The 65,074-nt window shown below is 39.7% G+C and overlaps 1 protein-coding gene, 1 non-coding gene and 1 pseudogene across 5 annotated transcripts; 2 read left to right on the top strand and 1 right to left on the bottom strand.

The window, feature by feature from the left end:
- Nucleotides 1–2,750: 2,750 nt before the first annotated feature.
- On the bottom strand, nucleotides 2,751–2,823 carry trnaw-cca (transfer RNA tryptophan (anticodon CCA)). Its single transcript has one exon. It is a non-coding gene; the product is annotated as a tRNA-Trp (tRNA).
- Nucleotides 2,824–31,151: 28,328 nt separating this feature from the next.
- Nucleotides 31,152–31,796, top strand: LOC114571618 (leukotriene C4 synthase pseudogene; annotated as a pseudogene).
- Nucleotides 31,797–38,081: 6,285 nt separating this feature from the next.
- On the top strand, nucleotides 38,082–53,410 carry c1qtnf6b (C1q and TNF related 6b). 4 transcript variants are annotated; one of them, XM_028604755.1, is made up of 4 exons: nucleotides 39,008–39,116; nucleotides 42,359–42,555; nucleotides 44,540–44,732; nucleotides 52,861–53,410. In XM_028604755.1, exons 3-4 carry the CDS (start codon nucleotides 44,552–44,554, stop codon nucleotides 53,406–53,408), a joined length of 729 nt encoding a protein of 242 aa, XP_028460556.1. In that variant the 5' UTR covers nucleotides 39,008–39,116; nucleotides 42,359–42,555; nucleotides 44,540–44,551; the 3' UTR covers nucleotides 53,409–53,410. The 4 variants fall into 4 exon arrangements, with proteins under 4 accessions (XP_028460539.1, XP_028460556.1, XP_028460548.1 ...); XM_028604738.1 differs by lacking the exons at nucleotides 39,008–39,116; nucleotides 42,359–42,555 and adding an exon at nucleotides 38,082–38,126; XM_028604747.1 differs by lacking the exon at nucleotides 42,359–42,555.
- The last annotated feature ends 11,664 nt before the right edge of the window (nucleotides 53,411–65,074 follow it).

The following is a 65,074-nucleotide window of genomic DNA, read 5'->3' as shown; positions in this document are numbered from 1 at the left end:
CCCATAGAGGCAGGCAGATTTAAATTTTTAAAGGCCAGTTATTTCATCGATCCATACTATGCATCCTGATAAAGTTCCCTTGGCTTTTGGAATTGAAATAGCCCCACATCATTACATACCCTTCACCATACCTAGAGATTGGCATGGGGTACTTTCCATAAAATCATCTCTCTATCATCTCTTTATCAGGATGCATAGTATCCAGGATACTATGCATCCTGATAAAATCCCTTAACCTTTGAATTAAAATAGCCCCACATCATCACATACCCTTCACCATACCTAGAGATTGGCATGGTTTTATTTCAGTTAGCCTAATAGCTGGTTTGATTTGCATTGAGAGATGATTTTATGGAAAGTACCCCATGCCAATCTCTAGGTATGGTGAAGGGTATGTAATGATTCGGGGCTATTTTAATTCCAAAGGTCAAGGGAACTTTATCAGGATGCATAGTATCATGGATCCATGAAATAACTGTCCTTTAAAAATAAAAATCTGCCTGCCTCTATGGGAATTTAACATAAGGGTGTACTTACTTATGCCCCCTGTATTTTAAGGAACAACATTTATTAATTTACGTACAGATTATTTACATAGATACATTATTCATTCACAAAGAAAATTGGTGTCCTTAAAGGTTGGATTTTTCCTCATTTTTTTAATTAAGGCATTAAGATCAGTTTCCAAAAGATGATTTTTTTATTCCTCTTTTTAGTCAACTGTAGCATTGGTTCATAAACTTATGAGTGCCACTGTATTTCAGAACTGATATTCTGAAGTGTTTATATTGCATTCAGTAAAAAGACACTTGCCAATGTTAGTAAGAAAGGTAAGAGTGCAAAAAAAAAGATGAAGTGATAAAAGCTCTGAGGTGCAATTTTAATTACTTTGTTAATTATCGTGCCATCCCTTGTTTGATAATTTACTCTCTTACAGACGGAATCTTCTATATTTTAAAGATATTGAACTTAAAGAATTTTCCCCATAATAAAACATCCTTCTGTCTTGTAATCAGGTTTAAAATATACTGTGTTTTCTTGTTTAGCTCTAAGTGAATTTAAATTACAACAATACAAGTCTACAGCCATGCTAACAGCTGTCTTAGGCTGTTGGCTACACACAGTGGTGCTTTGAGCTAAATGCTAACGTCCGCATGCTAACATGTTAACATTACTGACGTTCAGCAGGTATAATGTTTACCATGTTCACCGTCTTAGTTTAGCATATTAGCATGCTAACATTTGCAGTGCAACTGAGGCTGATGGGAATTCCATTAGCATTAGTATTGCAGGTGTTTAGTCATAAACCAAAGTGTTGGACAAATCAAAATTAGGACCTGATGGCTATATGAAAAGTCAGGAGATCATTAAAGATATCACAATTCACACACTAAATAGTGTGTACAAAATTTCACAGCAATCCATCCATAGTGTTAGATCGATCAACTGACTGGCATTGCTAACCCTGGAGCCGTGCTATGAGCATGGTTAAAAAACTGCTTCAATTTACACAGTGTATAACAGTGTATGGGGCTGAGACTGATTTCCCTTTCATCAAAATACATGCAATTGCAGTAGAGGCAATACTTCATTCTTTGGCATCAGATTTCATGAGATTATGTTTGCAGGTATAAGTCGAATTTCCTCTTCACAAGCTGCCTTTGAGAATGTAAGGGGTTATTTTTGGGGTCTATGAATCACTGGGTCCTTGGTGAGGTAATGCTTCTTTCCAGCTGATTTTATTATCAACAACAATGCAATTCTCAAGGGGGTTGGGAGCAGGTGCCAGAGCTTGGCATCCATCCCTGTGGCTGGATGCTCAGTCACTTTGATTTGTAAACAAAACTGGAACGGAAGGTGTTTATCCTTGGAAATTGAATTGGATTCCGCTGAATGATAGACAAGCAAGCTCCTCATCCATCTATCTATCTATCTATCTATCTATCTATCTATCTATCTATTTATCTATCTTCTTCATCTCCTCTGATCCTTACGGGTGTTTCAATATTTGGAACTTCACATTTTCAGTGTAATTGGTATTTCATTAGGCTGTAAACTATAATGACAGTTCTGCTCAATGAGGCATAACAACAGTGCTAAAACGGGCGTCTGGGGGCCACAGAAACCATCCATCATGGCAGGTGCATATACAGCAATGTTTAATGCGCATACATGACGTTCACCATTTTCTGTGGAGCACATTTTAAAGGACTAATTTTAACATTTGGATTCTATAACACATACAGCAGATACGTTTTCTTAAAAATTCAAAGGATTTATTCAATGTTGTTTGTCCAGTGTTATTTAGAAACATAACGCTCGGTAACGTTGTAACCTTGGTTCTCTGAGTGAAGAGACTGTCTCTCCAGCTGTAGGCCGCTCTGAAACGGTTCCAATCAAACTATCAGTGATTCCACGCCAGCACAGGTGCTTCATAGGGCGTGGCCGGGGAAGCTGGTGTGTCGTAAAGAAGTATCCACGTACCTGACCTCAGGAGGATCATCCCCATACATATGGAATACGTAACAGTGGAGACATTGTCTCGATACGATAGAGAATATCACAGGATTTCTGGGTCTTGGAAGTTCAAATAGTTGTCAAGCTCTTCCCTTTGGCTGCCTTTAGGGGGCGCCAGTGAACAACAATAACAATTGTGCATTCATGACAAATAAGGTAAAGCAGAGCACTGATCCACAGGTGAATTCCTATTAAGTGCCTCTTACAATTAGTGTGCCTCACATAATACTTCTTGACCCAGGTGGGACTTGAACCCACAATCCCCAGCTCTGGAGGCTGATGCCTTATCCTTTAGGCCACGGGGCCAATGATTTAGCATCCCATAACATAAAAAAAATAATTGTCAGACAAGGAATTCTAAAAGCCATACGACTGTCCCATGTTGAGTCTGCAAATGTTATCCCGTCCACTGAGATAAACAATGTTTATGTAGTTTACATCTTTGATTCAGTGTCTGTTGTCGGTGCTTTATTTCAGAGTCTAGGCTACTGAGATAAAGTTGAAGCATGGAGACTTTCTCAGCCTCCCAGACAATGTCACACATGCTGTATATCCCCAGAGGTCTTAAAATCAAGGTTCTGTGTCTGTTTACCCTAAAAAAAAAATATGATGCTTTTCTTAAAGTGTCACTATCAGCTATGGAATGTCATAAACATTATTTCTCTGGGAGGTCGAAAGGAAATGGTGCAGTATTTCAGCTTGTTTTCCTGCATAATGAGCTGTTTCCCTCTAAGTGCAGAGGAGAGTGCCAGACAGAAGATGTATGGTAAAGTTACCGTAAGAAGGAGGTCTGCAGCTCCCTTGACCTCTTACTCTTCAGTCAGGTAATCAATCGTGTGGGCAAACAATTCAGCAGTCCATCCATATGTACCGTAGCTCAACCAAACAATTGATTAGTATATTTATAAGGGAAGTAGACGCCTATAAATGAATGCAGTTCAAAGTAGAGGAGTGGTTACAGTTTTGCGGAGGAGAGAGCCAGAAGGAGAAAGGGTCGACAGACTTGGCGTGGGATGTTGATTAAATCATGGACATTGAACGTCTTGCTGCTCTTATGTTTTTCTTAATTATCATATCATTAATCATCTTAGTTAAAACAGTTAGGAGGACAGATGGAGCTGATTTTATTCCAGCCAAACAGAACAGTATAATTTATGCCATGTCTCTACTGATGTAGACACTGACCACAATATTTACATCAGGAATTAACGAACATTTCACTATATTTAATTATTTTGTTAGAACAGCTAGATACTGTTACAGGCACAAATCAAGTAACAATAATACAAATTAAGGAGAAAATCTTAAATAAATGACATCAGGGGTTACAACAGACTGAACCAATTTCCATGCATAACGTTAGGATACCTTGGAAGCTTTGAATGGCTGGAATCCAATTCTCTTCCGTGTTGAACTGGCAAAACGTTCATATCAGAATCATATCAGTAGGTAAAGAAGGGAGAGCCGAGAAGTGAGAGCCAGACGAAGCTGGAGGTTGTTGGCTGGAAAAAAGCAAGCTGTGCCTGACATTTCTTGGCCCTGATGACCGTCCACAGATGTCTCTCTGTTCACTCAGCTGTTTGGGAAATGAATGGACATGAGGTGACTTACTGGTTGCAGCTTTCAGACAAGAGGGAGCTATCAAACTGAAACTTTTCGTGAAGAAGATGTATTGTGAAAATCTATCTACAATAACTTTTTATGTAAAGGTTTTGACCTTGACAGCACACTATGCAATCCTGGTGTGACTTGAACCCATAATCTCCAGCTCCAGAGGCTGATGCATTATCTGTTATGCCACTGGGTCACTGACTTCCTTGTGTAGCATAGGCAAATAGACACAGGGATTTACAGAAAGAAACAGTTTGTAAAAAGAACAAATATTAGCTAGCCTAAAGGGGTCAGTATTCTCCATCAGTATACTGAAACCTGGATACAGCGTTGGAAGCAGAGCCCTATTCATTACTATGAGTTGCTGGCTTGTGACGCTAAAAAAAAACTTATCCTTTATCCTTATATATACACATCTCTTTTGCCATGTAAGTCTAAGGTAAAAAGTCTATTTAGGTCCCATGGCATCATCTAAGGGGCTCGGAGTTGTAATTGTTCCACTGTTTGGCCATTAAATCAAATTGGCTTTAAAGCCCGGCTTAATAGGGCCTGCTAGGGAGAGAGCATTGGCTATTGGCTCTTCTGTGCATATCACTGTGCCACATAGGGTCATTCTCACTTCCCTTAAATTGCATCCCTGGCTCCTCCACTTGCCTCCCTTCCTCGCGTCTTAGTCCATCCCACGAGGAAGCATAGGAGAGACGCGAGGAAATCATGGGTGGAGAGAGGAAACAAGGAAATGTGTTTTAGAGGGATGAGACGTCCTCTAAAGCGCCACGTGAATTTGTCAGCTGTACGGCTTCCGGGAAGGCTGCTCTCGTGCATCCTCGATCATCGGTCCTCGGGGCAGGAATAACAATAGGGCTTTGAGACGGCCTTCACAAAGGAGGGACAGAACAACTTCCGGTTCCGCTGAGGAATGAGGAGCTATCAACTAAGGGAAGTGAGAAGGACCCAGAGAGAGGAGCGAACTGCAGTATGAGGTCTTACTCTACTTCAAAATCTGGTGTTTTTTTTTCTACCCACTGCGGCTTTAACCTGAAATATAATGACAAATGCTAAGCATTGCTTTCAAATTGTGAGTAACAACATAGGCTGCTACAGTGGGCACTTAGGTTTGAACTGGAGACTTCTTGAGCTGCAGAAGTTCTCTACCACTGAGCTATGCCCCTGCTTCCACATGGCCCTGCTTCTTTCAACATGTAGCCCATCATTTTGACACATTTGGTTAAAGGTGCAATATGTAATATTGTATGTAATACTGGCAGCACAGTGGAGTAGCTAACGGTAGATGCTGACTATTTTGACAGTCATCAAAGCCCGTGCTCATGCGGAGCTCTGTAACCAACTGACAGACACACTTTTTCGGCTTAAAATTACAGTATGAACCGCTAAAAACACAACAACCTCACTGTCCTCTCCACACGCCAGTCAGGCACACTTCCTCGGCTTAGAATTACAATACGAAACGCTAAAAATACCACTACCTTGCCGACGGAACACACTTCATTGGCTTAGAATTACGGCAACAATCGCTAAACACACTGCAAACTCACAGTCCTCTCTTTCCGATTTACAGCCCCCCTCTCGTGGCTTAAAATAACTCACCGTTGTCGGCTCCAGCCGCTGAACTACACGTTGTAAACAGCCATGGGCTGCTTGCCTGGTCCTCCGGGTAACGTTAGCAGTTAGCAGGGTTAGCATGGTGGCGTTAGCCAGGACCAGTCGGGATCACTTTACTGGCTTTGTCTCAATTGTTTTTGCGAGTAACCAACTCGGGTACTCTAGCTATATAATTCAATGTGAGTACACAAATGTTGAAATGACAAAAAATGCCCATCCCTAGAAGCTGTGATAAATTAGCCTGAAGCTAATGCTTACCTGTCAGGAGAAAATAAGCCAGCTCTGCGTCCTTTTGGGCTCTAAGCTGTCTCCATCTTTCAAATACATCTCCAATATTTACCAGGGGGTTGTTACGTCTCTGGTCACGCAACTGTTAGAAACATGCTGTTTTCTTTTTTTTATGTCATCTAGAATCTATCTCCGTTGATCCTGTTCGTTTGTTTGCTGCTTTCATGGCTGTACTACAGTTACAGCTGTAGCGTGCTGGGTTTACGTTTTTACAGGTATATCTGGCAACCCGGCCTGCCTGTCAAACTGGGCCGTTGATAACAACACACAGATCAAAACATAAACATAAATTCCGTCACAGAATGTAAATTTCAAAAAGAAAAAATACTGACATTAGCATTGTTGTCAGAAAAGATAGTATTTCAGTTTAACATGTTTCCTTAATATCTGATGAGGCATTGGTGTCATTTTTGGATTTATTACAGTACACATATTACATATTGGACCTATAAGTGTGAAATGTGCCATTGATTCTGCAAGGGTTCCAAAAAATTGTTCAAAATGCTGGATTTAATTCAAGCTCTCCACTCCATAGCGCTGTAGCATGTTTGTATGAATGTGTCACGTATCACTACAGCATGACTAGATATGGACTTTCAAATTTCCAGTAAGAGCCAGCCTCTCATAATAACACCCTTGTAGGATTCTCGTAGGGTACAGATTTGATCATTGGCAAATTATCAAAGATGTTTTATCAATATTAATAAAGTTATGAATATGGTTATTAATAACTTTATCAAATCGACAAACAATCAAAACGGGGCACCACCCTGCAAGTCAGGGACCAATAATCAAACTGTGGAACAGTCTCATTTCTGTTAAAATCCTTTAAAAAGGAAATAAAGGAAGGGGTGAATCCAAGCACGGACCTGATCGACCAGCAATTATTACAACAAGTACACAAATGATCACAAGCAACTGCTAATTATGTATATTAAGATTTATTAACGTCACAATTATCAGTAGCTAATCAATAATCCTTCAATAATAAACTTATATACCTTTTAACAATATCACAACCAAAAACAAAACAAAAACAAAGCAGCATGAACGGACACGTCTGTGTCCGTGTGTGAGTGTGTGTGTGTGTGTGTGTGTGTGAGAGAGAGTGAGTGAAAAGGGAGGGGCGGTGTCGAAGTGTAGTTCTAACACAAAAACAACTCCAAAAATGGCTACTCCTGTGAGCTGCACAAACTATTTAGCCTCAAGAGGGCGGTAGTGGCGCTGGGTGCACGGAGAAGGGGCTGAAGAAGCCGGGGGTTGCTAGGCAACGCGCAACGCTTAGCCGGTATGGTAGCTAGTTCCTGTGTTAGCTCTGTACGAACGTAAGCCGATTCCACGTGGCTAAACTACAGCGTTAGCTCGGGAGCTACGCGGCTAGCCTGTGTCGTGTGTGTGTGTGTGTTAGTAAAAGAAGAAAGAGAAGAAGAGTAAAGAAAAGAGGCACTCTGATCTTATTTATCGATAATGACCCAGTCCCCCCAGTCCCCCTCAGCCACTCAGGTCTGGGCTAACGTGTAGTTAGGACAGACTCTGACACTTTTGTTTTGCTGAGGAAAACGTCACTATAACCACTCCAGTGGCTAACAGCTGATTTTCTCGATTTTCTCGCAGACAGTAACTAAACTCCTGAAAGGAGTGATTTAGCAGGTAGCGATTACAGTTATACCAAGCTACTTAACACAACATAATCAACGGTATCGTGTCGTGATCTATTGATACATTCACAGAAACAGATTAGTAACCAGATATGGCCAATACATGATTACAATCAGATCACATTAATGGCACAAGCGGTAGCGAACCCTTTGCTCATTAATAACAAACCAAAACGCACTAGTTCTAACATCTGCCCAGAACTGTGTACAGCCTTACGGTGTGCGTTGTTTGTCAGTTAAATCTCTTGCCAGAGTTTAACGATCCGTTTCGTCCCGAGCAGGAGACAATACGTGATCCAGGTCGACAAAACAAGAAACAGAACTCCGTCCTTTTCTTGAATCCAGGCTGATTAAACCCGCTGCAGATGAAGGAATACGCGGCCAATATTTCCTCGGATCCCCTTTGTATATCAGGCCCATATAAAATTGTCCCAGCTCAAAACTTGACCAGCGAGGTGATGCTGGCTAGCTAGTCCGGACTAGTGCTTCCTGTCAGCAACCGGGGTTACCGTGAAAGCGAAGAAACACACGCACAGACAGCTTTTATCCTTCCTCCGCCTCCTAGTGGCGGGGTGGAGCATTCAAAGACCCGACAGCCAATGGGAAAAGTGCAACTTTATCACAGGTGTGAAGCAGTTCTTTGTCTCACCACCAGTCTGCCTTGCCGTCCTCGTGTTGAATGCACATTCTCCATTTTGCGAAGTGGCGGCTTGTAGGAGTTTGGTGAAACTGGCTTTGGGATTCACATGTAGGCCAAGATCCTTTGTCTTGCCTTCAGCTCAATCTGAGCCAAATCACTGTTTAACCAGCTTCTTGGTCCCCAACACCCTCTTCCAAAGAAGTGATCCTGGGTGGAGATTTAAGTATTTAGGCCAATTGTGAAAACGCCCTTAGACGGTATTAAAGTATTCAGCAATTCCAAACAGCCTCTCTGACCTCAAAACGTAAACCGAGATGGTCTTATTCACTGAAACACATTTTACATTCCACAACTGAACAGCCGTAGCTCACCCTTAGCTGGCCAAAGTACACAAACACATTGAAGTGCTTCAGGGCGCATTTAAATCTTACATTTTAATAATCTGTTTGAATAAATGAACATTCCCACAAATTATTCACCCATGCTTAGGGAAATGTCCAGCTCATGAACAGTGTGCTGCTTGGCGTTGACTGGATCAATGTGTGTGTGTGTGTGTGTGTGTGTGGTAATAACTTTGTCCACAGCAACATGAAATCCACTTAATCTCCATCCACTAGTTTACTTGCTGTCCTCAAGGCTGCGGGATTAAAACATCTTCACTACACTCACTGAACCATGAACAGTGTCTGCACAGTAGCGTACTGTCAGCAGAGTCCTCGCAAACATAAGGATTTACTAAGCAATTTTTCACAGTTATGGAACAACTGAGTACGTGCCATGGATACAGGCTAAGATGCATGTCATTTATCACCATAACAAAACAAAACAAAAGCCACAGGAACGTGACAGGAAGCTGCTGTTTTTCTTGCCAAAGACCACAGGAAGGGGCACAAGTTGCATTCACCTCTAAATAAGTTGTGAATCTTGTTTTTATTATTCATTTCCATATGCATTTATTTTAGGAACAGAATATAAACAGTGAACAAAATGTAGCTATAGTGACTCACAAAGAAGAAGTCGGTCGGTAATACAGCCTTGGATCCACTGGGTAAATGTCAAAAAGGCCACTACAGGACACTTGTCAAACTGATGGTGATATTTTCTTTGCAACAGCCTAACTAAACATAGAGATGACTGATACACAAATATGATGATGATGTTCATTGTTCTGAGGTATTCTGTCTGATGTGCAAAGAGAACTGCCATAATGTAGCCTATTCTAAAAATCCAAAGCCCTTGTCTAACCTCTAACTCAAAAGGCACTTCATGTTGTGGCAACTTTAGGGCTTTTGAAATGCATCTGAACACACATAGTTAATATTAAGCAACTCTTGAGTCATTTTGGTCAGGTGCATGGGGCAGATTTGATTTCCATTTCTACTTCTCCATTTACTACTGAATATATGGCTAATTGATTGATTGATTTTTTTTTGCAAACCATGATTAATGTAATCATCTAAAAGAATGGAAAAACTGAGGTATTAACTATTAACCATTTACATTAAAACAGAATTTGATGACTGGTCTCATCTAGGCTCTAGCAACGCACTTACTGGTGTCAAAAACTGGTCTCTCTTTATTTTCTTGTTGTCAAATGATCTGTATAACTTGTTTAAGAACATATAATATTGGTGCTGTTTATTTGCATATTGCTGTGAAATGAACGTTGTATGACCTCTTCACCTGCTATGAGGTAGGATATTCATAGAGGTGGAAATCTCCAATCTTTGCTGATTCAAATCCCTTTGTTCAGTTCAGTTCAAAGATTTGAAGTTATTATATATTTAAAACATATTTAATTCTTCTTTTCAATGGTTGTATCGCTGTTTAAATGCACTTCAGTATGTGAACAGTAAGTGAACGAATCATGCCAATTTTTTTCACTTTTGTGTCATGCAGTGTCAGCATTATTCCAGCATGTGAGGTTGGCATTAGTTTGAGCGGTATCCTGAAATGTTTCATTTGAAGTCAATAACTGTGGACAAATGTTATGGCAATCTATTCAATGCTTGAAGATATAACACTCTGGACAAAAGTGTTGGACAAACAGTGACAGACTGACACTACCATTGATAAAGTCAAAACCTTTAAGGTTGATAAAACAGCTGCCAGCACACTTAACTTTCTCTGGACTGAAGAAGACTTATGGACCTCTCTAAAACTGACAGCTGTGAAACCCCAGCAAGGAGATATTATTGTGACTTATTCAACAACTAAGTCAGGGATACTCAGAGATCTCTGACTCAAATGGAAAGCATCGTTTAAGATCAATCCTGTACACAAGCAGATCAACTCAGTCAGGAACACGCTCGTCATAGATTTAACCATTTCTTGGCACGAATGGAAATACAGTTATGCTTGGCGCTGATGGCGCCGCTCTTGATAATGCTTGAGCATGCTAAGCTGAAACAGGGAGCACCATGCAGAACCCCATGACTATGACTTCAGTGTCCTACATGAACTATACACTAAGCTTAATTTATTGGAATAAATGGACAGCGATGGAAAGATACAGCATACAGGGATCCACCAGGAACAGCTTTTTCACTTCAAATTCTGAAATGTAAATGTATGAGATTTTGAAAAGTACTGATAAAACCTTGGAAAACAACTAAATACTCATACACAACGTGTTAAATCCTGTAAATTTCCAATCATTTTAAATTAAACAGCTGCAGCATTTCACTGGATTTGACATTGCTGTTAAATCACACTTTGACTTGCAACTGCGGTATCTGTTGTTGTTGCATTGATGAAAAAAAAAAGAAGGCCTTTAGCTAGATTTTTCTTCTCCGTCTCTCCATTGCTCCCCTGGGCTCCTCTCCCTCTCATTCCTTGCAATGATGGGTTAAACAGCTGAAGGCTCTGTGTGTTTTCATTGTGGTTTAGATTTATCTTGGGAGTAGTGGTTAGGCTGCGAGAGAAGGAGGACGTGGGAGGAGGGTGTTGAGATTGTGCAGAGTTCCAACAGGAAAAACGGAGAGAAGGAGAGACAAAAGAAATCCTAAAGACAGACATATGGATAAGAAAACAGGCAGGACTTTGAAGCACACATTTTCCCACAAGCCATGAACAATTTCTATGCAAATATAGAGCTGAACTCCGGCCTCCCTGTCCTTGCTAGCCTCCAAGTTTCTCCAATTTAATATATATTTCTTTATAGGAGATTTCTTCTATTAATCTTTCTGAAAAGCTCAAACACAATACCTCACCCAGGTGTCGAAAAACACATCAGGGCTAAGGAGATGCCACATTGAGACCACAAGAACTCCATTGGTCAGCTTTGACTGCTGTTTTTTTTCTCCAAAAGTTTCGGGTGGCTGTGGAGATTGTTGAGAGTGAAGACACCATTTAGCGAGTTGGAGATGCTTCAGTAATCTTTTCATTTTTATTAAGAAATGGCAAAGAAATTAAAAAATATTCTGTAAAAACATACAGCAGGACTTTAAGCTAATCCCCTAACCCAATCAATCAATCAGACTTTATTTATATTGCACTTTAATACATAAAAATGCAAGACACTGAAGATGGTTCGGCCGTCAACTAGAAATTACAGTTATTATATACTACAATTATAGTCTCGCATTGCCGGACCATCCTCCACTGCGCTGCGGAGGAGGGTCTGGCTAGTCCACACAGCATTCCAGGATGGGAGAAAAACGGTTTATTGGCATTTCTTTAAACCAATCACAATCGTCTTGGGCGGTGCTAAGCTCTCCATGGAGCAACGGTGCCGCTGCAAAATATCCTATATATGAGTACGTTCATAAATTGTTTTAGTCATGTGACAGAAAACTCAGATTGGACAGATAGTCTAGCTAGCTGTCTGGATTTACCCTGCAGAGATCTGCGGAGCAGTTAACCGTAATCCTCAAAAATAATTGGATTACGTTTTTTAGTAACATAATGAGAATCTGTCGAATCACAAACATTTTGATACTGAACATATCAGTAAAATGTTGATTGACGTGTTTCATTTCTTGTTCAGCAAAATATGCAACATTCAATGAAATTGGTACATAAGCTCGGTATATGAGGGTAGCATCTAATTCACTCTAAAAAAAAAACTTGTCAAGACATTATGACGTTTCCAGCCTAGAAATGCAGACTTTGGAAATGGGACTCAGCTTGTGTATTTACTTCTCAATTAATGGGGATCAGGTGTGTCTTGTTTTCCAGCTGGGACGCTGATGGCTCCTAAGCGCTGATGGCTCCCCTTGCCTACTCATTAGCCCATCCCCATGTTGCTGGCCATTATGCATTTTCATTCAGATTTTTAAAAAAAAAAAAAAAGAGAAAGCGAGAGTAAAACGAAGGGAAAGAGAAAAAAAACAGCAGCACAACAGCACCAACAATATCAACATACTGCATGCATGTGCATGTGTTTTGTTGGTAATGTATACATCAATATAGTAGAGTGAGTGCAAAGAGGGAATGCAAGCTACTGTAGCAGAGAGACCAATGACAACAGAAGAACAGATACTTTTCTTGAGAGTCTTGAAGTACTTTTTTGCGGTGGGCAAATGCAAAACACAGAAAATCAAATACATAACCAAAATTTGTCATCATGGGTGAGCAGTGGTGGAAGAAGCATTCGGATCCTTTACTCAAGTAGGTACTAATACCACACTGTAAAAACACTCTGTTACAAGTAAAAGTCCTGCATTGAAAATGTTACTTAAGTAAAAGTACCGGTATGTAAGTATCATTAGGAAAATGTATTTAAATATTAACAATAAGGGCGCCCAGATAGCTCAGTTGGTAGGGTGCGCACTCATGCGCAGAGGTTTACTCCTCAACGCAGAAGGCAATGGGTTTCTTCAGCTGCCGTGTCAATATGGCCTAAAAATGCCAAAATAATAAAAATATTAAAAGTAAAAGGACTCAATCCTAAAAAATCCTCACAATGTGGAAACTGGAAATGATCAAAACAGTTCTGTCAGTCAAGTGTTTAATCGGCTAATCATTTCAGCTGGACTTGTAGGCTGCTATATTGTCTAGTTTTATTTATAATAAAACATTGTATTTTATAAACTGCATGTGTGTTGTGTGCAAAAAGATTAATTCTAGTAAATAAAGCTGAGTGAAAAGTACAATATTTCTTTCTGAAATGTAGCGGAGTAGAAGTAGAAAGTGGCATTAAAAGACTCAGGTAAAGTACAAGTACCTCAAATTTGAACTTAAGTACAGCACTTGAGTAAGTGTACTTAGTTACATTCCATGATGAGTCATCACAAAAAAGTATACTGTAGTTTCATTTGATACTGTTTATATTTAGGCGAGCATTTTTTCCCCCGAATGTTTAAAACAAGAGAACCAAAGCAAAAAGGAAGAGAGACAGGAAGAGAAAGATGAGTTAGACTTACAAAAATAAACCTCATTATATTTTCTTACTGATGAGTCTGACCTACATTCACTGCCTCAGAAACATTTACTCAAAACTCTAAAGGGCTGCAGCTTACAGCAGTTGCCTGCAGTTACTGTAAAAACAGGAAGTGGAGGAAGAGAAGAAAAAGGGACAAATTGAAGTTCACATTGTTTAACATTTTCCATCCTTTGTAGCATTTTCAGATTGTTTTCTAAAAGCTTACAGTCCACAAAAAAACTGTTTTTTGTGCACAGTTACGACAACATTTTTAAACTGATCAGCTGTGGAGATAAGATGTCAAACTCTTGCATAATGATCTAGTGGATATGGCTTTAGAGAAAGTTTTATGGCTAAAGCAGAAGAGGAAGAAGAAGGTTCGTAAAAGGTTATATGGGAGGAGGAAGAACACGTCTGAGTACCAACTTCATAGCGCGTAATAATAACTGACCTTTAGACTTCGCAGGGCATTCATGCTGGAATACCGAAATTACATGTTGAAAGGTGTCACTACATTTGCACGCTTCACAAAATATGTATTTTTAATTTGTTTGTGTGTGTTGTGTTGATGGACAATGTTGTCCCACAATCCAATGCAGGACCTTCCCATAATTAAAAATGATTAAACATCAAAACAGTGGTGAGACCAGCAAAACAAGCAATCTACAGTAGTCGCACAAGTAGTCCTTTAACATGCTATCAGCATGCTAATATGTAGCATGTTAACATGTACAGTAAACTGCTAAAGAATTTAACAAGTGGAAATTCTGACTTGTTGAGTAACTCTGGGCCACAGTGGTCCATTTCACAAAAATTGCAACATGAGATCATTTCTTCTTGCTTATTTTGATACATTGCACCAATCAAAGCAAACATAATACATGCCACACAGAAGACCCGTGTAAGATTTGCATTTGTATGGGCAATTTTTATTTTTATTACTTTACTTATTTAGTCATTTATGACTAAGTAAGTAAAAAAAAACGACACTGCCACAATCCATCAATCCATCTAGCTTGAGACGAATTGAGATCAAGTTGTAACTTTTGTAAATCGAGCCCCAGACTGATGACCAGCCAACATTGCCATACCAATAGGGACACAGTTCTACTGCAGTAAAATCATTTATTGCATATTAAATGCCAAAAGAGTACTATGAAGATGACAGTGACATACTTGGGAAAAAAGGGATGACCCTCCCCAATAATTTATTGTAGTGGTTTGACATACAGATGGACATTGTTTTGTTTTTTTTACAGCCATGAAATATGCGACTAAACCTCTGCATTCTCATCTGACGCATCCCACTCCTCTGTTATGGTGTGGTGGCCATTTCAGTAGATTTACTCACTAACGTTGTGGAAACATAATAAGCATGGAAACTAAATGCACACTTCCTGCATTAAGCCTGGCTCAGACTACAGGAGTTTTAAAATCCTAACCGATTTTGAAATCTGGTTGCAGCACACACTTGAGGAGAATCTTTGCAGATTTTCTTCCCTCAAATCTTAAACATGCTCACACTACAAGATTTGAAAATAGTGGGGCATCACACACTACAAGATATTCTTAAGATTATCAGATTTGCCAGATTTAAAATGGATACTGTGTCACGGCAACGCTATAGTAATACGATTTCACCAATAAAAACAAAAGAAAATAAAACGAGCGTGGACGATAATATTATTCAAACAAACTATCGTATTTTCCGGACTATAAGTTGCACTTTTTTTCCTACTTTGGCTGGTCCTGCTACTTATAGTCAGGTGCGACTTATATATCAATATATATATATAATTTAACATGTTAATTCATACTGAAACATTACTGTCTACAGCCTCGAGAGGGCGCTCTAAGCTTGTGTCAACTATATGCTGCTCCTAAAGACAACTGAGAAAGAAAAGAGATAAACTGCAGGTAGTAAAATATGCAGCCGAAAACAGTAATTGATCAGCAGAAAGAAAGTTTGAAATGAGGGAGAAACTTGTGAGGGACTGGTGGGGCAATGAAGAAATCAAAGATATCAAAGAAAGCTAATCGGCTAATCGCGGGCTGAAAGCAGGATGGCCAGAGGTGGAGGACCGAGTCCACAGGTGGGGGCTTGAACAACGTGCTGCCAGGAGGGGCTTGACAACGGTACGTCTCCACGCCCTGCTACTTGTTCTGTGTGACTTACTCCGGAGCGATTTATAGTCCGAAAAATACGGTATGTGCAATGCATCTTTTGTTAGACCTGAATGTAGCAGATGATCACTGACCTAGATCTAATGTTTACATTTGCTAGCTAGTGCGCTAGCAACTTTGTACACTCACTCGGTAGGTCCAAATCTGCAGCGATCTCTCCCCAGCTCTTCTCTTTATCATCCCGATTATGATACTCTTTTGATGATACATTAAACAGACACTCGTGCTGTCGCCACATCTCCACCATCCTTTCTTCCAACTCAGTTGTCCACCGGACCCGTACTACAGCTGCTTTCGCGGACATTTTCAAAAGTTTCCGTCACTTCTGTCTCCTTGCAGACCTGTCTCTCATTGGCTATTGTGGAAGTACTGACGTAATCATAGTCGTTTTACGCCCGATTATAATCCTGGATATCAAACATGTTTGATATTATCGGGGCGGCCCCGATGTGTCTGCGAGCAGATCGGGAGGTGCAAGATTCAATCTGTGAACGCCTCACATTACCAGATAATCTGCGCCGAACATCGGGACCGATCGAGGTCCTCGACAAGATTTTTTCTCAGATTCTCAGGGGTAAATCGGGCATTAATCGGCCTAAAACTCCTGTAGTCTGAGCCAGGCTTTACTTTAAATACTATTTGTGTGATTGTTCATATTATAAACTATATTGACATGATAATATAATAACTCCACACCCCTCCAACAAAAAATACATATATATATATATATATAGAGAGAGAGAGAGAGAGAGAGAGAGAGAGAGAGAGAGAGAAAGCCAACCCTATAACCCAGAACATGGGTTACTCTTTGAAAAATAACCCAGAAACCCAAACAACCCAGGAATTGGGTCAAAATATTAGCCCTACAACCCAGAAAATGGTTACTCCCTGAGAAAATAACCCATAATTTTAACCCAGCACAAATAACCCAGAAACTGGGTTGAAGAAATAACCCAGGAGTTTTTAGTGTGTAAAGTAGTAGTGTGTGTAGTAAAAGTGCAAAAGGATGGTAGTATAAGAGCTGACAGAACAGAAATAAGAGTCGGAAAAAGACAAGAGAATGTGACAGCACGGGGAAAGGGAGGGGATAGGGCAAGAAAAAGAATGATAGTTACGTATTGTACGAGATTCTATGAGTATAGGCCGGCAAGAGAACCGTCTTCGGGGGAGATCTGAGTCAGCAGACTCGTGCCCGCCAAAGAGTTCCCCTTCCGGAAGGTCAAGGATGTTCGACTCGAAGCACCAAGAAGGAGCCTGCCCGTCACTTCAGCTCCTCCGTCGATAGGCGCGCACAAAAACTGGCAGGCGGCCTGGGGGTAAGTGCCAGTCCGGCAGCCAGTACAAAGGCGAACATCACTGGACTTGGAAGTATTCATACTGCTTGCTAAAGAAAACCTGGGAGCAGATCTCTGGTCTCGAAGCTGTGATATACAGTAACTGCGGATGTAAGAGAGAAGAAAGGAGAAATCTTCACGACTGTGCATGTGCGAGAGATAAACCCAAAAGCAACAACTCTATGAAACAGAATCAAAGGGAAGAAATCTGAGAGAAAAGGGAGACAGCGGGTGAGCTGGAGGAAAATAATCACTTTCTTTAAACAAAAAAAGATGAGAAATGAAGAATATAGGAGGAGGATAGGGGAATGAAACAGACAGAGAAAATGACCCCAAAGCCACATGACGGAAAACTGCATGTGAGCGAGCTCCAATCAAATAGACAGCATGACCAAGAGATGAGAAGAAGTAAACGACGCGAGGGAGTGGGGGTGAAGAGCAAGGACAGGAGATGACAGACGGAAGCAAGAGGAGAAAATTGGATTGAAAGAGTGATGAAGATGAATGAAATGAAGATGAAAGAAAAATAGAATGAAAAAGAGATGAAAGAAGGAAAATGGTGGGTTTGAAAAGACAGAGAGAAAGAAAGAGAGAGACCGATGAGGGATATTACATTCTACAATGATCAGTGAGATCTCAGATGAGTCACATAAGAGGAATAAAACGTAAGCCTGTTTCTTGTTGCAATGCTAGCCTTGTTATAGTCAATGATTTTTAACAGGTTATTAAGTCCAGATATAAGCATAGTATTGTATATATTTGAAATAGAAAACAACAAAAAACAAGATCACTTTTATTGTCTCCTGTAAAATAAATTTGGCTTGGCTAAAAGGAATTGCTGCATAAATAAAATAATGTCATATTATTCCTCATCACCCGAGGTTTCTCTCTAGAAGGGAGTTTTTCCTTGCCACTGTCACATTAAATGCTTGCTCTTGGGGGAATTACTGGAATTGTTGAGTCTTTGTAAATTATAGAGTGTGGTCTAGACCTTCTATCTGTAAAGTGTCTTGAGATAACTCTTGCTATGATTTGATACTATGAATACAATTGAATTGAATTGAATTGAATTGAAGTCAGTCAGTTATCCAAAGGTCCTTTTTCTGAAGTTATTGAGTGTCTGGGCCTTAATACCTTCTTCTAAATGCTGTTTGGATAAGGGCAAGATTTCTTTGTCTTAAAGAATTGGGTTGCTCACTGTCACTGTCATTAACTTGCTGTTTATCAGTGGCAGGAAGTAGCAGAAAGTAAGGCATGGGGCCTTATCAGGTGAAATGATGTCCCCTCTGGCATGTTGTAAAGCAAGACGCTAAAACGCTCCAAATTGCAATGAACTAGTACTTCTGACTGCATCCAAACTGACCTACAGTTCAGTTTGTATTTATTTGCAGTTGAATCAAACTCAACATCTCTTTCTTTGTGAACCTTATTATGTTTGGTTTTTGTTGACACTGTGTCATATATATATATTTTTTCCAAGATATTTTTAGGGCTTTTTCCTTTTAATAGAACAGGTGAAAAGAGAGGGAATGGGGAAGATGACATGCGGCAAAGGGCTTCGGGTGAGACTCAAACCCGGGCTGCTGGCGAGGACTGAGCCTACATGGGGCGCACGCTCTACCAGGTGAGCTAGAGGCCGCCCCGACACAGTGTCAGTGTGTTTTGTCCACCTGTGTTTACTGTATATACACGAAGGAAACAGAACTGCCTGTCAGTGTGATACAGTCCAAAACAAGCACTAAGTCACGCTCTTCACAAAGCCAAGATGTAGATGATGATTGATTATTTTTTCTGGGCTGTTGTATTGGATTATAATAGATTGTACAGGTATACCTAATAAACCAGTGCATACTGTTTGTTAGTGCTGACGTTGATGTTAAAACACATCTATCAGCTAAATTAGTACATTAATCGTTATATTCAGTTTTTACTCTGTTCTCAAACTCTGTACATGCATATTAATCTATAACCTCAAGATTATAATCTATAATAATGAATTTTAAACCTCTGTAATCCCATGCAACAAGTTTCTTAAAACTTACAATCTTTGTGTGTGCACATGCAGTTTTATAATGGAATATCATAATGCAAAATGCGTAAGAATGTTCTTAAAATAAGACGTTCATTAATAATAACAATAATAATACATTTTATTTGTAACGCACTTTCTCAATGTGCTACTTATTCAATATGGAGAAGACCTAGGAAGAACAGAAATGAAAAGAAAATGAAACCGCAATAGGACAAGGAAAGGGTTAATAATCAGCCAAAAGCGCTGCTAAAAAGGTGGGTCTTAAGGCCGCGTTTACAGTTTTTCTCAGTCGCTTTGGTGCATTTCTCACATCACTATTTACATTTGCACAACAGTTAATGTAGTTCTCAAAACAATTAGTACAAACTGCAAAACCTAGTTGATAACCTTGCACAAGATGGATAGTTCATTCCTCAAAAGCAAGATGAAAAGTCCCGACACCATTGTTTATGAACAAGATAGTCAAATGGCTTTGTCATGTTTTCATTATGACAGTTTACTCTGTAAATGTTTTCCAATGCAAAAAAGTCAGATCTTGGTGACGCTACCTGAAAATGCTCAAGACAGCACTATATACTATTTGCACAGCCATTTGAAAAATACAGTAAAGTTACACATTACTGTATTTAGTGAGGTAAATGAGTAAAAGACACTGAATATGTATGTTTCACATTTTTACTGCATATGCTCTTTGCAATTCTAATTTGTTCACAGCATTGTGCAAAAGAAAAAATACACCCTTATTTATAACAAACAAACTCCCTTTGGGTACAGCTGTGCACAACAGTAAACAATATTGCAGTACATATTTGAACTGAACATACAACATACATAGTACTGTAATCATTCATGAACATCCAGACGTTCCTCTCTGTCTGGCCACATATTTTCATCTACATCACAGCGAATATCATGTCTTGCAATGCAGCGAGGAAAGTATCTCCTCGAGTGGCGAATCCACCCTCTGCAGGACTCAGCTGTGATGTGATCACCTGCTGCATCCATGGCCGCTAGCAGCGCCATTTGGGTATGCGGATGCCGGTCATATACCTTCCACCTCCAGGAAGAGAAAAACTCCTCTATTGGATTTAGGAATGGTGAGTAGGGAGGGAGATATTCCACCAGCATCCTATTATGTGCAGCAAACCACTATCTGACTACATCTGAGTGGTGAAAACGCACATTATCCAAAACAACAAATGCTTGTTCAGATGGTCTCCAGTTAGACCCCCCCCCATTCTCAGGGATTATGTCCCTGTAAAGAGTGTCTAAAAAAGTCAGCAGATGTTGTGTGTTGTATGGACCAAAATACGGGATATGGGTGAGGATACCGTTTTCTGAGATGGCGGCACACATAGTAATATTCCTTCCTTGTTGGCCTGGGACATCAATGGTTGCTCTCTGTCCAATGCGATTCCTTCCACTTCTTCTACCTTTTGCCAGATTGAAACCCGCCTCATCAAGGTATATGAATGTGTGCAGCGGTTCCCTGGCCTCCAGCTCCAGTACATGCTTTATTACAGAAGAGGGAGTGAGAAAAACTATAACAACTTTTCCTGTGTAACATAATGCATTTTGGACAACATATTGTACAGTATACACTGTGAATACACATACACAGAACTGTCATGTAAGTGTAGTGCATGACACTACACAAAGTAAACAGTTTACAGCACTGAACATTAGAATATGCATAGAACACATACATGTTTTACCTGTACATACTGGTGACGGCTCTCCTTCACTCTGTTGCTGTTCCGTTCAAATGGCACATTGTACAATTGTTTCATGCGCATTTCATTCCTCCTGAGCACTCTGTCAATTTTAGCGGCTGAAACAGATTCAATATTCCCAAAGACGTTGTCATCCTCTATAACAGCACTTTGTATCTCTCTCAACCTCATGGCATTGTTTGCAATCACCATTGCACAAATGGCTTCCTCTTGTTGCGGAGTAAAAATACGCCCTCTTCCACCTCTGCAAGGTTGTCTTGCAATCCTGTGTGGTGCAGAGTAAAATTACAGTAAATATGGCAAATCTTTACTGTAACACTAGTGTACACTACAATACACTAAATGTGTGATGCAGTAAAGCTGTATGTCTAAATGTAAAATGTACAGTGACAAGTTATTGTCCCACTGCAAGCTTCATGTATGACACAATGACAGTAGTGCAGTGCAGATTGTTTAGTGCTGAATTACTGTCCATTTATACACACCTGTTCTCCTGACGAAATGTTTGAATAATTGAATTTACAGTGGTTCTCCCAACATTCAGGCCCTATGACCAGCCTCAGCCATTTTGAGGCCGTGATTGACAACATGATCCACAATTGTAGCCCTGATTTCATTAGGGATCCACCTATGTACTTGGCCTCTTCTTCCTCTTCCCCTGTTTTGTCCCCTTCCCCTTCCTCCCCCGCACCCTCACCCATCTTCCACGAGGCTGACCTTCCATTTCTGTGTCACAGTATTGTAGAAATGGTACACACTATGTCCTGCTTGGTTCATATATGCTTGTAAAGTGGGGGTTTATGGGATTCAGCTCTGACAGTGATTGTAGAGAAGTGGCTTATCATTGGTTGCAACTAATGCTTCACACACCCCTTCTCATCAGTGAAAGCTGAGATTCACCTGAGATAAATTGTTCAATTTAGGAGACATTTTCAAGAAAAAAAAAAATTTAAACAATTTGTAAAATTTGCTTGACAGATTTTGACAACTAGTTCAACATTTTTGTATGTAATGACTCAAGCAATGAAATGAGGACTATTAGTTTTATATGGAATGACTATTCAGCATTCACAAGTATAGTTAATTTTGACTGACATGACATAAGCAAATGATAATGTTATAAAACAGAGTTGTATTAAAGCAATTGCAATTTGTTGGAAGGAATGAGAAACTGCTACTATGATTTGCACAAATGACTAAATGTTGTGGAGGTTGAACTAACTGTTGTAAATAGTGATGTGAGAAATGCACCAAAGCGACTGAGAAAAACTGTAAAAGATTCCACACTACATTACATCATTCTCTTACATAAACATGCATGTAAAGTGAGTTTAAATGTAAAAAAAAACTGTGTAAACTGTGTCTACAGTAATTTAAAATGATCTCACCATTACTCATCAAGGGAAGAGTGCCAAGAGCAAGCATGCATGCATGCTTGGTTTCAGGTCGCTTTACATTCCCACTGCAATGCATATTCCTACATAAATTGGAGTTTAATTAAGAGCAAAAGTGAGGTACACTAGATCCAACTTTCAAGTCCCTGTGCATACAAATTTGGCTTGATATTGTTGCAGACCAATCCGCAGAAGAGTGTTCCAAAGTTTATTTCTGACTCATAAATGGAGACGAGGGCAGACATGTATAAAGTACTAGAGACCCAGACCTGAGTATCAAAAAAGTGACTTGAGTAGAAGTTGAAGTGCTCTTCAAGCACCTCACTTAAGTAGAAGTACTAAAGTATTCAACATTTTTGTACTTAAGTATTGCAAGTAGTAAGTATTGTGTTATGTAGTTATTAAAGAAAGCAGTCAAAAGTTTAAACATCATGTTGTTTATATTATTTCAAATGTTTAGCCTAATGAGTAACAATGCAGCACATTAAAAATGTATCGGAGTAAAAGTATTAAAATCATCGAAAATATGTACTGAAGTAAAAGTGGGAGTAGGAGAAAAAAAATGATACTCCAGTAGAGACCAGATACAGCCTTTTAGTACTTAAGTACAGTAGTGAAGTAGTTCTACTTTGTTACTATCCATCTCTGGACAGGGGCTACAAAACGTTTCCCTTTTCTCAGAGCCTGTTAAATGAAATGGAAACTAGTTGTAGAGGGGTTATGCATGAAAACCTAAGTAAACAGAGACCAAATGAGAAGCCACATCTGATATAAATGTCCACATGTACTTTTAAACGTGACATTTTGATGGTGATGTTAGGTTCTTATCAGGATGGAGATGACGGCTGTGAATGTTTTTAAAGGCTTACATGGATTAATGGATGCATTTCTGTCCTCCCAAAAGCTGCTGAGGATAAACAGATTTTATGGATGAACAAAATAATTAATATTTCCGGTATTGATTTTTTTTTAGGTTAGGAGTTATACTTGGTGTATGGTAATATCGTCCATGCTTTGATCCAATATAACAGGTTGTTCATGCACTACGGGACTAGAACATGGGAAAGATGGGTTGGGCTGACTTGTCATAAGGGGAGACCTCAGAACACCCAAAATGTTCTTTAACAACTTAGGAGAGAGTATGCAGAAAACTGCAGGTTTGTGAGCCCATTAGTCTATATCCTTGACGTTCCACTTCCGGGATTTCTCCGTTGCCGTTGTGTTGGCATTTTAAACTCCGGTCAGTTTATGAGGACTATGGTTACCCTTTTCTCAGATCTCTGCAGGGTAAATCCAGACAGCTAGGAAGGTCTGGCAAAGCGAGACTATGAGCTCTTAGACCAATTGGAACTTTTGAAGGGTCACAGAGATGAGTAAACTAAACTTAAGCACACAGAAAGAAGACTAAGTCACAGTAAATCAGAGTCATTCAGTGTTACGTTGCTGAAACCATATTGCCCGACAAAAACTTTGATATTGAAATATTGCAAAAGCTGGATTACATTCAATAAGAATGTTTTTGGACATTCACAAACAGCACATGGCGTCTACAGTATGGCTTAAGGTTCAAGAAAAGTCATAGTAATCCTAAACTGATTATGCAACCATAACACTGTATAGGATTATATTATTATATTATTATTATAGGCTGATGTAAAGAGAAGACAGATAAATGAAACAGGCATAACAGCAATGATGGATGCATCTTTATGCATTATGGATCCTTAAAATCTGGTTTGGTGTGTGTATCTCTGTATAGTAAAGCCTTTCCTCCAGTTGTGTTTTTACAAGAGCTTAAGACCAGGCTCTCAAGTGAGAGCACTTAAAATTGAATGTCTTAAAAAGACAATTGACTTTGTGTGTGCAGAGTTCAAGGATGTAAAAAGCAAAGTGTGTACACTCCAGGTGAAAATGGCAAAAGAAGAAAAACGAGTAGACACATGTCAGCAAAGGGTTTCGGAGTTAGAGAGATACTCCAGGAGATGGAACCTTAGACTTTACGGAGTCGAAGAATCAGAAAAGGAAAACATACGAAAGAAGGCCATCGAGGTCTGTCAGGCTGTTCTGCCGGAGGTAAAGAACAGGCTGGCTGACGCTATCGACACCGTACATCGGCTCGGCACTAAGCGGCAGAATGACAGAACCCAGAGGCATCATCATCCAATTCATTGCATGTGTCTGCAGAGACGCCGTGTGGAAAGCTGCGAAGACGTCACTGCACCTGCGCGACAACGGATTAAGATTTGCGGAGGATCTCTCTAAAGAAGAACGAGAAGGAAGGAGCAAACTTTGGCCAGCGATAAAAAAAGCTCGAAAGGACGGCAAACCAGCCTTCTTCATTGGTGGTCACGGATTTGTCAACGGATCAGAAGTCCCTCTGCCCACCTCTCGCCTGCTACCTGTTAACACAAGGACACCCACTGGTTTGATTTGCACTACACTCAGAGTTGATATTGTCATATTTGTTTGTTGGTCTGTTTGTAGGACTTTACAAAGGCACTTTAATTTACAAAATCTCTGCCTTTTCTATTATAGGTTCTGTTTTTTTTAGTCTGTTTAATGAACGAGGCAGCTGATTGGGAACGCTGTGCTTTTTAGTTGGCCGGAACCAGTGTTGGGAAGGATACTTTCAAAACGTATGTCGTTACAGAATACAGAATACATGCCCACAAATGTAATTTGTAGCGTATTCCGTTACGTTACTCTATCTGAGTAACGTATTCTGAATACTTGGATTACTTCAGGATTACTTCCACATTGAATTGAGTTTTATAAGTGTAGAAATGCGGCTATCACATCCAGCTTACTAAACAGGCCTATAATGGTGTGTTCTTTTTATTCCAACTAGCTGAATGTGTACCTGAACAAGCAGATAGATTATTGTATTTGTAGTCCCGAACTGCATACTACAAAAATCTAACTGCGGTCTAAGCTACCACAAGCTAATTTTAGCTAACGTTAGTTAGCATGTCAAACGGAGTCAGTCTTTAAATGGCTCTGGAGCTAGTAAATCAGCACCTAGGAGAATGTAAAGTCGCACTTCAATGTTAAAATAGCAAGGTGACCAGTAAAACTACAGCAGACGACTACCCTTGGCTAATTAAAAAAATAACTTACTTTAAGATGCTTCTTCAGGTTGGAAGTGGAGTAATTTGGACGCTGAGGAGGTTGGTTGCTGGCAAGCAGAGGCTGCACGGCACATAGCTATATTTTATTCTCCCTGTTCGTTCTTTAATGTGAAATGCTGTTTGAATTTCCAAGATAGAAACTTATTGCTGCCCTGGCTCTGTTGTGCCGGTTCCGACTCCATTCTGACTGATCACGCAAATAGCAAATTTTTTCAATTTCATATCGGGGCTTCTGGAAAATGCATTAAGTTGCCTTAATTTATTCAGAGTGAATAAACTCGTGAAACAGAGAAGTATCGTCATGTAATCCATTGATTTTAACAATGTAACTGTATTCTAAATACCAACTATTTAAATTGTAACTGTAACGGAATACAGTTACTCATAATTTGTATTTTTTATATGAAGCAGCACTCGGTCCCCTTATCCAGTATTACCCTTCTAACCAATTGGTTATTGATCGCTTTCTAGTTTACTCCTTGTTCCTGTTCGTTAATAACTTTGTCTTTATCTATTGTTTTTTTAAATGCTAGGGGACTAAGACAGATTTGTAAAAGGAAAGCCTTATTTTTATTTGCCAAACAACTTCGTACAGATTTTTGTTTTTTTCAAGAAAGTCATTCCACATCTGCTGATGTTAATTTTTGGAAATCTCAATGGGGTAACGATATTTGGTTTTCTCAGGGCTCAGAAAGATCTGCTGGAGTAACCACGCTCACAAATACTTTCTCAGGTGATGTTTTACACTCAGACTGTGACCCCCTAGGACACTACGTATGTCTTATAATTAGAGTTGAAAACATTTCTAGCATTGTTATTAATATTAACGGTTACAATAACAAAGTTGAGAATGATAAATTATTTGATTCTATAGAAGAAAGAATTACATTTTGGCTCACCAGATACCCAAACTCTATTCTTTTAATTGGTGGAGACTTTAATATTGCCCTAGATAATGCTAATGACAGGTGGCCCCCTGGGCGGCCTTCCTCCACCAGCACAAACCTTAAAAGACTTATGGGAAGATTTAACATTGTAGATGTATGGAGAGAGAAATTTCCTGATGAAAGATCCTTTACTTGGAGCAAAAGGTCAGGATCCAGCCAGTCTCGCATAGATTTTTGGTTATTATCCAGTAACATTGAAAAAAAGAAAGTTACAGTAGCTATCCATGCCACACCCCTTACTGACCATAGAGCAATTCATATAAACATCCACTTTAATGTATCTAATACATTCCATAGATCGTGCTACTGGAAATTAAACAATTCCCTGTTAAGACATGAAAAGGTTAAGACTGAAATGATTAGGTTAATTACTCATTATTACAACAATGCTAAAAAGGAAAAATCCTACAACACTAACCGGGAACTGCTTAAGTTCAAGTCAGGAACATTTTTTAGACAGTATGGAACCTTTATTGCTAAAACCAAAAGAGCAGAAGAAGATGAAGTCATAAATACAATTTCATCATTTTATCAGAGACCACTCGAGGAAGTTTCAGAGGAGGATAAACAACTCTTACAACTCCAAAACAAATTGGACGAATTATATCGACAAAAAGCAGAGGGAGCCTTTGTAAGGTCTAGGAAAAGATGGCTGGAGGAGGGGGAGCAAAATTCTGCTTACTTTTTCCGTCTTGAAAGATACCAATCTAAAATCAATTCCATCCATAATTTAGATATTAATGGGGTCGTTACTGATGATGCTAAATTAATTGCAAATTTTTGTTCAAAATTCTATAGCAACTTATACAGCTCAAAATATAATAAAGAAGCTATGTCTCATTTTCTTAACTCCTTAAATAATGTAAGAAAGATTGATGTGGCAGACAAAGATTATTGTGACACCCCGCTTACATTGGCAGAGGTCGCTGATTCGATTGCTCGACTTAAAAACAAGACTGATCTCATGAATTGGCGTATCTATGTCACGGCAATTTGTATTCTGTTTTTGCGTGTTATCAAGACGCATAATCGCAATTTAGCGTGTATATCAATGCAAATCGGCCGCCATTGACCTACATTGCGATTCAATTTCCGCCGTAGCGAGTAGTATAAAGGAACGGGGGATTGAGGTAGGTTGGGGTGGCGGATGGGTAAAACACAGGACTTTCACCCAATGTTTCTTTCCTAAACCCAACCATTTATTGTGTTCCTAAGCGTGTTTTTGTCGTTATTTTCCATGTTTTTGTCACTGTTTTGTTACTAAAGACTTTCCCTGTGTTCTTTTTCAAACCCAACCATTCTTTTTTTTTTTAACAGCCGTGTGACGTTTTCGAGATAGTACGTCGCGTTCTCGCGATAACACGCAACGTGGCGAGGCCACGTGGTGGGTATGTTTACATCAGCTGTATACAGCGTAGGCATACACGTGGATAGCTGAAAATGCGTACAATAACACGCCATTTTGCTTTATGAAAGTGGCGTGTATATTTACGCAAAGTCATGATGCCTTTTTGTAAAAACAATAAATCCCCCGGCACTGAAGGGTTAACTGCAGAACTTTATAAAGCGTTCTCAGGTTTTTACGGAGAGTATAGAGAATGATTCCCTTCCTCCTAGCCTCACTCAAGGGCTGGTCACACTGATTCCCAAGCCTAAAAATATCCGCTCCTTATTGACAGCTGGCGACCTATTTGTCTGCTTAACAATGATTACAAAATTATGGCATCAATTTTTGCCAGAAGAATTAAAGAAACTCTTGATTAGATGAGACACAATCAGGCGTTATGAGAAACAGGCATATCTCTAATAATATTAGACTAGTATTAGATATTCTTGACTACTCTGGCCTTTGATACAATAGAACACCAATTTATTTTTCTATCTTTAGAGAAATTTGGTTTTGGTCACTTTTTGCGCAAAGCAGTTAAAACCTTATATGTTAATGGGAATAGCTCTTTATGACTGAAAAATGGAACTTCCCCTAGATTTAATCTGGAACGGGGTTCGTCAGGGATGCCCAATTTCCCCTTATTTGTTTTTACTTTGTACACAAATTCTCACAACTTATGTATGTAATAGTACTATACAAGGAATCTCTATTGCAGGTAGGGATATCATCATTAGTCAGCTTGCTGATGATACCACTATCTTTTAAAAAAATGCAAGCCAGATACTTGTTACTATTCAAGTAATTAACCAGTTTTCAGAGGCCTCTGGTTTATGCCTAAATATTAACAAATGTGAGCTGTTGCCTTTAAAAGACTGTAACATACAAACTATTTGCAACATTCCGATCGAGAAAGAAGTTACATACTTGGGTATTATTATCACTAAAGATCAGAAAATGAGATGTCCGTAAAAGTTCTCTCCAATCATTAAAAAGAACAAACTGAACCAGTGGTTGCAAAGGGACTTATCTCTAAAAGTCAGAGTGTTGCTTACCAAGGCTGAAGGGATATCCAGGCTCTCTTGTTACACTTGGATAGTAAAATCTGACTTTGACTTCATTTGGAAAAACCGTATCCATTATATCAAAAAAAGTGTTGTTATGAATAAAAATGAATCTGGTGGGCCACATTTTTTGGACTTCAATAATACCTTTAAGATTAATTGGACTAAGCATTTTCTTAAAAACCCTTTCTCGATTTGGAATTTTATTCCCCATTATATATTCTCTCGTTTTGGTGGTCTGGGCTTTATTTTGAATTGTAACTACAATGTAGACAAACTTCCTGTAAAACTGTCCACTTTTCACAAGCAGGTCCTCTTAGCTTGGTCTCTTATTTACAAACATAATTTCTCACCTCACAGGTATCTAATTTGGAATAACAGAGATGTTTTATATAAGAACAAGTCACTTTATTTTGAGAATTGGGTACGCAATCAGATTCTGCTGGTGGACCAGCTATTTAATGTAGAGGGGCGACTTTTCTCCTATAGAGAGTTTTTATCAACATATAACATTCCAGTTACATCGAAAGAATTCGCAATTGTATTTGATGCCATTCCATCAGGCACAATCATGCTTTTTAAGTATACTGGCAGACTTCCACCTACTTCTGTCTCCCTCCCTGATGTGGCTGAATCACCAGTTGGAAGAATCTGTTTTTCCCAACTTCCTCATAATAATAAGAACATTCGTGCATTATTTCAGAAAGAGATTGTTTCTATTCCAAATGTTACATTTTATTGGAACCGATTTGTAAATGACATTGATTGGAAAAAGGTCTGGATGATTCCTCACAAATACTTGATAGTAAACAAGGTGAAATAAGTATCTTTCAGAATAATTCACAGATATTACTCTGCTAATCATTACATGATTAAATTTAAAAGAGACATCAACACATACTGTTCTTTTTGTGAAGACCACCCAGAGACTGTTCTGCACCTCTTTTGGCATTGCCCACACACTAGAACATTTTGGCAAAACCTCAGCAGATTCATCATTGACCATATTTATAAAGACTTTGCCTTATTGTGGAAGGATGTTATTTTTTGCTTTTATAAATGTCATAGTAAAGAAAATATATTCTTCATTATAAATGTATTAATTCTTTTGGCAAAATTTCACATTCATAAGTGTAAATTCAGCACTAAAAAACCTAGTTTTGTACTTTTTCTCCATGAAGTTGAACATTATATTAATCTGATTTATGCCTCAAACAACAAAAAGGCTGTTAAAACTGTCAACATATGGTCCTATTTCTCTTTATAATGGCCTATAAGCTTCCCCTAGCAATTCTGTTTTATATTTTATTTATCGTTTTCATTGTTGTATGTTATGTACATTTTGGCTATTCACATGTGATTTGTACCCTTTTTTTGCAATAAGAAAATGCGCTGGTGGTCTTCTAGCTGCAGTCTTCTCCTGAACAGCGGTGTCGCTAATGTATGGGATTAGTTTTGTGACTTTAATTCCAAGCAAAACTTCTCAAGTATCAAACAAAAAACACTAACTCAAGCAAAAAATTGTCACCTCAAAGGTAAAACTTAAAACTTGCAAACAAAACATTTGTGTAGTTGTAAACTATTGGTCTTTTATTTGTTTGATATTATGTCCTTTTGTTTACAGTTCCTCTGCTTCTTTCTCAATGATCAGTCTTTTGCTCTCTCCATCACGTCATTGCAGTCATGCTCCCAGCTTTCTCCTTTGCGCTCCCTGAGTTTTTGCTTGCGATTCTGACACAAACATCTCGCGTGGGCGGGTCTTACAGGGGTGCGTCCCCATTGGCTAATGAGTGTTAAGGGAAAGTTGAGGTGACAATTTTTTTGCTTGAGTTAGTGGTTTTTGTTTGATACTTGAGAAGTTTTGCTTGGAATTAAAGTCACAAAACTAATTCCATACTAATGACCAAAGGCTACCGACGTTGCTCTTTCTACGGACTAGAAGAAGAAGAAGAAGAAGAAGGTAAACAACGGCAGAACTGGCAGCAGCATTGCTGTCAATGCTTCGATGTGATTCACTGACCTACTTCGTCGGATCGAGCCTTTCATTCACCATAAAAGAACTCATCTTAACCCGGTGTGTGTGTGTGTGTGTCTCTCTCTCTCTCTGTCACCTGTATGTGTGTGTATGCTCTCTCTCTCTCTCTCTCTCTGTCACCTGTTTGTAGGTGTGTGTGTTCTCTCTCTCTCTGTCACCTTTGTGTGTAGGTGTGTGTGTGTGTGTGTGTGTGTGTGTGTGTGTGTGTGTGTGTGTGTGTGTCCCTGTGTATTCTCTGGCAGTGCTTCAAGTGTGTTTGACAGTCTCACCTGTGGCTCTGCGTCGTCTGGCTGCAGAGATGTGGGAGGATGCGGTCGGCCTCGCCGCTGTGACCGTGCTGGCCGTCCTGGAACAAGCCTATTTCTCTCTGCAGGTGATCTATGCCAGGAGGAAGTATTCGGTTTCTCCCCCGCCACCACTGGCCCCCCAGAGTTTGAGAGGATCTTCAGAGCTCAAGCCAACTGTTCCGAGTATTTCCCGATCTTCATCATCGTCCTGTGGACGTCCGGACTGGCTCCGCTGTATTTCAGCGCCCAGGTTCTCTGGGTTCTGATCGGGTTCTCCTGTGTAGTTCTAGTAGCTGCTGGCGTTCTGCAGAGTTTACCTGGCGCTGGAGCTGATTGGCCGGTTCACCGCGGCACTCCCGACTCGCCTGAGGACAGAAGAGAGACAATATGAGACTTTTACATTTCATTTGTGATGATAAAATATTAAATTAACATTCCTATTATATTTCATTTCTCCTCAAAACTTGTTTTAATTGTCTGTTTTTCTGCATTAAGTCTGGTCTGTTCATTAACTAACTCATTCACTGTTTTAACAACGGTTGAATAAAGAAATGCTCTATTAAAAAATAAAAAATAAATAAATAAATATCAATGGCCACGGGAGCTGATGAAGGTCCTGCTACTGCCTAAAACGTCTTTTCGCTTTTTTATTTTATTTGAGCCGCTTGGGTAACTTTGTTTCATTTTGGCGTTTAGACCATTGACATAAAAGAAAGGTTTAGACTCGTCTTTCTCCGTCTCTGTGTAGGCTACTTCCCATTTCTCCCTTCACCGTGTGTTCATCTTTCGCGCTGCGGCGCACTGTTACGGACTAGTCCATTTCATTGTGAAAGTAGGGGCGCAAAGGATTTTTTTTTTTTTAAGTTCTGCTGCCGCCCCCCATGTGACATGAAAAAATCGCCCGTGCCAAAAACCGCCACTGGTTTGCGTGTGTGTCAGTGTTGCCAAAGAATGTCTAATAAGGGGAGAACTTCCACTCTCGGGAAAATTCCGGGTTGGTACAATGGGGCTAATAGGGAGTGAGATAGGGAGTGAACAGGCTCTCCATAGACAGGCTCTGGTGTTGCCAAGTCCGCTTATTATAAGCGACTTTGGGCTTGTTTTTCTGTAAAGTCGCTTACAAATATTGGTAGTGGCGGGTCGCGTTTTTTTGGGCTTGTTTCTAAAGTGTAGTTGCTTATTTGGGCTTGTTCCCAGCTCCGTAATAAGTTGTCAAGCAGTCTTGCCTGTTCCCTCTGTCCCTCCCCTTTCCCCATACACACAGGAGACAGCATAGTTTTTTTTCCCACCCACATCCTGCTTCTAATTGGCTCTGACCCAGATGGCAACGAGTAATAGCCAATCAGAGGCAGAGAAAGGTAATCAGTTTTTTCTGTTTAGGAAAACGTCAGTGAACTGAATGAAAATACGCGCGAGTCGCGACTGATGGTGACTGGACTGTAGGAGAGTTTTTGGAGGAACAAATGCCCCGGGCAAAGTGGGCGAAATACGGGAAGAAATATAACAAAGACTGGGGGAAAGAGAAAGGAGTAAAAGAATGGATTCAACCCGTCGTAATAATTTCTCCTGCTTCTGGGTTATAGTTATTTAAAAATGGGATCTTCTGCAGTCCCTGCAATAATAAATAAAGAATTTGTGAATTCAGGATGGTATTATGCAAATTTTAATTATCAAAGGTTATTATACACACATGTGTATATAATCAGTGGTGTAGTCTAATGTATTGTAGTGGGTATACTGTACATATATATATATATATATATATATATATATATATATATATTATTTTATTATTATTTTTATTATTTTTGTTTAAGTGTGGGGTCTGGGTGTCCTTCCCTACGGTTATTTACTTCATTTCCTGCATTCCGATACATTTTTATGCACCAATTTATGGTGGAAATACCTTTTTTTATTTAGCCAGTGCAAAGGAAAACACAGATGACATTCAAAATATATCAAATATATAATGGAATATAAAGCAGTAAGGGGGCTTTCACAGGGACCTAAATCTCTCTGCATGTTCTGCAGTGTTAGTTTAGTTTGCTCTCACATTACTTGACCCCGTATTTGTGAATATAAATATCTGAAGTAAAAGTTCTGTCACAAAACTATATTGTTGTGTATCATAGCACATTTTTAGGTGGGTGTATGGAAGTCCTGGAGATTTCATAGTGGGTATACTGCGTATACCTGCGTATCACATAGACTACTCCACTGTATATAATGTACTTGGTACATCAGTCTATATTTGATATCCCATCAGTTTTCTAATGTTAAAAGGTGGTTTAACTCCCTATTGTAGTCAGTGTCCTGAAGCTCGGGGGAGAAAAATAAATAAACTACCGTGCGTACAGTTTTGCAAAACTGCGCACAATTTACCAATCTGTCCACAGGGATGTAAATTGACAATCTGTACCCACGGATTGTAAAACCGTGCACACAGTTTATTTATTTTAATCTTCCCGGGAGTCCGTAGAAAAAGTTGCTTGTTTTGGGCTTGTTTTCACAGGCCTGGTTGCTTATTTGTCTCGCGAGATCTGGCAACACTGGTGTGTGTCTGTGTCCACAGATGTAGGTGTTTTCCACCCATTACACTAACATGTGCCGTGCCGCTGTAATTAGCTTTTCAGTGTCAGTTCATAGAGGTAGCTCTTACCTTATAGCTAATTTAATACTCTCAACCGTGATGCACACACACTATCTCACAAAAACACACACACACACACACACAGGGACAATTAGAGGGGGAGAGAGAGAAAAAGACTCAGAAATAAACAGTATACTCTCCGGCTCCCTCTAAATCATCATCATCATCACACACACACACACACACACCATCTGTCTCATCTTCTTCCATGCTGACTTTCCACAGATGAGACCCAAAGGTATCCCACAGAGCTGGGAGATGATACAACTCTGCGATACAAAAAGTAATGTCGAGAGACAAAGCGGAGCAGAGAGAGAGAGAGAGAGACACACACAGAACAAAAGACAGTGTGACAGAGAGACAGCCGTTATTATCAAAGTTTTATATTCATACAACAAGGTAGCAGATGGATTGTGAATACTGTGATATGTGGAGCCGCTTGGAGGAACACATATTCACTTGCAAAACTTACAGTGGATATTTCTCCACAATGACTTTTACTACTGTAGCTCACAGCTGCAGATGTTAAAATAAAAGTACACCGGTTTTTATCATCCTAGCGCTACCGGCGGGTTTCACCAATTGAAGTTAACATTACATGTGGATTAAATTATAGTCTAGTTTTAAACAGGAAACAAATAGACCTTTTTCTACATCCATTTTTTTTTTCTTACAATCTTCAAAAATGCTGGTATCATTGAGGTAGGTGACTATGAGCGAACTCCTAAAAAAGAAGTAATGAAAGAAAGTTAAGTTTAAGTTAAGTTTAATGATCTTACATTTTGAAATTCACAATAAATATAAACGTAAGAGTTTGAGCATCAAATTCTGTGAGTTTTTTTGTTGTTTTTATTTTTATATGCAGTTGGTCACTGTTTTGAGTTGTTTCAGAGTGGTGTACTTTTTTAATCATTTGATCATTAGCATTACAACTTTCTGTAAGTTTGGTTTTAAGCAAATATTTTTAATTTGATGTCTGACTTTCATTCACATTAAGTTGAATTTCAATCTAGTTGAATCATTTTTTCAGTTCAGTTAAACTAAACTTTGACTGATATTTGTTTTTGATTGATTACATGGCATTGGAAAAACTATTGCTAATCTACTCATCCAGCAAACATGGAGCAACATTAGCATTCTTGGCTCGCTGCCAAATAAAGATGTCTAAAAAAAAAACAATGGAATGTTACAGAGGCTGCAACTAGTGCTTTGCGATTTATTATGTTAAATGTTGCAAATGAATATTATGATTTGTGTTTTATTTTACGAAACGAAACCTTTTTGGGATGTAATGAATGCAACTTCCACTAATATTGCCTACTCAGGCTCATAGAGCAACACACACGCATGCACGTGCACACACACGCACGCACGCACAAGCACACACACACACACACACACACAGTGCCACGCAGTCAATAGAATCATTCCACATACAGGTCTTGTCAATCCATATTATACTCTGTGTGTGTTTGTGTGTGCACGTTCATCGTTGTGTGTGTTTCCAATTTATTCCAGCTGTTTTCATCAACAGGTGTAAAATTACTAGAACTCTGCGCAACACATTCACCCCCTAATTACTCTTTTTATCACACACTTGACCTTAAATCTAAACCTAGTCCTTTTGATCTTTACCCTTTGTAAAGTTGTTCGGTCTGATACCGTAACTACCCAGGTAATACCACAGCGACACCCAATTTACATACAAGAAATCACACCAAAAGTCTGAACACTTGAAACAACATATTTGGCTCTTACACCCTTGACCCAAATCCAACTCCTAAACAAACCCGATCCCGCCTACACCAACCTATTACGGGAATATTGACACAAGTTCACTCCAATTTCTTTTTAAATTGTGACCTGAGCTGAGACTGCACGATGTAGCATTCAATGAACTCTAACCCAAACCCCATTTTCATAAAGAAATCCTAAAAACAGCATAACCTGGAAAAAAATTAAAGCCCCCAGGGTGCCAAAAGACATGAAGCAGAACCCAAACCAGCAGCTTATTTTATAGTTTAGTCATGTACTGTTATAATACCTATTACTCAAAACTCCAATAATACAGTGTCCCAGTTAAAGTATTGCATACATTTAGTCCATAAAAGGTTGGTGATAGCGTAGTAAATTTGTGCTAATGTGTATCCCTGGATGTTTTTCCCGCATCTTTCTTTCTTTGTTTGGACATGTTTTCTTTTAATGTAGAACTACAGGCTCCTACCACACATTGAGATGTCACTCTTCTTCATGTGTTTGCTGTATTTTGTCTTTTCGCCTCCGTGGCATCTGGTTGGCAGCTCTTGAAGCTGAGCAGGCCGACAGGAAACAGAACAAGCAGAACACAGCCAAAACCCTGAGGGAAAGGGGGGAAGTCTGGGTGACGGATAGCTACAGTAGAGAGCATGGGACACAAGAGGAGCAAGAGAGAGAGAGAGAGATACACTAAGATATAATTAACCAAAAATATACTGAAACATACTGATGAATTTGGTTAATACCTACCCCCAGCAACCTGAGACATCATATAATAAATCTGTTGGATGGACTTGGAGTCTGTGTTTTCAAGTTTCTGACCCTCTCCTTAAGCATGCTACAGGAACTTACAGAGGCAGCGAGTTGGTAAAGTGCAGCTGGTAAAAAATGGTTTTTATGGGGGTGTGCTGGCCGTATAATTAGGTGTTTTTACCATCACAGGCTTCCTTCCACGTGGGCTTCAACCAATGTAAGTGGCTCCAGGGCAAGACCATTAAAAATGGAGTGACTTTGTTCCTGTTTGACTTCACACAAGTCTGCTTCTCAGTTGATCTTCTTACACTATCATCAAATTTTCGGGCTGTTTGGTGTTTTTCTTTTTGTGGATGATTCCCTTAGCCAGCTCTCAGTTTTGTACTTACTGCAGCGTATATCCCAGATTGCCTCTCAACAAACCTCTGAGATTGTCGGAGGAAGTTGCTGAGCTTTTTGGTTTATAACAGTGCGCCGCAGCGCGAAAGATGAACACACGGTGAAGGGAGAAATGGGAAGTAGCCTACACAGAGACGGAGAAAGACGAGTCTAAACCTTTCTTTATTGGCCTTGGATATAATAAGAAAACTAGATAACCATGTCCCAAGTCCCTGAAAGTTGTTTACTGGGCACTTGCGGTGGAGTCATTCTGAAGAAATACTGTTGGTATTGGGACTCAACACCCACAAAAAAAAAAATCCTTCCCTCCCATCAGTGCTCCTTCAGAAGGTTAGCATGTGCCAGATTTAGCGTCCCCTCTGGCATCAGCTAGCCTATCTCTTCATAAATCCATGGCCTTTCCCCTGTCACAAACAGAATAGTGTTGTGTGGCTCCGAGTGCACTTTGTTTGTTTCCCTTTTACAGAGCCAGGCCTGTGGAGGAACTTTTGAATGAACTACGTATAACTTTTTATTTTTAGCACACACAGAAGGGACAGCTATAGCGGACTGTAAGGATATTTGCTGAATTTGACATAAAAGGTGGTTACACTTTACTTGAAGGTATCTACATAAGAGTGACATGACACTGTCATGAACGTGTCATAAACATTATAAACAAGTCATCAACGTTTATGACATAACGCTTCTGTCAGTAAGTGTCATTCGGTTTTTGTCATGACAGGTTAGGGTTAGGGTTCATGTGTCATGACTGTGTTATGTCACTCTTATGTAGATACCTTCAAGTAAAGTGTTACCAATTTTTTTACATTAGAGTCGCCCTTAAACGTGTTTCATGGGCACCTGGGTAACTCACCTGGTAGAGCAGGCGCCCATAGAGGTTTACTCCTTAACGCAGCGGCTGCGGGTTCGACTCCGCCCTGCGGCCCTTTGCTGCATGTCATTCTCTCCCCTTTCATGTCTTCAGCTGTCCTATATATATATATATATATATAAAATGGGCAAAAAAATAATCTTGAAACAATACGTTTTGCAAAAATTGGCTACAGAGAAGAAGAAGTCAGTTCTTTGAGCCACTGTGATTTATGCTATGACCGCTTTGATCGCTCAGTCCACACGTGCTGTCCGCAGCGCCCTTTTTAGACCGCACATTTAAGCCAAAAATGTCCACATGCATGGGACCACTGGAACTTTAGGCCGCTAGGCACCCAGGACTCAGATGTTAGTTATGTCAAAATGTCTGCTGGAATAATTGCAAGTATGCCTGGAAAACAGCACCACATGTTTCAGACTGGATTGTTCCTCGAACGTACCAGGAACTACAGATGGGATGTTAAGTACAGTGAGTGAACCACTTACTTTAATTCAGAAACATTTAAAAAAAAATATATTGGAAAGTAACACAGTTCAGTGATCATGTGGATTTGTGATCTGTATCTGTTTAACTTTTCCTGTTTTACTCTTTTTCTTTATCTTCTTAGCCAGATTATCTTGACAGGGTCTTTTACGCAGAGAGTCCGATGAGAATGGGGAAAATATGACAGCTTTATATAAATGACAGCAATATGATTGTGATTTAAGGACTACAGAGGGAGTTTAGGAGAGGTGATACAAATACTGTATGTAGTTATTTTTGGCATGCCGATTTGGAAGGCATGGGAGAAATTAAAGGAAAAGCTGTTTCTGTGTGTCATGGACACAGTAGAGAGAGAGAGAGAGAGAGAGAGAGAGAGAGAGAGAGAGAGAGAGAGAGAGAATTGACCTGAATTTCAGTTTGAGTGGTGACAGTTCCCTCATGCTCTCTGTAATAAAACTTCAGTCTGCAGTCTTGCCTATCTTTAAGTAGCCTAAGAGTGATGGATGTAGAGTTTAGGGAGGGATGGAGGGAAAGTACAGGAGGAAAAAAAGCAAGACAAGAAGGGGGGAAGGGAAGAAAGAAAGACTGACTTATTATATTCTTTGATGAGAGAAGGGGGTGGAAGTGTGTGTCCTGTGTGTGTGTGTGTGTGTGTGTGTGTGTGTGTGTGTGTGTGTGTGTGTGTGTGTGTGTGTGTGTGTGTGGAGAGAGAGCGAGAGAGAGAGACTGACTTCTTATATTCTTTGATGAGAGAAGGGGGTAGAGGTGTGTGTGTGTGTGTGTGTGTGTGGAGAGAGAGAGAGAAAGAGAGAGAGTGAGTGTATAGGCTATGGGAAAGAGGGAGAGAGAGAGAGTATATGGGAAAGAGGAAGAGAGAGAGAGAGAGAGAGAGAGGTTTCTCCTCAGTAGTTCGCTCTCTCATTCTGACAACAGCAGCCGTTTCCCCCCTGCTCCGCTGTGCAGAGACTCCACCAGGTAAGAAAAGCGAACACACTCTGACACGATATGTGACAACGACTTTATGACAATCCGTCTCACGGCCGACGTCGACTCTGCATAATAATCCTCGGGAGCCTAAAAAAGAAAAAAAAAGAAGAAGGAACATCCAGCGGCGCGTTTAGCGTGCTTGCAGAGACGTGCAGCATTGAAGAAGTTATTCACAAGTCGCCAACTCAGCAGCAGCTTTTTCGAAAAGTTACCCCAAACATCGCCGTGCACGCTCTCACTGACAGGTTTCTTAAAAGTGTACGCTGGCGTTTGTGTCTGTGTTTGTGATTTGAGTTGTGTGTGTGTGTGTGTGTGTGTGTGTGTGTGTGTGTGTGTGTGTGTGTGTGTGTGTGTGTGTGTGTGTGTGTGTGTGTGTGTGTGTGTGATTTATCCGGACTGCAGTTGCATGCCAAAGTGATGCTCTGGCGTTGTAGACGTGGCTTCCTAAATGGGTTCATGATGACTGTTGCATATGTGTTGCGGTCGGGTTATTATGTGGCAGTGAGTGTTCAGTTTATTAGCGGCGTGTTGTCATCATCATCATGGAGCAAATTGTGCACACGGCTCTGGAGGGCAGGGGGGAGGGATGTCGGTGCTGATGGGTTTTGGGTGAGGATGGGGTGAGGGTTGATGAGGTAACATGAGGTCACCTTTGGCTTCTTCTCATCTTCTGTCACAAGGAGGTGTCAGGAATTTATCAGGTTACCTGAGTGTCAACAAACACCTACTCTACACACACTTTATGAAATTTGTTTTTAGGACAGGATCTGTTTTAATGTGTGTTGTTATTGTACATTGTATTTTAATGACATGTGGCCAAACCCACACTAGACACAGGCTATAGCAGGTATGATTGCTCATGCATGGAGAGTGATTGACTGTGTGGAAAGAAACAAACTAGATGTGTCAGAAATCAACAATGTCTAGCCTCAAATCACATCATACAGATTTGAAAGAAATTAGGGTCATATTGGGCTTATAAGACAAACTATATGGGACTCCAAGATGCTGCTCAGTTTTACAGGCATTTCATTCTATGGAACTTCTTCTAAATACATCTCTGCTATACCATATGCATAAAGCATCTAATTTCTTTCACACTTACCCAGGGCTGCAACTAACGGAAAGCTTTTAGTAGCTTATTTGGGGTTCCCCATTTCACGCGGCTTATATATGATCGTTGTACCTTATGAAATTGTGTTTAATGACACATTGATGACGTGTAAAATAAACGTGTAACGATTTTCTCAATTCATTGATTAGTTGTTTGTTTATAAAATTTCAGAAAACGGTGACAAAAGCCAATCAGTGTTTGCCAACGCTCAAGAAAATGTCCTTAAATGACTTGTTTCGTCCACAACTCAAAGATATTTACTTTACTGTAACAGAGGAGTAAACAAAACAGAAAATATTCACATTTAAGAAGCCGGAATTATCTCATTTATACAAAAAAAAAAGACTCAAACCGAGTAAATGATTATCAAAATAGTTGGCGATTCATTTAAAAGTTGACAACTAATCGATTAAGTGATTCATCTTTGCAGCTGCACACTCACCAACCGCTGTACAGATGCATTGCAATCTAAGTTACATTGCAGCAGTCTTTGCTCCTAAGTCAGTATTGTTAAAAACAATGACTTCTGCCACCAGTGTGGGTAGCTTTGAGGCACATTGATGCACTGTGTTTCCCTTAATAGCCAGGACACAGCAGTCAGACGGCTGACCGTCGACAGAAAAGCCAGTGGAAAAGATCAGTCGGGTCCCCGAGGTCCAAAAAACTGCCTCGGAACACACTGAGGCGACACCGACTTGAGAAACCTAATAGGTCTCCATAGCAGCAGGCAGCACTACTCTGTATTGTTGCCCAAGAAATGAAAACCGCCAGCTGATTGGACAAACGCGTCACATGGGTTTGTTTTCTCCGGAAATTCAAAGCCAGACTGTCATGGCGGCTCGTTCAGAATACGATCTCATATTGTACTAAAATAGTTCACCGAAACGTGTTTCCGAAAACATTTTAAACGAGAAATAGGCCGTGCAGTTGCTGAATCTGTCTTCATTTCAGCTCAACAAAGGTCAGTTTAGAAGATTTTCGTCAGATGTTGAGAGACTCTAGTCAGGCTCATTCCGCTCGCCATTTCCAGGTGAGTCCCGACTGCCCTGCCGCCGACTGAACATGTCAGGTCGGCCAAAATGAACGCCAACAGCCCCCCAGACTGACGACGGCACGGGACACACCAAACAGACTCGAGTCACTGACCTCACCAGACTGTCCAATGGCCGATTATCGGCCTGGTGTGTCCCGGCCTTAAGACCTATGTGTTACATTCAAGAGATTTACTGTAAGCCCCCACTGGTGAAAAAAAAATAACTGCAGTGAATCCACAACTGACAGTTCTAAAAGAAATAAGTAAAAATCCAAGTAATAAGTTATATTTTCCACACCGCACTTCCAAGCTGCAACATCCAGCTAGTTCTGATGGCTTTTCCTCTACGACACACATGTTGCGGTTTAGTTTGTGTAGTTTTGATGGTTAATACATTTGGGGAACAAGGAGTTGAAGCTTCTATTGTTGCGGCCATTGTGAATAATCAGGGGCATGTGGGGTCCAGTAAATTAAAATGATGAATCTGAAACATTCATGCGTAAGTGAGTAGAAACGTATCCTCTGACATCTGGCTGACAAAGGGAAGCAGATTCAGATAATAACTGTTATGATTATATTTGATCAGTCGTTGGATCAACAATATCGCGGGGGAAGAGCTCCAGTCGTTTCGTTCTCTCACGGTCATGCTCCATCCATCATCACAAATCCAGTTACCATTCATCCATCACTGTAAAAACCCCTGGGAATATCTCCGTTATCTCTCTCATCTTTTTTCTCCTCTGTTTATTGTTTTTTCTCTCTCTCATCTGTATTATTTTTTGTTTGTTTCTCTTCTCCGTCTTGCTTTTCAGAGGATTTGTGTTTGACGCGTGTGGATTTCTGAGGCTAAACGTAAGAATGTGTGGCATAAAAACAGATGAGTCAGAAAAGTGGGAGTAGGAGAGATAGAAAGTGGGAAAATGAGATACACTGCAGACGGGAAAAGACACAAAGAAAGGAATGATAGGAAAAGACGGAGAACAGAGTAGAAAGACAGCTCACATTTTTCTGGTGATTGTTATGGCTGATTGTTTTGGTTGCGTGGTCATCAAATTCCATTTTCATCAACTGTGTTTCCCACAGCACTGTGCAGCTGTTTTCAGCAAATAAACTCTGATAAAGCCACTGCACACTGCCTGGCCAGCACCAAACAGACAACGAGACTGGCTTGGTGAACAGAGTGCAGCATCTAGCATCTAGAGACTGAGATATTTCTCGCAGAAGATGGTGAAACCAAAACAGAGCTTGAAAGGAATGAATATTGGAATAACATTTGTCAGGTAACTAACTCGGCATTGCATATCTGTGAATAGGTAACCGCTTGCTAATTTGTCATTCATTAAAACTTTATGATACAGTAATATGTAATTTTCCTTTAGTTCTTCTGCCCCTGTGTGGCCAAAAAATGAGTAAATACATACAGCCTTAATTATTTAATTTGGTTATTTTCTAATGTTAGTCTTTGTATAAAAAGAGCTGTTAAACAATATGGGCGAGATGAAAGGTTGTGTGTGAGACTGCAGTGAGACTGATTTACATTACATGCTGATCACTGATTACATCTTCAAATATACTGTGTACACTTAAACCTGCATTAACTGACTTTTTGGCCACTTGGGGGCAGCAGAAACCAGCTGCTGTGAACGCCACTGACATATTATCAAGTTTGTAAAGTGAACGTGTTAGCAAATAGTTGGCTATTTACTGTGCACATGCAGCAATCAGCAACATTAGTAGGCCTATTCATATGATTCTGTACACCTGGTGAATGTATGTCCAATATCCCCTTAGCTAGATTTTTGGTCTTCTCTAGATCCTGAGGGAAATATCGGGCTCTTTAGCTGCTAAATGCGCCACTTCGTCTGTTTGCTGGTCAGAGGTAGGCAGGGTTATGGTTACAGTGGGGTTAGAGCTATTCGCTGCCTGCTGTGACCAAAAACAAAGCTAGAAGAGCGGTTAGACGGAACCAAAACAGAAAAGTTGCACAGCCGGAAAATGCATAATGTGATCATTATTTGGGGGTTTAGAACAGACCAATTTCACATACAAGTAATCATGGGATCCAGATTATAAGAATGAATAATATAATGTTAATTATAGCCATTTTAATAAGATATTACAACATACCATCAAAGCAAAGTCTATACATCTAGTATTGTAGGGATGCCCAGTTGGGTTTCATGCCACATAATGGTGTGTGACTCAGTGGGTTGCGGGTTCCATTATTTTTTCTCTCCTTGCTTTTAATTTGTGGTGTTGCAGAATGTGTGTCACAGAGAACAATTAGAGAGACGTTTGTGTGTGGATCTGGACCGACAGAGGAGGTGTGCCAAGAGCAACAGGTTCGGCAGCACATAGTGTCCTTGGAAACGTATGTGAAAGTGTTTGAACTCATGTGGAGGGAATCAAAACGCCGCTGATATTTTCACAACCAATCAAGTCCAGGTGTGTATGTGTGTATGTATTTAAGGAAACATAACTCCCTCCTTTTTTTTTTTTTTTTTTTTTTTTTTAAATCTATAGATTTCCTCCTGGGTTTATATTTCTTAATCCATGTCCTCTGGCTCCCATGACAACTCTTGAGTCAAAAGATAATAAAAGGTCATCTTTGGCTTTGACTTTCATGCCACATTTTTTATGTGCTTAAAAGGGGAAAACACCCCCTCAGATATGGATATTGCGACCTGTCATCAGTCCGTGATGTTCAATTATGCCAGGAGTTACGTAGTGCTGAATTGTATCAGAATACCCCATCTTGTCTGATTATTGATTTCCTTACGTTTCCCAGAAACCTTTCAACAGCTGCCAGAGATTAGGTTTGAAGGACTTATGTTTATCAAAGATGAGCATTTTGATAGCTAGCTAACAAAGTTGTGAACATTTGGACATATCCATGACTTTGACCTCGGAAAATCTGACTTCCAAGTACAAATGGAACGCACTGAAAACCCTCAAATTCTAGCTCTTGGGATAACTGGGATGTGGAAAATACACCAACAAACAACAAAACTGACCCAAAGGTATTGGTTTGGGGATTTAGCTAGCTTGTTGCAGAACTTATTTTGGAGAAGAGTGGAAGCAAGAGCCTCACTATAAAAAAAAAAGAATCTAAGCCGATTATGTGATGGCTTTTAGGGTCACATGGATCCATAAGTGTCTTCCTTTGCTCTGACTTCATACGGACATACAGCCACAACAGACCTTCAACTCCACCTACATATAACTTTTCCACTCTCCTTCCTTTCTGCTTCATTCCACTCCCAGGTTGTGACAGCCATGTTGGCAGTGTGTTTGAGGCTGCTTTTGCTCCTCCCCCTGGCTTGCTGTGTCCCCTCCCCCTCCAGACCTCCTTCCAGAGTCTGTAGACGGTGCTGCGACCACCTGGAGCCGCCAGCAGCCACGGGGCAATATCAGCTGCCTGAGGTCCGCACTGTTATCAACATGACCATCCTCAAAGGTACCAGAGAGGGGCGATTCCACGATTTTTTAAGTGGGGTGGGGGGGAGGGGAGGAACCAATAATCAGTCAGTGGGGGGGGATTATAGCATTGGAAATTGTTTAGAAATATAGGAAATATTGGATAGGATAGAACAACACAATGTAATTTTGCTAAATAAAACATAATATTCATTATTAATTACACTTGTTTTCAATATATAAAACACATTTTCTATAGGCTCAGTCTGCCTTTAAAAAACAAAAACAATTTTAGTGCTGGTTCCATTATATCGGAATTTTGGATAGTCATAATGCAAACATTAATTGGTCATGTGACAAGGGCTGGGGATACTGGCAGAACAGCCAGCCAAGTGACAGTACTCTGAGCCAATGGAAATCCCAATTGTCAGATTGACAGTACCCTAGCCCAATGAATTGGCAGATCCCCAGTTTTCCGTTTCCAGTTTATCTTCTAACTTCTGAGGGATGTAACATGGGACGTCAGCCATTGTCATGTATTTGTCTTTTAGGTGCTGTGCTTTAAGCAACAATTCAGTGTTGCGGTTGCATGTTCATTCACCATACACCATCCCTCCTCAAATGTCTGTGTTGCCATCTCCCTGCTTCAAGCTACATTTCCTTAATCAGACCTCAGCTTCTGCTTATCCAGATGGCAGTGTGTCTGGCAAGGTGACTTTCTAATCAGAAGAGTAATCATGTATGTCATAATGGAACAGTGCTGCTGAAGGGTAACCATGCATTGATGGCTAAGTAGAGTTGAAATGACAAATTAGACTGTCTTTAAAAAGGAAATTAGACACTCCACGAAAATTATCTTTTTTAATTTTCTTTTTTTTGAAGGAACCAGATTGCCAAATAACATAGAATTTAATCACTTTTATGTCTTTCATAGAAAATGCATATCAACAAATGAATTGATGTTAGCTCTAAAGTAAAGGAAGTGTAAGGAAGAATTACATTTTACTTGACAAAATATATCTCAAAGGCAAAAAGTAGATGCAAACTGGATCATAGCTCCAAAAATGTTTTTCTTTTTTGACTGGAACATTTTTAACGAACCTGGTAGGGTCAAAGCATTGCTTTTTTCAGTCAAATATCTATCTACAAACCACATAAAAACCCAATCACAAGATTAGACAGAATATCATTTTGACCTGGCCTTCAGGAACTGTGTGGACCTGATAAGACCTCTACTTGTTACACATTGATTGACTGAATTCCCCGCACTCCCAGTGAGCCCTGTTACACTCAAAACTGAGACAGCTTGTATGAGATGACAATTATGTGTTTCGGCATTTGTGTGGCCTTATTTGTATGTGCAAATGTGTGTGTTTAAGCCCATTGGAAACACAAAGAGATAGAAAAAAATTGACAAGAGATAAGGGATTTACTGTAAGATACAAGGATTTTATGATATCCAAAAACTGCACAGAGAGGGATTTGCAAGAACATGTGTATTTAATATCAGAGCCTTTGTGGCCAACTCAACCAGAGCGGTCCAAACGATGTGTCATCACACTTTTTCTGCTTAATAACCGAAAATGCCAAGTCTGTTCTGACACACAATCAACCCCGGAAACCAGTCCAACTGCTGAACCATGGAAAGAACAATCTTTTTTTCTCTCTGTGTTGTCACACACCAATGCATTATCATGAACGGGTTTCTATGATAAACACTTGGTATGGTATCTTAGGAAATTAAGCGACCGCTGACCAGTCACATGAGGGTGAAGTTAAGTTTAGCCACAAAAACTTGACTATCACGTGGCGATAGTCAAGTTTAGGCACCAAAAAGACTGGCTAAGATTAGAAAAAAAAGTGTGTGGCTCTGTGTGGCTCTGTGTTAAAACAACTGGTTCCCTTAAGCCGTACTCCCCGGACACGAACACACGTTTCCTGGGTGAAAGTCTTTTGTTTTCCACTTAACTTCTTCTGGGAAACAAACTCTGCTCCCCCACTTAAAAGCCCTGTGTTTTAGGAGTAGGTTTAGGGTCAGGCTTTGTTCAAAGTGTTTGATTACATGGATGGAAAATGAAAAAGGACCTTTAGTTTGAAGAAAAAAAGGTTATAACCTCAGCTTTTGAGAGCTTTCGATCTCGGAGATTGATGAGTTGTATTTGAGTCTCGAATTGTTACTCTTCCTTACAAATGAGGCAATGAAACCGTATACAGTGATAGTGTATTGCAGCTGTGCAATGAGGGAGGTCCCAACAGATGCTTTCACCTGGCACTGAACTTGCTTATGTGGCAGAAAACACACATACATGCACAAACGCACAGGATCATCGTCACACACTCATGCACACACTAAGCTTTGGTCCGTTGTGCTGTTGCAAGGAACACAAATAATACACACAAACACTCCTTTTTCTTCTGTGTGTTGCTATGACTCACTCACTGCAAAACAATAAAGCCTGATTTTCTTTTGAGTGTGTGAGTGCTTTCTATGTTTGCATGTTGTGTGTGTGTGTGTGTGTTCTTGTTTAACTATATTTGTGGGGTCCAAAAACCGGGAGTCCAGTATACTTGTGGGGTCCGGACAGCTTTATCGGGCCAAAATGCTGGACCCCACAAGTTTAAAGGGCTGTTTGAGGGTTATGACTTGGTTGTAGGATTAGGAATAGAATTAGGTTATGGTTAGGGTGAGGGTAAGGGTTAAGGTTAGGCATTTAGTTGTGATGGTTAAGGTTAGGGTAAGGGGCTAGGGAATGCATTATGTCAATGAGAAGTACCCACAAAGATAGTGAAACGCACTGTGTGTGTGTGTGTGTGTGTGTGTGTGTGTGTGTGTGTGTGTGTGTGTGTGCGTGCGTGCGTGTGTGTGTGTGTGCGTGTGTGTGTGTGTGCGTGCGTGTGCATGTGCGTGTGTGTGTGAGCGTGAGTGTGCGTGGTTGGGTTTCCAAAGCGATAGCTGCGGTGATTGGATTTAAACAGTGTGACCCAAAATCAATCAGTCAGCCAATCTCAATTTGTAGAGTGCAGTCAGCCACATTTCTCAAAAGAAACCAGAAGCCACAGTCAATGATGAAGGCGCTTCTGCACCCACACAGTTTTGACATGCCATCTACGTTCACAGGATTAAATTATATTTTACACAGCGTTAAAATATTCAGAAGGCTCAGAAGGTCGGCTTAAGTACAGTTGAGTCACAAAATGCGCACTCTTATATTGGGTTTGAGATTTTTCCCTTTGTCGTCTGTAAGCTTATGAGTACAAGTTATAGGCTGTTAGGGACTGTTTGTTATTTATGTAAAGAGACACTGGAGAAGTTTTGGGACCTTTAGTAAAAATAGACTTGACCCTCCTTTTGCCAGCAAAAGAATTTCTATGACCCTCCAAAATGATTGCATCAATTTATGGATGCCTTCTGCACTGGTTAGCACTTGGTAAAGATGTGCAGATGGCACTTATTTTTTATAGCCATGACATGCATTCTCATCTTATACATCCCACTCCTCTCTTATGGTGTGGTGGCCATTTCAGTAGATTTACTCACTGACATAGTTGTGGAAACACAATAAGCATGGAAACTAAATGCACACTTCATGCATTACTGCATTACTTCAAATACTAAATTACTCCTCTAGTAAACTAGTATTCACATGAAATAAAGCAATAAAACATTGAGAGCATTCAACAAAGCACTCTGGGTAACATTCAACACACAAACTGGTTGCTATGGACTCATCACTAGGCTTCCTCAGTCATTGTATATTTTAGCACATTTATTTTAGCACACAGGTAAAGCTGCCGAAGCTGACCATTATATTCCAAAACATATATGTTTATTTTTAGAGCAGATTTTAAATTACATTGTAACAATTTAACAATTCGCCCTTGTGCTCCCTCTGCCCCACAGCAAACTCATGGGTCAGACCCATCTGGTAGCGGGGGCCGAGACTGAGAGCTACATGGATAAATATGCACCAAACAAGCCATTTTGAAGTTTACATGAATACAAAAGTTGTGTGACCCTCCCTCCTAGACTATAAAATGTTGGGTGACCCTCCCCTCAACAAAGAATAAAAAGACATGACCCTCCCCTATTTTCCTGCAGTGGTCCATTCCATAAATACCGAATGTGCCCTTACTCAGCACGGACTTCCGGATCTCATATCATAAATTGTTCAGATGTTATGCTATCCCGTTAGCATTGCTATTCTAAAATATTATGATTTGATACAATGTAGTGCTTTTTTCTGTGATTTATGATCTCTTTCTTTCAATGATGTTCTAGACCTTGCAGAACAGTTCATTCTTTCAATAATGTTCAATGAACGACTTCTGGGTCATGGCCAACTTGTATATAGTTTATTTATGTATAATATACCCTGTATGTAAATTGTATAGTATATGAACTGTACATAAATACAGGTTTTGTTATTTTACATTTTTAGGGTTGTCGCCTTTCTCATTCCTCAGTGTTTACGGTGTCCTATATTTCGTTTGTTTGTGATTCAAAGAGGAAGAAAGGTCAGAATGTTACATGGGCATGAGTTTGTTTTTTGATTTCAGGACCGAGGATCAGTCCCATATATGGCCATCTAGTGTAGAGGTGCTGCCAAGCTGCTGTTTGTGGACACTGTCTTAACTCTCTTCAGGGCTCTTTGTGTAGACGCTGGTCACAGCTGGACAGATAATTGTACATCTGTCCAGAGGATCACCGGTGTTTACCTCAGGAGCTCCAGGAAGTGAGGGCAGTGGTTCTTCCTGTGTGGTTTACCCAACCCAGAGGTGTTTAACTGCTGATCCAGACAGCAGAGCAAGATTTCTTTAAAAAATGTAGACAACTGTCACCAACAACCACGGTGTGATTTGTGAAAAAATGCAGAGGGGGGTGTTTTTTGATCATGCACAACGAAACAAAACATGCAAGAATGAAATCCCCCTGTCAATACCGTGGATATAGTGCCACTCGGCCAGCCATGTCAAAACACTAATTTATGAACTTCAAGATCCAATGGAAAATAATCTCAAAATGTAATAGCACAAGCTGGTGTCAACATAAAACGGTGCTTCAAGCCGGAGAGCGGAGTTCAAAACAAAATACGTTCCTCCAGGAAGCGCTCGTTCCTTCCTCGGGAGTGTTTTAACCACAATCTTTTTTCCTAAACTTAACTAGTTGTTTTATTGTCTAAATGTATCTGTCATCGCCACATGACGCTAACTTTTTCTGGTTAAACTCAACTACGTGGCCTCTGAAAAGACCGTCATCTGGCGGTGCCCGTAGCCGGCTCGCAGGCTCATGTTGGCGGCTAAACAACTGCTGCTGGTAGCCGGCATCCCAGAGCTCTGTAGCAGCTAAATATGACCAGGAAACGGCAGCAGATTTTATCGTTCTATGTGTTCACATTACAGCGCTTTACTTGCTTTTATTATGCTCATTTTCAGGTTCATAATTGTATTTAGAGGTTATATCAGAATAGGTTTACATGGTTACATTTTCAGAAAACACCATATTTTTGTCATACTGCACATTGCTGCAGCTCCTCTTTTCACCCTGTGTGTTGAGCTCTCTGTTTTTGCTACAGAGTGGGGCATCTCACTTCTGTTCCATCTTTGTTGGGAGTCACACATGTGCAGTAGCTAGGTAAGGACTACTAGCCAGTCAGAAGCAGAGTATGAGGGTGTGCCACGCTAGCAGCTAGGCGAGCATTATAACGTGTGTTACAAGGTAACGCACATTCGTCTCTGAAGTAAAGGCTGGACTACAGTAGAGCTGTTTGGAGCAGTTTGTGAACAGTGTTTTCTGTTGGAGATGGTAAGTCCCTTCGGGGTGGAGTTTGGACTTTTTCACTTTGGAAGCCTACTACATGCATAAAAAGGATATATAACACAATAAAGGAAAGGGAAAATGCCAAAAAGCATAATATGAGCACTTTAAAATACTTTTATTTTAGGTATATGGTCTATTGGTGAAGTAGCATTGCTTACTTTGAGGGGGATACCCACCGGGGATAAAAAAATAATTCAGCAGAGGCAAGGATATGTAGACCAGAAAGGGGTACTTGAAACAGTAACAAACACTCACTTATATTTCAGTCAGGAGTGGTGACAGGAGGACTACATAAGGTCATTAATCATTTTCAGAGCTTGCTGTCGTTTTCAGCTGTGTGATGAAGTGAGGAAGTAGGGAAATGTAACTGAAGATTGTAAAATAACTGTTTGGAGATGCATGGTTTTCACTGACTGGGCAGCAATGTTTCCACCCTGTTGACCATAAAGAACATCTTACAATAGGAAATACAGTAGTGGGCAAGGATTTAAATTAACTTTTTGGATTACCAGACAACATTGCTAGTAGATTTTTAAAGTTACCAGCCAATCAGATTTTCCACTAGCCACATGTTTTTTTATTTTTTTTATCCTAACTAATTTAACTACTTAATTTCAGCTCCTCTGGTTTGTTTCATGCCGTTCTGTTCGTCTTCCCCGTTTCAGCGTTGCTCGTAATCGATACCACACACGCTAGGCGCGTAGCCAACGGTTCTATGACACGTCACGACATAGTGTTCATGGGAAATGTAGGATTAGTACTAAAAGCAGTGTTGCCAGTAAAAGATTATGGTTCCAAACCAAACGCACACAAAAACGCCCACATATCTTGGTGGAAAACATACCAATCTTGTAAGGCTGACTTGTTTTCTGCAGACTGCCGGTTTAAACAGACGCATTGTTGTTGTTTGCTTCATTCATCACCGGCCACCTTGCCTAGTAACTTTACAATGTTCCCCGGCAAACTTTATTTTTACCCGTATTTGGCGGGTGTCAATTTAAAGCCCTGGCAGCAGAGGCAGAGTGGCAGTCAGGAGAGTCAGGACTTTTCCCAGTGGGCCGGTCTGATGCCCACAGCCGGGTCACTGCCCGCTGGTCAAACTGTGCAGCCTCTGCTCAACCCGTATGGCGTGCTGCAACAGCTTCTTACTTCCGAACATTCATTCCGGTATATTTTTTGATTCCACTCTGCCCCTGCCTGGCAGTGGGACTAGTTTTTTTGTATTTCATAGACTTACAGCCTTTCATTTGAATCAAACTTTAATTGTGTTGTATAAAGGTAAAGGGAAATTCATTTAGGAGAAGCATCTTAACTCGCTGAGTCCCGGGGGGGGCGGCAATCTTGGCCGACATTGGCTGTTTAAGCGCCTGTAGCAGGCTCTGTTTTTACTGTAAAGCTATCCTATGAAATTAAAAGATCTATGTAAGGTATCAATTGGTCTCCAAAGTATATTGTAGTGAGACAATTTTCCTTTCAGACAAAATATAAAAAAAATATGATGAGCATAAACATTAGAGCAACGCATAAACAACAGAAGAACTTTCTCTTGCCCTTTGGTATTGCAAAATCTTCCCTCTTACAGAAATAAATTATACAAATGTTATTGCAGTTCCTACTGGTCCTCAGTAGAAGTATATAAAGGTCATAGAATAGGCTACATAAAAACTGGTTATGACGGAGCATTTTACAACTCCTGGCACATTTGATGTGAAAGCTTTGCAACAATTTGTTTCCATTTCTGGATTTGTAACCGTTATCAATGACAATAAAATCTTAACGGCATTGTGGGCATGTCAAAATGAACTGATCGGTTTTGTCTTTTCTCAGTAAGAGCTGCATTATAGCCAATTGGGGACAAAATAATGTAGTCTGTCTGGACCAGCCTTGACTGTTAATGGGCACAATGATGACTAATTTCCATTTCAACTGGCAAAATATGATCACAGAAAGCATTACTATTCTCTTCTATGTAAAAATATCTAATAAAAGCTAAAATATTAATATTTTCCTATTAACACCCAAAGTACAAAGTGGTGGAAGAAGTACTCACATCCTTTCCTTACTAGTGCAAAATGTTTTAAATATTTAAAGCAAAATTACTTCTACTATCTGTTGTATATTTTATAATCTTATTAGAAGTAAAGTCTTAATCTGTAAAGTGAGTGTAGTGAAGTATGATATTCCCCTCTGAAATGGAGTGGAGTAGAAGTAGGAAGTAGCATAAAGTGGAAAGTACTTAAAAAAAACCAACAACTTAAGTACAATACTTCAGTTAATGTACTTAGTTACTTTCCACCACTGAAGTTAAATAACAATTTTTTTCCATCTGTGTTTCTGTTTGTCCACGCAGGTGATAAAGGAGACAGAGGCGACAAGGGTACACCTGGGAAACCCGGCTTAGAGGGACCCCCCGGCGTCCGAGGACCCATGGGCTCTAAAGGCACCAAAGGCCAGGCGGGCGCCCCCGGAGACGCCTGCAAGATCCCTCACTCCTCCTTCTCGGTGGGACGCCGCAAGTCCCTGCACAGCGTGGACTACTACCAGGCGCTGGTGTTCGACACGGTGTTCGTCAACCTCCACGGCCACTTCAACATGTTCAAAGGCAAGTTCTACTGCTACGTGCCGGGGATCTACTTCTTCAACGTTAACATCCACACCTGGAACTTTAAGGAGACCTACCTCCACCTGATGCACAACGACAAGGAGCAGGTGATCCTGTACGCTCAGCCCAGCGAGAGGTCCATCATGCAGAGCCAGAGTGTCATGATGGACCTGGCTCTGAATGACGAGGTCTGGGTGCGACTCTACAAGAGGGAGAGGGAGAACGCCATTTACAGTGACGACGTGGATGTTTACATCACCTTCAATGGATACCTCTTGGCACCAAGCATCCAGTAAAAAAAAAAAAAAAAAAAAAAAAAAAAAAATGGGAAGGGAGTAGGGCTGGGTACCAAATTCAATACTTTTTAGGCACCGACCGAATTGCCTCTTAAGTATTGAGTTCGAAAAATGCCTCGTCATTCAATACCCAATTTCAATCTCAATTCTCATCAGCGTCAGTGAGCCAATCAGCATGCCACATGGTTCTACCAAGATCTAATAATGTTGGTGATTTCTAACGGCTGTCTAACGTTACACGTTGTATAGAGACATGCTGTAGAGACACGTCGTAGAGACACACCGTAAAAACTCTACGTTACACAGAGACGGGCTCACATAGGAGGAGCTGAAACATAAATAAAAAGATCTGCGCCGTATAATGTGTAATGTTGTAATTTATTTTTGTTTTATAAAATTAGCATAAAAAAAAGTATCGTTTACGAACCGGTATCAAAGTCACGGTATTGGGTATCGGTACCGGTATTGAATATGTTTGAACGATACCCAGCCCTACAAGAGAGGGAATAACGTGAGAGGTGGCAGAATCTTTGGGTTGGATTTTTTGGGTCTTTTTGCAATGGATACTGCTTCATGCCAAGAAAGTGAACAGAGGAGACTGAACTCAACTAAACAGAGGACATTACAAGTTTGGTGCTTATCAAAAAAAAAAAAAAAAAAAAAAAAAAACTGTTCAGCTTGGAGAGGAATATACTGTGCTTTCTTAAATAAGGACTGCCCAAAAATATTAGTATCAAAAGGAACAATAAAAAAAGAGACAGGTAGCACAGCACACAATTAGGAAGAATCGTTTACTTCCTTTGCACTAGAAATACACTTTTGTACAAAGTAAATTATTTTTTCCTACTTCTGTGCTGTGCTACTTTTCCTCTCCACTCATTTCAGGGACGTTGTGTATAAACACAAGTTACATCACTTATCAGGAATCCTGCATCTGTGCAATCAATGATGTATTAGTGCTATGAACAGAGAGGTTTAAATGTGTTCGGACGGACTGCTGTCCATACTTTTAACCTCTTTTGTACCTTTCAGAAGAACACTTAGCTTTAAAGGGTTAGTTCACCCAAATTGCAAAAGAAAAACATTGGTCTACTCACCCCTTATGGTGTCTCGCACACTTACTGTAGGTACTGCTAGACATTTGTCCACCTAATGTGCCCTATCTTTAGAGTATTTCACAGGTCCACTAGATTCTAAGAAACTGAGACTCAATCCCAGTCCATGTGGAGAAAATAATTTCAGTCAGACAGTGTCCTATGTAAATAACATATGCTACAAAAATTACAATTGTTCTTTTGGATTTGATTCACAATTTTTGAAATTGATTAGAAAATCGTCTTCAGTTAAAATAAGATTTTCAATTATTTCTATAGATTAGTCTTTGGAACTCTGGACTTAGTTTCTCTGATTTCACATTTGTTCCGAGGACATACATTGATAGCGCATCATGCTGCTGCTGATGTAGGCCGTTCAGGTTTTAGTTTAGGGTTAAAAAAAAAATTGATACATAACATTTTAAAACAATAAAACATAGAATTGATCCTCATTTAAAATGTTGTTCTCATGACGCATCACAGGTGTGTAATGTCATGGCTGATGACAAGTCGGATACTTCCCCCCATGTGCAAACAAATCTGAGCCCTCTCTCCCAAATCTCTTCCTACATACATCCTGAACTACCAAAATAAAAGACTTCCCTATAAAGATGAACCTTATATTGGTTGTGGTGCTCAAAGCAATGCATCATTCCAGAAACAGTGATGTGTTTACGGTCCAAATTTTCCATTGGGACTGCTTTCTTCTGAATAAATAGTACCAATGAAAACAGTCAAACCTCCTAAAAAAAATGTAATTCAAAGGATCTGCCTTGCTAGGGTTAGAATTTTTCTTGTAATTTTGGTGAACTCACCCTGAAAATATCCCAACATATCAGAATTAAAAATAAAGGTGCTTTATATCCAAATGCAGGAATGCATTGAGGGTTTTAATGATCAAATATGATGTATTCCTACAGAGACTTCAAACTGCATAGCAGTTTATGTAAATAGCTGTATAATATCTGTCTTTATAGCCTGCTAAATCTGTGCTACCACTCGTGCTGTTAAGGCTGAACTGTGTATGTGTGTGTTTGTATTTGTAAACAGTATTTCACTTATTCATTAACCAAGTATCTCTTTGTTCTGTGTCACTGAGCAACAAAAAGACACTTGATTATGAAAAATGAAATATATTCAGAATGAAAAAGTGTAATCAGAAGCCTGTATATTCAAATGTCAAAATGTCTTCTTTTTTTTTTTTTTACCACAAAGCACATTATGCCTTTTCTTAGTCTCATTTCTTCAGGGTAATGTCCCCTTTTTTTTTTTTTTTTTTTTTTTGCAAATAATACCATCCAGTGACTTGGCTCAAAATTAAACCACTCAATCCTATGAGAGAAATGTTATTTGACATGTAACCCCCAAAATGGTCCAACTCTCTTAAAATAAACATCAAACTAGCAGGCAAAACTCCATCTCTAAGTCTCAGAGACAGTGGATCAAGGGTGTTTGCAGCATGCCAGCTCCATCTGTTTGGCCATATCTCTCCCATTAGTGGAAATGCATCCTCAGGGAGGCTTTGCTAGAAGAAAAGCAGACTGCAGTGTTGTAAATACTTTAAGCTTCGAGTGGAGATCTGAAAAGCTCTATTGGGAAACAGGACATCTGAACAGCTTCCTGGATCATCAGCCCGGACTAGCGGAGGCTAGTGCATTTCCAACATGCACAGTAGACAAGCTGTTAGTTAAACGAGCACTGGTTGATTTAGATGTGTAATTTAGCCTAGTTCAGGTTTTAGGGGACTTTCTCTAAGCTTCTGATCTGCTACTTTTAATCATATCATACGCACCTGCCCGACAAAAGAATTGTGCAAAAATGTTTTCCTACGTAATAAGTCATTCTTTAACACGGCCACATACGTTTTTTGTTCCTACCCTGTAAAACGACACTTAGGAGCGTTTCATAAATTAGCGCCCCTAGCGGTGGCAGGCCCTTATTTCTAAATGTAAAAGGTCACAGTTTTAAACACATTAACGCTTGGTTAGGTTTATGCACAAAAGCTACTTGGTTAGGTTTATGCACAAAGCCTACTTGGTTAGGTTTAGGCAACAAAACTGCCAAGGTAAATTTGGAAAAAGATTGCGGTTCGGGTTAAAATTAGTTTGCATTTGTTACATTAGATTAGATTAGATTAGATTCAACTTTATTATCATTGTGCAGAGTACAAGTACAAAGACAACGAAATGCAGTTTGCCTCCAACCAGAAGTGCAAAAAGAGCAGAAAAGTGCAATGTGATATTCAAGTATAGACAGGACAAGAAATATAGTGCAGCGTAGACAGTAGTGTACAGTTAGTTAAGAGAAGATGATTTAGAGTAATATAAATTAAATATAAATTTGTTATGCCGTTACCTTATAAGAACAGAATAAATATGGCTATGTAATATGAACAATGTATGAACAACATGTACAGATATGTGCAATGTAGAGGCAGTAACATTAGAATAGTAGTAACAATAATATAGATGTATGCAAAATAAGTATGGATATTCAGTATGAACCATATAGACACATATGTACAGTGTGTACAGCTATGTGCAGTGTGGAAACAGTACCACTGTAGTGCAGAAACAGTAACATTATAAGAGTAGTAAGAATAAGTGTATGTGCAGGATGAATAGTATGAAGAGCAGTAGAATATGGCTATGTATAAGTGTAGTTACAGTATGTACATTTCTAAATAAATAGAACACTATGGGTGGGATAGGGGGGTTGGGCGCTTAGTTGGTTGGTTGTCACCGGGATGCAGAGCTAGAGTTCACAAGGGTGACAGCCGCAGAAAAACAGGTGGACCTTCTTGAGTCTCCTCAGAAAGAAGAGACGCTGGTGAGCCTTCTTGATCAGGGTAGAGGTGTTGAGGGTCCAAGAGAGGTCCTCAGAGATGTGGACACCCAGAAACTTGAAGCTGGTACTGGACACGCTCCACCTCAGTCCCATTGATGGGAATGGGGGATGTTTGTGCTAGCTTTAGACTTCCTGAAGTCCACAATGAGCTCTTTGGTCTTCTTAGTTACTTGACTTCCATGTGAGCGTACATGATATAATAACTCACTTGACATAGAGGGCGACGTAGTTCCTTTTGCTACGTAAAGTTAAAATGACTTGCCTTTTACCTTTATTTTCAAATGGGCCACCAACACTGCTGTCCTGGGTGAAAGTCCTGTGTTTGTTTGACCTCTCCACCTCCCCTCACACTCTTTCTGGATGTTAATACCACGTTACATGACTTCTTGCTTGGTTCGCGACATAATTACTACGGCCAATAGAGGTCTAACAATAAACGTAAATATAGGTCGTAATTGCTTCTTACCTATGTGGTCATTTTTTGGGGGGAGTACTGTCTCAAATATTTACAAAAATATGAAAAACGTGTGAGGAAATGAATATGTGTGAGGAAGCATAAATTGACTAAATGTGACAAAAACCACTTCACAGCCAAAGCAATGAAATGCAACAGAGTCCAAAATGATGGGAAACAACAGCAACAAAAATGCCTTAAGGACACATGAACAAAATAAATTTAAACTGCACAAATGACAAAAAACCAAAGTGTGTGCCCAAACCCTTTAAAATATTCATGCTCACTCTGTTTTTGCCATTAAAAATTAAGATGCTGCACTTGAATTAAACACACTCCCAGTCAGTTGCAGCGATGAGCCCAATTAGTTTAACTTTTTACAAGACTGTTGAAAACAACAAGCCAGCTGAGGCTGTTTCACTTAACCCTGTTAAACAATAAACAATCAAGTGGCGTAAAATCTCTTTCAATTATCTCTGCCGAGTATAAAACACTTGCTAACAAAGTGGATGGAAGGAAATGAGCACAGGCATGGTTTTTCACATGCATTTCAGAATCAGAAACTGGTTTATTGCCAGGTATTTGCCCATACTAGGAATTTGTCTTGGTGATTTGGTACATAACAATAAACACAGTGCAAAGTCAGTAGACATAATATGAAATAAAATAAAGACAATAGAAATACGAAAAAAAATATAACAAAATACACCCAAAAATATACCTGTTTCAATGCTCAGCCTGTGCATTGGTCTCATTGGGGATGCACAGATGTATACAGTATGTACTATTTACTTGTACAAGCAACTTGCCTAGTTCCCTTCCCAAAAAATTTAAGTTGCTCCCAAACACTACACTTCAGTATAAGTGCATAATTTTTTATTTTATTTTTTTGAAACCAGATGAATGAATGTCTTTAGTGTCACTGCATTTACGTACAATGAGATTGTAGAGCCACTCTAGCAAGGTACATCATTATAAAACATATAGTATAGATGTAAGTATTGGCACCAGAAAACTGAACATAGTGAGCTTTGTAAAGATAAATGTCATGGCAGGGCTGTTGTATTGGATTCCATAAGATTGTACAGGTGTACCTAATAAGGTGGCCACTGAGTGTAGGTGGCCTCTCATTCCCACATTCATCTGTGAGCAATTCTGACAATAGATCCTTGTGTTTTGACAGATTGTAAGCAACACTGGAGGCCTCAGCTGTACGTGTGCGGTGGTGACGATTTAAAGCTATAGTGCGTAGTTTCTGTCTCCCCCATGAGGAATTCTAAGTAATGACAACAAAACTGTCGGCACATCCACGTGATACAAGCCTTCCGTGATCGCGCACCACCCCCACCCTTCTCCACACAGTTGCTAGTAGCCAAGGAGGACACGGAGGATTCAAAAAACTTGATGGACTCTTCCGAAAACTTATTCACTCGAGTTTCTGCACACAAAAGTCGCCGGACGGCACAATCTTCAGAACGTAGCCATACTGAGAAATCCAGATAGAGTTGTGTGGAGCTGATAGTCTTAATTAGCTTTGTAGCAACTCATTTGGCAATGGCTTGAATGTAACGGACGGTTGTTAATATCTAAAATTTATGCACTAAAGCTTTAAGCAATTCATATGTTTTGAATGCTCTTTTAATATAATATAATTTTCCTCCGGTCTCAAAACATCTCGCCAAAGGACTACATTTGAAAATTAGAAATGTTGATTAATGTGCATTGCCCTGATAAATAAATAAATGAAATAAATAGATGAAAATAATGAGCTCTCACTTTAGCTTGCAATTAGTAAATGAGTAATGTTACCTGAAATAACCATTGTTCCCACAAGACAGCATGCAAAAATTCTGCATGTCATACCCCCCCCTCTCTGTCTCTCTCCCTGTTTCCAGTCTGCCTCTTCACTGTCAACTATCCAATAAAGGTGAATAAAAAAAAAGATGAAGGAAGCACAGAAATCATATCAGCCAAAAAACATTAAAACATGACTTACTCCTCTACTGTGTGCCAATACAAAACCTTGTACCAACTGTTTCTTCTTCCTCCATTCCATATAGTAAATCAACTTCTGCTGACTTCTTTAAAGTGGTTCTTACAATGTCAACACAGGACTAAAGTGCCACACTCTTTATTCTTGATACTGACAGACCACCTGGAAAAAAGGTTGAGAGGCTAAAAGCTGAAGAATAGGTCTGGATAACAAGAGCCACCTGTGAAGCAAAGTAAAGACACTTTTGGATGTAGTAAAACAAAAAAGGGAGCATAACCTATGATCTTTTCTAATAATATTCCTTTGTAAAAAAAAAAGTTAACAGATGTGTCACAAGATTTATAGCTCAGTAGATACTGTCGGCATTGGCAGTCAAAGTATGGATACTATGTAAGCACTGTGAGGCCTTTTGCATTCCAGCGTCTCTGTAGTTCTGCAGTTATGTAAATGATCAAGCAAGAAGGGAAATTGGAGGGTGGAGTTGGCAGGGTGGAGGGAAAGGTTGTGATTAATGTTATGAGACTATGAAGACAGGTTAAAGACTTTTATTTAGGTTGGGGAGTTTGAAGGCTGAGCCCCGAGGCTAACAGCTGTTTTCAGGGCTGACTGGAGTGAAGCCTGTTTTCAAGGAGATTAGAAACAGGAATCAGGGTAGAGTGCCGAGCTGTAGTGCTCTCCTAATTACAACCACATGACCTTTGACCACACTCATCTGTCAGAGGGAGACAGGACTGAGGGGTAGACGGAGGGGGATAAGCATGGGGGATAAGAAAGAGTAAAACAGGTATAGGAGCAAATGAGCGGCTGGGATTTATGTAAAGAGAAAATAATGAAACTGGAAGTTGAATGAAAATATGTAGAGCAGATGAAAAGGTGCAAATCAGTTCCCAACAGTTCCTTAAAATCACAAAATTACAACTCTTTAAAACAGAAAACCCAAAGATATAAATCTAAAAAAATCAACAGTTTCTTGATCTACAATCCCCTACTGCTGCATACATAGAGCAGACAGGAAGGCATGCTGGGAGAGAGCCAACTAAGCTTTCATATAGCCTCCAAAGTAAGCAACATCATTTTTGAGGGTTGGAGAGTTATACCCCTTTTTGATGGCGTGTTGATATGAACATAACAGTGTGTGTGTGTGCGTGTGTGTGTGCGTGTGTGTGTGCGTGTGTGTGTGTGTGTTACCTAATGGAGACACATTGAGGTCATTCAGAGTTTTATGTTGGCACCATTCTGCAGCTGTTTTTTTCTTCTCTTTCTTGGCTTCACAATTGACAGTAAGCAGTGCTTTTTTGGGGCCTGTTAGATTGAAGTAAAGGATTTACTCAAATGTATATATACAACGGGCCCAAACAGTTATAAATAACAAGAAACACAGTCGAGAAGATGCATGACATTAAAACATGACACAGGACAACAATACAAAATAAGTTACAGCTGACAACAGTTTGTTACTACTTACGTTGAAGTTCTTTATTTAAAGTGATGGTTCGGAGTAATTTCACCCTAGGGTCCTTTGCACCACGACCTCGAGCCAAACAACCCCCCCAGAAGCTTTTTTCACCTGGATCAAACATTGGGAGAGTTAGCGTTATCAGCTGAATAGCTTAGTGCAGGCGCTAATGGATCCAACTGTGTATTTCGTAAGTTACCCCACTAATAATGCCCCAAATTATACCAAACTTCTACAGTAGTACAAATAGGTCATGTACTCATAAAACGATGGATTGGAAAGTTTGTAATTACACCAGGAGTTTGTTTAAATAACACTTGCCTGCTGGCTTCTGCTCTCTGCTGCTACCGGCAGTAAGACGAGTGCTTAGGGACGTCTACAAATTACAACACCGAAAAGAGATACAACAAACATATTTATTAGTTTAATGATTAAATAAGGTAATGTCTCCAAACTTAGCTCAATTATAACTTGTCTCCTGCTAGTTGTACTACAGCACTTACTTTTAAGAAATAAGTTAAATTAATAAATATGTTTGTTGTATCTCTATCCCGTCGGCTCCTTCCATCCGGTCTTCAGGCTCCTTCAACACCACCAGTGTCTAGACTCCATCAAGGGTTATGCCTACTCATGGCTTCTCTACCCCTTATCAATTATTTAAATAATGATGGAGTCTAATCTCCAAAGACTCTATACATTTCATATTGTGCATTTGTACAAATAAACCTTTGCATATTTGCAACAAATTCTCTCCTGATTGAAACGCGTCACGTTTCACGTCAGTGTTTGAGTCAGTCTTTACTCATGGGGTATCGAGAATAACATTGAGGCGGCTTTAGTAAGAGATATTTATAAAGACAATTCTAGTGTGTAGCTCTCTTCTTGTTGTTAGCAGACAGTGTTGAATACGATATTTATCTTGTGCAACACAAGGCACAACGATAAACTGCATCACGTTGTTTCAAAGGGTGCATACATACGTGCAGTAACACATTATACGTGATGCATTATTAGAGTTGCTTCAAACTTTCCATAATGTATTATTATATCTTACAACACAAACCTTGTGTTGAAGGACAACACATTAGGTCAAATTTTACTTTGACCTAATTTAAGTTTTTTTATATCAGAAATATGGGTTTCTTTCAACCAAATTGTACAAAAATAACCAAATTGCCCAAAAATAACATGGATGCATGGATGTACGTTGTATGGAAGCCATACAACATTCTCCACAGGTAAAATTAATTACTTATTACTTTCATTAAATTTTGGGTGGTTTATTCAATTTTATAGCATTTGAAAATGTTTACATGGTTTCAAAACAGTATGCTAACTAAACTTCAATGTACCAGTCTGTGAGCCACGTAACATCCTCTGATCTTAAGTATTAATCACAATAATACATAATTTCTGCCTATTTTAAACAAAATAATGAAGTATAATGTCATATAAATGAGGTTTATTTACTATGAATATAAAAAGCGTTGAAATAAGTGACAACATTTTTTTTTTAAAAAGGCATCGAAAAAAGCTGATGTAAAATTTCGAAATAAAATCAACAAAAATGTCAGAAAAAGTGCCACATATTCAAATGTGACCCGAAAGGACAACAAGTTCATGGCCGACGGGAAAACAACACAAGGGATAATCATAATACTTTAAAAGAACATGCATCATAAATGTGCATATACATTTTAGCATTAAAGTATGTTCTTTAGCTAGAGAGTATTGTTGTGGCCATAACACCTTCACAGTAAGAGTGTATTGATATCATAGGACAGAGGAAGGATACAGCAGTCATAGTGTAGTCATAGTAACAGCACATTAAGAGCCTTAAAAGATCATAGCAAGTAGAAGCTTGGCAGCTCATGAATCACGATATTGAAAACACCTCATAACCTTGTATGTAAGAACAACTAAGTGATTTTTTAACATAGTGATGTTTGAGCTTAGAGTTTATGTTATGTTTATAATCATGGTTGATCATACTTCAGTTATTATACATTACAATGCTTTATAAGGTCTTGCAGAAACTCTCACGCATTACTTTGCATGCATCAAGATATCTATAAAAATATCTAAAATATCGGTGTTTCTGAGTATCAAAAGCGTTCATTTCCATTTCAGTTTTTGTTCCAGGTTAACAATGAGTTTTTATCAAACCAATGTAATTTAAAGTGTCATAATGCTTTTAAAGGATACGCTGTGTGAGGATCCAACTGCTGTCTGACTGTGTCCTTTTCACATTTTCCATTCCAGTGTATCTCGGTCTATCCCCCAACACTGATTCTTCTCTGTTTCCCTCACTACCTAATCATTGGGTAATGGCTCTTAGGAGAGCACTGCCAGAGTGCTGCTGGGTGAGTGAGGGAGGGGAGGAGGTGCATGCCCACTGCCAGACACTGCTCAACGCTCCCTAGGCTTTATTTTATCTCGCGGGGAAGGTCATGAGTTGAGCAAAGACGAGCAGATTCAGGTCTGTGCAAATGAGGTAAAATCTCGTCTTGAGCCTGGAGGACAAGCAGAGACTTTTTTTAAGAACACGATTTAAAACAAAATCTAGAGTCTACTCACGTTCACTTAAACTGCTGGACAGTTAAAGCTGTTTGGACCATCGTTTTTTTCAGTTGAGTTTATTTCAATCACATAGATACACATCACATACATAACATAAATGGTTAAGTGTGTCACAAAAGTGTCACCTTAATTCATACAGTGTCATCTCGTTTATAATCAATACTGACCGAAAACGTGTAGGTTGAAGCATTTGCTTATTACACCTACCCTTTTTACATTCTATTTTATTTATATTTTGTAGTGCTGTCAAACGATTAAAATATTTTATCGTGATTAATCGCATTAATGTCATAGTTAACTCGCAATTAATCACATATTTTTATCTATTCTAAATGTCCCTTGATTTCTTTTTGTCCCTTTATTTTTTCTCATTTTAATGCTCTTATCAACATGGAAAAGTGGATCGGCTTGCATTGTGCAAATGTTTTTTCATTGATAACAACATTGGCATATACTGTAGTGTTCAAGTTCACACTAACATTCTCACTTGGAGCAGTCATTCACAACGTTAACAGGCCTACATGCATTAGCCGCCCATTTAGCTATGGCTGCAGTAAGTTTGTTCTTAGTTGTGGTATCCATGTGCTTCTGTCTGAAGTCATCCATTGTCGCCTGGCTTTGACGGGGGGGTGGGGGGGTGGGGGGGGGGGAATTCCCATCAGCTGTGTGCTTGGCCATCTAGTGGTATTTCAGACTGGACGTGCTGCGATGATAGCTCAGTTCACAACGACAAAACACACAGATCACTTTGGTCTTGTCAATGGAACCATTCGGCCACTTTTTAAAAGTAAACTTTCCATTCAGAATCTTATTGCCTTCCATTTCGGCGTCTCGCGCTCGCCATCCACTCCACACTTTGGCCGGCACGCAAGCCCAAACAAGTGTGTGCGGCATGCCTGTTGTTTTGGTTCCGGTCAAGCGAGATCCAGTGTGGTGTTGTAGTTTTTCTAACGTTACTAGTTGTTGCAACAGCATGTGAAAAAAAACTACAAAGTTTGCTAAGCCAAAAAGAACGTTAATTTCACGATAAAAAAATGTACGCCGTTAAAATGGGTTTGCGTTAACGCCGTTAATAACGCGTTTAACTGACAGCACTAATATTTTGTTCTTAGGTCCCCTTAGAATCTTATAAATCTTATTAAATGTATTGTTATTACTTTCTGTATGTTATATACATACTATATTACCTATTAACACACATTACGTGCAGAAGATATGGAACAAAAAAATAAACAAAATACA

This window comes from Perca flavescens, chromosome 2 (assembly GCF_004354835.1).
Source record: "Perca flavescens isolate YP-PL-M2 chromosome 2, PFLA_1.0, whole genome shotgun sequence".
Taxonomy (NCBI): domain Eukaryota; kingdom Metazoa; phylum Chordata; class Actinopteri; order Perciformes; family Percidae; genus Perca; species Perca flavescens.
This window is presented reverse-complemented; position numbering and strand designations above follow the sequence as displayed.

Bases quoted from the DNA above. Each gene is read 5' to 3' on its own strand.
- c1qtnf6b (XM_028604738.1), top strand. The intron at 44,733-52,860 runs GTACCAGAGAGG...TTGTCCACGCAG, and splicing joins CAACATGACCATCCTCAAAG to GTGATAAAGGAGACAGAGGC.